A 61,442-nucleotide genomic window follows, 5' to 3' on the forward strand; every position below is an offset into this window, starting at 1 on the left:
GTTCTGTTACATATCTGCTCTTCGTTTTCCAAGAGGTCATTTCAGATGGACCTTTGGTTTCGTCTGCATTGTCGATTAGAGCAGACCAAAAGAACTCATCACATCCATCTTTGTTGTCGTCTTCGACCATGGACGTTAGTTCTGATGTTTGATTTTTATCTAGTCCCTTGATTGTGAAAACTTGATTGGGAACAGTTTGAACTTTTTGGAAAACAGTTGCTTTAGCTTTTAAAACTTTAGATTTATTTTTCAGAAACACGGGCAAATTCAACTGAATTATCAGATATTAAGACTTTCCTGGGTACAGGTTCGTTTTTAACAAACTCAGAGCAGTCAACCTCATCCTCCATAGAGATTTCACTCATATCACTATCATCGTCGAATTCAGATGTATTTTCAACATTTAGTTCGTTTTCTGAATTCAACTTAGAGTGAAATGAGTCAAACTTCTGTACAATATGAGATTTGATTATTTCTTTTTCATTTTCATCCAAAAGCTATTTTAACATGTTTTTGTGATCTTTAGACTTTATGAAAGATTCGATTTTGTCCAGTCCTACTCTGTAAGCATCGATGTTTCATCTGATGAGACGATGGATTCGCACCTGTAACATTTTGCATCGATTTCGTCCACTTTCAATTCGAGAAAGGGCAAAATTATCTTGTGAATTTTCTTTCCAATCTCATAATTAAGATGCAACTAAGTAATATTAAAATAAAGTCTTTTGGCAATCAAACGAAAAATATAACGCTGTTTTTAAAAGTCCTAAATTATCTCTCTACAAATAAATCAATTGATTCGTAGACGTAGATAAATCTGAATCCAACTTTTCAATCCACCTGCGTCTCTCTTCACTTTTGTTCGAAACCCTGTCGAGTTAATCGGTTAAGTTAGAATTGTTCAAACGAGTTCTTTTCAAAGGTTGTTGCTTTCGTAGTTTGGAGCCTTTGTACCTTGTTTATCACTCTCTCGCATTCGCTAATCTGCTCTTGGACGGGTTTCGCTGTGAAATAGTTGTTGGAGACACGACCGCCATCGGTAGCGTATCCTCTCAACTCTAAATCTTCACTTTTCACCACAAAAGCATCTTCCTCCAAACTGTGAATCTTCACCTTTCGACACAAAGCTTCTTCCATGAGTTGGCCTACAGACTTCTTCTTATTCAGAGTTAGTCGACCATACTTCGACCCTGCCAAACTCATCATCATTCTCCTACACAATTAAAGCAGGTTTAGCTTCATCAAAAATTTTCTTCTTCTTTGCTTCCTCCAACTTTCTGAGGAAGTAAGACTCATCATCCTCTTCTTCGTTCTTCTCATTTATCCTTCGTAGCATGCACTCCTTTGCCAGATGATTTTTTTCCATGACAATAGTTACAGTCATAGTCGGAGTCACCTACGATCTTCTTCTCTTTCTTCATTTCTTCATTTTAGGAGTTATTCGCACCTTCCTCTTTCACCTTCTCAGAACTATAGCTTCCCTTCCAATTTCAGTTTTTATTGCGACCAAAATTCTTCTTTGCGAACCTCCTTGGATTGGACACCATCATTGCATAATCTTCTTTGGAGAGCTCACAATCGAGGATATCTGACTTCGAATCATCATTCGCGACCTTCTTTCCCTTCTCCACTAGCGCTAAAGAACCCATACTTGAAACAACTTTACCTTTACTGTTCACATTGTCTTCATGTGACCTAAGAATACCGACAAGCTTAGCCAGTGAGTAATTTTTGAACTACTCGTGTGCTTTCACTGTTGACACCACATATTTCCACTCGGACCTCAACGCATTCATAATACTCACCTTTTGTTCAATCAGCTCTCGCTTGATCTTGTGTTTCACCATCCTGCTTAAAAGATGGTTGTAGCGGTTAAATGTTTTGTCAAGCTTTTCTTCAGGCTTCCGTACAAAGGCTCCAAACTACGAAAGCAACAACGTTTGGATTGATTATTCAAGATCAGTGTCTCTTGAATATAGTTCCCTTAGTCTGTCCCATATCTCTTTTGCAGTTTCACTAGAACTAACTAAGTGAAACATATTTGCTAGTAAAGCAAAGCGAATAATCCTCATCGCCTTGACATTGCTAAGAAGCTTGTCCTTTTCATCATGAGGAACATCATTAATTTCAAGAAGTAGATCGTTGTACTCCGCTTGAGTCTTGATGATTCTTTTTTGTACCGGTGTGAGCAAACGTCTCTTTGGTTATTGTCTCCAAAATCAAATAGCTGTTGTCTTCCAACCCTAGCACATAGTCTTCAAATTTTAGTGCCCCCACTTCATAGTCGTCTGGAAACAGAATGGGGATCCTTGTAGTAGATCCAACACCGCTGGAAAGATTTATTGAACATGTGGCAAATTCATCATAATGCATGTTGTTTATTTGATGAAGACCTGTATGAACCAAATGTGTAAACCTAAAATCGAGCTTAGTGTAAAATAATGATCAAGATTTAACGTCTGTAATCGATAAACTCGAAGAAGACAGCAAACCCATATCATATTATAGCGGAAACCCTAATAGATCTATAATAGAAGAGATGTGTAAGGATTGCACAGCCTCCTATCTGATACCAATTGTTGAGAATAAAAAACTCTAGTGATCATTAGATTCAAACAGGTAAATAGATTAAGAACAAGGAATGAATATCAAATATGTCATATGATCCAATATCACAACCTTAGAAGAGCTCGATTAAGAAATGCTACTGTAAAGGTGTGTAGGGTTTACAATGCAAAATACGATTAACAATAATAGTGCATGCATGCACCTTAAATAACTAAACCCTAATTAATAAATCATGGGTGGACAGGCCCAACTCGGATACACACAATAGACTAAGTAAAAAGCCCCAAAGACATAACACTTAAGATCTAACAGACACCTTTTCTAGACTACCAATGTTGCCATTGTCAATGTCCTTAGGAATTTGGGAGACAAATCCTTCAAACACATTTTCTTGACTTGTGCTCTTAAGAATTTCTACTTCAGCAGCAATCAACAAGTATGCCACATCGATTAAGGTCACGTAGTCTTCCCTCTCATATAAGTCTTTTATGAACTGACTATATGGTTCAGGAAGCGAAACTAGAACCAAATCAATCGCTAGCTCCCTTTGGAAAACGACACCTAACATTCCTAATTTGCCAATGTGTAATTTCCATTTCAGAACATGCGCACACACAGACTTTCCATCTTGATGTTTACATGCCCATAGGGCTCGAGTAACTTTGAACTGTTCAAGTTGAAGAAATCGTGGGTTAGGGAGAATCACTGTAGGAGGTGGAGGAAAAGTTGGAGAAGCATGATTTCTAGTTCCACCATTTGAACTTTTGAAGAAGGGAACATTTTTTCGCCTTGATCAATATGTGGAAGATTATCTTCAGATGGATGAGGAAAACCATTATTGTCTCAACTTGACATCTATAAAGGGAGATAAGAATTCAAGTTAGTTGATTTATTAAATCCTTAATTATTAACCGAAAATTTAAATTAAGGCTAGGATCCATATTTTCGATTCGAATTATGAAGAGGGATGTCGTAATCAAATTCGAAACTATTTTAGGTAGGTAAGCATTTACTAGTTTCAATCTAATGAAAATTCTAGATCTTTTGAGATTCATTGAACTATTCAATGGCATGTTTAATCTCAATTATGCTCTCACTTTGTGACTGGGATGCCGATGATCACAAACGAGATGTGAATAACCATGCAAATTATCTTGGTACTCTCGATGTCATTTATCATCTAAAATTAACATGTCGGTTAACCACACACGCTCCATTAATTCAACGATAATTTACAGGACACCCATTGCCAACAATATTAGTCTCATATTAGTTTGTTGGTTAACCACACATGCTCCACTAACGACCAATAAGGTGCAATGTGCAATTTCATGGGTTAACATCAAATTCATATTTTTCCTAATGTAACTAACAATAGGATTTTAGAAAATGGTTTAGTTACTTGATAATTATAATTTTAATGAGGATTAAGTGTCTTATCGAACCCGTTCGGCTAACTACCCTCCACCGTACAAGAGAGTGGTGGGTAAGAATGGATACCCAATGACTTTCATTTTACAGACGGCTTCCTTAAACTCCTCTTATAGTAAATATTAAACTTTTAATCTTATATATAATATATTGTGTATTTTAAACATTTTAAAATGTTAAGGGTTTAATCTTTTAATAAATTAAACTTATAATTAATTTAAATTTAAACCACATATGGATTTATAAAATCCATAAGGATATATTTCAGGGTTTCTCATTTTAAATTTCCAAAATTAAACCTTTTATTTTTAAATTTCAAACAACCCCAAAATATTAATTATTTAATCCAATTAATAATTATCTGGTAACCAATTATGGGTATAATAATTATCCTTTAATTAATAAATAAATTAAATCATTAACCATATCCATAAGGATAATTACAACCAAATAAATCATCATTATCTAATTGGTAGTTATCTCCTAACATTTAGGTTTTATTGAATTATCTTATATTACCAAAAATCAGATTATGGCAGAATTAATAAAAGATAATTACCAAATATTAACCTAGTAAATCAAATTAGGCAATAAAATCCGAGATAAGCATCAGACGCACCAACTTGCCGAGTTGGAGTACCAAACTCGACGAATTCATGCAACTCGACAAGTTCTAAGAACAACTCGACAAATTCATAGAATAGAATGTCGATTCTGTTCCCTTCTCCTTTGAACAAGTTCACAATTGCATCTATTTAACAGCAAACTATTCCTAGGCTCTGATACCACTCATGGGTTTTGAGCATAACAACATATCCGATGTGTGCATGCGACCCTAAATTCATTGGATCTAAGTTTTCTCTAATTGAACCTGCAAACAATGAACACAAAAGAAGAAAACCTAGTATGATACTATAATTTTCGAAATCCATAGAAAATTAGGCTTTAGTTACATAACTTTAAGATTGTTACTGTAAACAATCTTGAATCCTTGCTTTAAAGACCTTTGGTAGCAAGTGCCACAAGTATCGCACCTCTAATTGCTCACAACCAAAATCAAGCAACCAAGGAATACTTTAGAGAGAGAGAGAGAGAGAAGGGAAGAAGAATTTAGGTTCTAAGCCTTTTGGAGGAGTGCATGGAAGAAATCCAACCCTAATGAGGGTTTATATAGGTGTTATGAAGGTATTTGATAAGGTTGGTGTATCCCAGATAACCCTAATCCTTTAACTTCCTCCCTAAGGCATACAAGGTACCCTTAGAGGCCAAGGAAACCCTACGAGCCTCTAGAATTTATTACCCCTACTATAGGGAGGGTCTAGAATTGCCTAATGCTCAACTATTGAACATTGTCACTTTTAGTCACTGCAGTTTCAATTAATTCCTTTAATCTGAAAATTAATTCCAAATTAATTTCTGATTAAATATTAATTAAAAAATATGATTTCTAATTAGTATATTATTTCCATAATACATTAATAAAACATTTATTTTATTTTCTAATGAATTTATTAACCAAGTAATAAATTAATAAATCATTCTTCTTCTCTCTCCAATATTTATCCTATTCAATTGCCAGGTTTGAAGGTAACCCAAAAGGATTGTGCTACTATCAATTCAAGTATATACCAGTTATAGTTATGGTCTTACACACCTAATCCAACAAAAACGACAGATGATTGACGACTTATCATCTAATGCTTACAAAAATAGAGTTGTGGAAACAAAACAAACTAAGTTTTATTGGTTTAGGTTATTTGTTGGAATTTTATAAACACATCGATCTGGTATGAGAGAATGAAGTACATGAGAAACACATTAATCCCTTCTAAAACGAGTCTTGTATGAGAAGAGGATAAATATTTCACTTTCAGTTGCGAAGGAGAAACCGAGCGACCACGTCCTTAGATGCCAATGAGACTACTGATGAGTGATTTATCAGTAAACATTTGTTGAATCTATTGTTTGTCGATGACAGAACACGAGAATTGTCGTAGAAGACGTGAATTTTCCTTTTTGATTTTAAGATGCAGGGGTTAGGGTGAAAAAGAAGAAGGCTTAGCCTATTGAATGGGGAGAGCTAGGCTGCATTCACCACGAGAGAGAAAGAGAGAGATAAAGAGAGAGAGAGAGAGAGAGAGAGAGAGAGAGAGAGAGAGAGAGAGAGAGAGAAAGAGAGAGAGGATTAGGGTGGAGAGAGAAGAGAGAGAGAGAGAGAGAGAGAGAGAGAGAGAGAGAGAAAGAGAGAGAGAGAGAGAGAGAGAAAGTAAAATAAAAAAGAGTTAGGGTGGAAAAGAAGACGAGAGAAGAAGGGTTAGGGTGGAGAAGAAACTAAAATTTAAAAGGGTTAGGGTGGGGAAGAAGACTAGAGAGAGAGAGAGGATCATTAGGGTGGAGAGAGAGAGAGAGGTACGTCCAACTTTATTATTTATTTTCTTTTCTATTTAAATTAAATAGAAAAAAATAAAAAATATATAAGAAGGGCATTACAGTCATTTCAGTTTACGGTTCACCAATCGGATCAATCCTCGATCGTTATATCGAACTCTGCTGCTTCTCCACCAATGGCTACTCATATGTGCCTCTCCACTGATGTTTTAATAGTTGTCATTGATTGTATCTAATGCTTTCCTGATGACGGATGTCCCACCGACTACTTCCACTTTTCCCTTCTTACGACGGTCCGATGGAGAAGAAAACCATGAGTCTTGCAAGAAAGGCAGTAGACCGACTCATTTTTTTCCCCGACGGCCACCGTCCCAATCTCCATCTCCAACCGTCTCCACCGTAGGTATGTGTTTTGTTTTTTGTTTTTTGCTGATATCTTGCTTATTGTTGAAGTATGGAATGCAATAAGAATTCAGATGGGAAACCATTTATCTCGGATTTCATGTTTCATTCTCAATTTCATAAAGATTTTGTTTCAATTTCACTAGTTTAAATTTTTAGACGTATGCTTCTCTGCTTTCAACTGAGATGGATGGTCAGCCAAACGCCTTCGTATAGATGACCTTTGGGGGGGGGGATTTTTGCCAAGAAGGACAGATGATAGAGTTAAAGGGAAAAGGAGGTAACTATCTGAACCGGTAAAACTAAGCAAGAGATACTTTTTTCCTTCATAAAATCGATTTGAATTTATGTATTTTTCCATGTTATTTTTTTGAAAAATCAAAGTTTACACTTTTTTTTTTGGGTAAAAATGAACATTTAAGTCTTTGGAGAAGTTGATCTAAACGCATTGATGAAGAAGCCTCAGATAACCATGTTCAACCCCTAATCTGGCCATCAAATCTACTGTCACACCCCCAAACCAGAACGGCGGAAACGTCCGGGGGTGGATGACTTCATGTATAGTATCATAACGACGAATATAATAGTGAAGAAAGCAAACTCAACCATCATCAATATAATTGAAAGAGTTACATCATAGAGTAAGTTTACATGTTTCAAAGTCAATTACATCATGATGACAAAATAAGTTTTGAATTTAACGCCTTAGCGTCCCGTCCTCGAAAGCAGTTGATTACCTGTTTAGTGATTTCCTGAGAATACAAGTTGTTTGAAAAAGTGTCAAAACAAAGGTTGGTGAGTTCATAAGAGGTTTAATTGAGAAATAAACTGTTTTCCTTGTAAAAGCAATTAAGTTGTTCTAGAAAATCCGATATTTTCCTTAAAGAGTGAATTGAAAGTTTCTATGTTATGAAATAGTGCATCCTAAAATTCCCTATAGCTTCCTTCTATAATCTCCAGGTATATATAAGTTATATAAAATTAAAGTTAGATAAAACGTCGAATGTAATGGGTCTGCCCTAGGCCCACAACCAAACAAGGAACAGGAAATAAAGCGGACCCACCAATTCTAAGTCAATCACGACTAGATTCTATATAACTCTAGCATATACACTTAGAAATTATAGCTAAAAACTAACAATTCTAGATGGTATGTAGTCTTAAAACCAAAGACCGAAACCAAATCCTAGTGTAGTGTATGAAATAGTAGTAGTGGCTGTGAACATAAACTATATATATATCATAGTTCATCGAATAGTGATAGTGATAGTGAACATGAACTATGCATATTATAGTTTATCGAATGTGATGGTGATGGTGAACATAAACTATACATATCACAGTTCATCAAATAGCGATAGTGGTAGTGAACATGAACTATGCATATTATAGCTTATCAAAAGTGGTGGTGATTGTGAAATCCCTTCTTGTAATAAGTTCGTAGTGTAGATGAAACATAAACTATACCTATTATAGTTTATTATATTGTTTTTAATGTATATGAAACCTAATTATAATTAGCGTACTTACTTGTGGGGGGGTGTAATAGACTTAACTATACATATTATAGTTTATCATAGTTATTCATAGTGGTAATAACCCCCTTTTTGTATATGTAATACCTTTAGTAATGTGTTTATTATGTAAATGAATCATAAACCATATCTATTATAGTTTATCAAAATAAGGGTAGTTTGTAGTATTCATGAACTATATTTGTCTTAGCTTACCAAATGTTTGTATGTAATGGATGTAAATTTGTTTATAACAATTTATAAATTACTAGGCTTAATATAGCAAAAATCTATTTGTTAACTGATGTATTTCTATATAACAAGACAAAATGACATATATGGTAGTAACATATCATCACATGAAGGTTACACACCTTGCTCAACAAGTTACAAGGTGTAAATGAAATTGAAAGCATTTTTCTAGTATTACCATTTCTATTATGTTTTTAGAAAATTCATAGAAAAACAATTAAAGGTCCAAATCAGAATCCGTATATTCTGTGAGTTTGGAAAATGAGTCTAGTTTGTTCACAAATTTTATCATGATTTTTAGTAACCTCCAACTTGGGTGAAACAGACCATAATCACAGACTGGTCCGGATGATTTCTTGAAATGATCGGCAGTTTGGTAAAAATCACCATAAATCGTAGAAACATCGTGTGGAGATGTGCAAGTAGTCATTTTAAAGCTAAGAGCTGGAACTACTTTCAACTAAAACATTTTTGAGAAATGGAATGTTTAAGTTGACCAAAACAGTCCGTGAATGGAGTTGAACTTTTCTGATGAAGGCTGTTAAATGAGTTTAGTTGTGTTTTTGGTGTTTTAACTTGTATCCCCCCCCCCCTTAAAACTTAAGCAAAACATGAAAAGATAGGGGTATGAACTCACCTTGAGTGATTTCGGTAGATGGATGATAGAGAAAGGTAGTGTTCCACTCAAGAACACTAAGAAGATGTCTTGAAGGTTCGAAGATCTAACACTAATGTGATGGCATTTGTGTAAGCAATCTATGATTTTGAGTAAAAAGTAAGTGAAATAATTATATGGAAGATGAATATTCTTACCAAAAGTGGGAGAAAATGTTGGAAGAAAGCCCTTGAATCTCGAATTTTAGTGAGAGGATTTGAGAGAGAAAAATGTGTTTAATCTTTGGTGGAATTATAAGAAAATGAGAGAGTGTTAGGAGAGAGGATAGATTTCAGCCTTGACCAAGAGTATGGCTGGTCAAATGGTGGGGAAAGTACTCTTGAATAACCAGGTATGGTGGAAGGACAATAGCTGGTCATGGAGTGGGCATGGGGGTGGTTGCTTATGTTACACACTAAGGTAAAGTCAACACTCCACCTCAAATATTCACCCACTAGATTTTATTCTTGAATAAATATTTCCATAAAAATATGTTTAGATTATGAATATTTAGGGTCTTATATTTTAAAATATGACTTTTAGAGAAAATCCTGCATTAAAATAATTAAAAACGGGCTTAAAACGGAACCGTGGTCGAAAACCGGGTGGAAAGTGGCAAATCCGAAGTCAGGAGGGTGCCTCTGGCCTTAACAACATTAGATCCAAAGTGGGGTTAAGCCACTGAGGTGGATTCGAAGCGAAGGGACTGCGGTCCGAGGAGGGTCCGAAGCGAAGGTGGCTGCGGTGCTCCGGTTTGATGTCTGCGGTTCGGTGGTTGGGGCTCGTTGGTTACGGCTCGCTGGCTACGGCTAGCTTGCGGCGGCTAGACAAGGGGACTTCGGTCTTGAGAAGTGTTGGTCCTTATAGAGGGGCTTCGGCACTAAAAGGTTATTTTCCAAGGAATCTTGCCGTTTCGAGTGGTTTTTCACCAAGTCAAGTGTCGGGATGCCCCCAAATGATCAAAATAAATCAAAAGGGGTTTTGAGGGAGATTTGGGAGAGATTTCACATATGGAGAGTGTTGGGGTGCAAAGTTCTTCATTCATGACTTTGTAAATGTTTGACTTTTGTAAAACCCACATGCATGTGGTGCTTTAGCCTTTAGACCCATTTGTTAGTGAGAGTGAGAGAGAGAGAGAGACATGTAAACACCTCTATAAATAGTGGGTTTGTCCATTTGTAGAGGTGTGCTTGAGAGATGTAGAAGTGAGTGTGTAAGTGTGTGTTAATTATGTAGTCTAGATCTAGATCTTTTTTGTAACACCATATACATTCAATATATCTCTTAAACACCCAAATCGCCATGTTCAATTGTGCAAGCTTTAATTTCGCATGCCAAACCATGTTCTTTGTCACTACAATTGGTATCAAAGCGGGTCTTCAAGATCAAGGTGATATTTGAAGAATGATTCTCGGTTTGGCAATTTTTTGTTCGCACTTTTGATCAATTTTGGTGAGTCTCTCTCTATGATATCTCTTAATCTCGTTGATTCGTGTGATACGTTATTGAATTTTTGATCGTTCTGATTCATTGGATCTAATTCGTTTCAAATCCCATTGTTGATCCAATTATTTTTGTTTAGATCAAAATTACAAAAATCAAAACCAAATTCGAAATCACTATTCATCATTTCTTTTATTACGTTTAAACAATTTAGTCTAAAAGCCCAATAAATTAATCCTTTTACTTTTCATCAAACAATATTCAAGCTCATTCTAAATTCTTGGTGCTGTTCATTGATCCATACATTTTTTAGCCCAAAAATCATATCGATTTTCTTTCATTGATAGAATCTAGATTAAATGTTTGACCGATTCTATTAGTTGCTTGAATCGAAATGTTGACTCTTGTTTGTTTGAATCAAACTACTTCGTGATGTGCGTCAAAATCAATTTTGATTCAATATGTATCCGATGTTCATTATAATTGTTTCAAAATCGAATATTTTTGAGTCAAGATTGTGTTTGTTGTCGATTTAGAGTTAAACGTATCTAGAGTCAAATTGAATGTCAACTGGTTCTTGTGAATCTGTGTTTACCTGGAGTCGATTTCGACTGGTATTCCTTGGATTCAATAGTTGAAGCATGATTTGATTTTGATTTTGTTGATCGATGGTTTGAATGGAGACAAAGTGAAACTGTCATCGATACATACTTGCAAATTTGGGGTCGATGGTTACCTGTTGGATTTTGGGTTTGATATTGATTGAAATCGGAATGGATTGTTAAAGCTTGGATGTCGAATTGATAGATATCAATGGGTTCGTTATTGATAGCTTGATTTGGAAATCAGTATGCTTAATAACAGTTGCTTGATTTGGAGACGAGAAGTCGATTTTTTTTATGTCAATGTCGACTGGAATTTTTGGGTTCTTGAACACAAAGCGAATGCATAATTTGCTAATCACGAAGGAGAAGATTTAGGATTTGATGTTGGATAACGAAGGTTGTTGTTGATGAATATCCGAAGGGTATTTGGAGTTTGAACAAAGAACTGTATGAACTGGGTTGAATATTCGAAGTGAACAAATCCGATTTAGAGATATTCAGAGGTTAGTATACATTCAGAGGTCTTCGTATGTTTCGAATTCGTGTGTTTGGGAAAATTTTGGGGAAGATGATTTTCATACGAAGAGGAGAGAGAAGTAAAATCTTCGTATATTTGGTTGCAAAATTTTCGTTTGTTTGGAGGCAGTTTTGCACGAAGCGAATGAAGCAAGAAAATTTTCATGTGTTTGGATTGTGATTTCGTGTGAATTGAGGAAAAAGAAAGAAATTTTTCGAAAATGGTCCTTGAAACTTCGCATGTTTGTCACTACAATTGAAACTTCGCATGTTTGTCACCTGAAAATTTGGTATGTTGGGTTGTAAAAGCTCGTATGTTGGGAAGCAAAACCAAAATTTTCGAATGCAGTCCCTCAAGTTTTGGCTGTTTGACAAATCGAAAAGCTCTTTGAATGATTGATCAAGTCTTCGTATGTTTTGTCAAAAATCTTCGTATTTTTTGGCCAAATGACACATTTTCGAAAACAACCCCTGATCCTTCGAATTTTTGTCACTTCGCAAATTAAAGCAAGTTTCGAATTTTTGACACTTTTCACCCAACTTCGAAAATTGTTTGAGGCTTCGCATATTTGGTACAAGTCTTCGTATGTTTGAGCAAAATGGGCAGAATTTACGAAGATGGTCCCTGAAACTTCGAATTTTTGGCAATTTGCACCCAAATTCGAAAAGGACTATTTTTTCTGAAAATTGAAGATTGTGCATTACAGGCCCCTGCAGTTTGTGCAAATTGACGCTTTCTACCCAGCTTTGGAAAAGGGGGGGGGGAGTTTTGCATATTTTGCTATTTTGGGTGCAACGGGTCACTGCAGAATTTTGAAATTGACAATTTCTACCCATTGTTGAGAAATTTTGTCAAAGGCGAGTCGTGAACGATGCTAAAAATTCAATATTTTTTGGGTTTTCCGGATTGAAGCACAAAGTTTATGCCACATGTTAAGGGGGACTTTTGACACGAAAAATTCCGAATAGAGGACGTTCTTTTTCCTTTGGAGTTTTATAATCAAATTTCGATTATAAAAAGGGGGAGAAGTTTAATATGGAAATTCGAATTTGAATTTTTCATATTACGCGGATTTCAAGACCGAAGTGATCTTGAAGTTTTGAAGCCTATGAGATGATGCAATTGGAAGTTCGGAAATGATGTATTCGAAATGGGTTTGGTTTTATTGAAGATTTTTGGGGTGTGTTTTTATGCGCAACTTTTGGGTGATTATTTGGAGTTTGGAATACTCTTAATCATTCGTTGCTGCTCGGTTTGTAAGGTCTCACATCCTAGAGCCCAAATTAAAGAGTCATGGAAGAATTGAAGATTGAAGTTCATTTCGAAATGTGTCACCTTTGAGGCTCGAACCGCGTAGTGCTTGATTTTGGAAGAATTGAAGTGGGTCATTCATTCCTAACTTTGAGGGGGAGAATGTTGGGGTGCAAAGTTCTTCATTCATGACTTTGTAAATGTTTGACTTTTGTAAAACCCACTTACATGTGGTGCTTTAGCCTTTAGACCCATTTGTTAGTGAGAGTGAGAGAGAGAGAGACATGTAAACACCTCTATAAATAGTGGGTTTGTCCACTTGTAGAGGTGTGCTTGAGAGATGTAGAAGTGAGTATGTAAGTGTGTGTTAATTATGTAGTCTAGATCCAGATCTTTTTTGTAACACCATATACATTCAATATATCTCTTAAACACCCAAATCACCATGTTCAATTGTGCAAGCTTTAATTCCGCATGCCAAACCATGTTCTTTGTCACTACAATAATTGAAGAGATTTGAAATCGAGTTTGAATGTAATCCAAGTATGAATTTAGTAAATGATTGAAACGATGAACACATGAGTAAATAGAATCTTTTTTCAGCTCGTTTTATGCTTTTCAGTTTACAGAATACAATGACTAAACTGTAAATTTGTGTAAAAGCGATACCAAGATCACTAGTACAGACCCTTATTTATAGGTGAACAAAAGCATAACTATATTCTAAGGACTAAACGTTAAGCCTTGACTTTATAATGCCTTAGAAAAATGACAATGCATACGAAGACTAAAGACTCTTCGTAACAAACTGACTCTTCGACTATTACAACATTTAGCCCTAATAATCTCCCCCTTTGGAGTGAAGGTCGAAGTCTTCAAGAAGTCAGTGATTGAACGGCATACATCAGCACTCTTTGGATCTCCGTGTACCAAGAGATAACCTTCTTTATCTCTTTCTTATCTCCTTCTAAGTTTCTCTTGCAGTGGTTCATACGAATAATTAAGTTTGTATATTGAGAGTTGTTGTACCTCTCCACTTCGCAAGTTTGAAACAAAAATCTCTTTGCTCTTCCAGCTTTATCTTTCCCAGCAAAAACTATCCCCAATGGTTTTAAGCAGATTTCACCATCTTCGTATTTATTCAACTCACTTTGCTTCTTTGTGGGAGCCATTGGTGCAGTTATATCGATTCCTTTGACTATTGCAAGTTCTACATCAGTTTGAGCCAAGCATTCGAAGTAATTTTCCAAGAATATTTTTATGTGCTTGCATCCAAGGCTAAAAACATCAGGCTCAGTGTCTTGGAGATACGAAAAAGATTTGTCTTTAAGCATCAAGGCAGTATTGATGAGATCATATGTATTCATCAAAGGAAAGTCTGCAACAGTAAATTCTTGGAGTTTCCCACTTGCTCTTGCAATAGTGTATTTGATATTTTCAAACTTCCCTTCGAAAATGACATCCCTTTTAATAGATATCACCTTTCGTATCTTCTCCAAAGACCAAATCTCTTCTGGATCATTTCCCAACACTGCATGGAATCAAATCTTCATCTTCTTTCCCTCTTCTGTTTCAAGTGATTTTGCCTCAGCTTTAAACTGTGGCATTACGAACATCATCTCGTTGATTGGGAAATCAAGTTGACATAAATCAGAGTTTGTCACCATGTAGCTCTTCTTCGGAATCTTCTCAAAAGAATACATATGGTCAAACAGAACCCTGGATTCAATGGCTTCGTAATTATATACCTTTGACGGATCACCCTTTTCAACCTTCAAACTATCCAAAGCTCTCTGTCTCATGATACTTTGCGCCTGTCTCATTCTTTCTACTTCAGCTGCAACCTCAGCTTTCTTTTCTTTATTAGTCTTCTCAACAACAATACCCTTCCCCTTATCCTTTATATTTGAAGCATCAACTTTAGTTGACGAAGATACATCAGTTTGGTTTCCAATAACAACCCCCTTCGTGATTGGCTTTGAAATTGGAACTGTTGTGATCACTGTTGAAGTAACTGGACCAGCAGAAACAACAATTGGCTTTGCCGCTACTTTCGAAGGAAACACCTTATCAACCACCTTCGCATCTTCTATGGTTGTTTTCATCCCTTCGCAAGTTTTCACTTGTTCCCCAGCCTTCGTTTGTTCTATCTTCTCCCCCCTTGCACCCCTGTGAAAACAGGTGGGGCATCTGATACAGTAGGTAAAAGGTTGGAAATTCGAAGCAATGGAGCAAGTTGCTTGTGTAGAATGGCTTCGAACTGAATAAACTTCTGGGAAAGGAGTTCTTGTGAAATAATCGGAGAAACAGACTTCGAAGATAGTTCCTTTAATTCCTTCAACAAATTGACCAACTCTCCAAAGTTCCGTTCCACTTTGGCAGAAAGAGTTGTCAATGTTGGATGCATGTTTTCAAAAAGTTTGACATATATGGTGACTGCATCACAGATGATATCAATCATCTGATTAGTCGAAGCATAATCTTGTTGTACGATTAGAACTTCCTTTTGCATATCTTCTCTAAGTTCTCGAATTTGTAGGTTGACATCCCATACCTTCTTTACTTCTTGTACGAAAAGCACATGACGCTCCTTCTTAACCACCTTCAAATCTTTCAGTTCTCTCACAAAATCTGCTCTTTGAGAATTGATTCGATTTTTAGTAGTAATATCATGATTTTCCACTTTTTCAAGCACTCTACTTTCTGAATCCTGAATTAACCCAGATACCTTCGAAACGACCCGGCCTTCCATCAATTTCATCAAAGAATCAACCTCCAAGCTTGTAACCCCAACACCACCAACATCTGCTTGTGATTGCAAGATTGAATTCAATTTGGAATTCAGAATCTTGAATTGCTTCATCGTCATAAGCATATGGTCTGGAAAATCTTCTTCAAAGTTATCAAAGTGAAGATCTTCGAATGTTCCTCCAAAGCCATCATTATCAGTACCAGCATCAGTGGCCATTGTTTCATCAACAGGTGAGGATGGGTTTGGTGGATCAGTAGATTGAGTAGAAAAAATCGTACTGAACGGTTGATCCATAATTAACTGGAAAGTTGGAGAATCAGTGGTTGAAGTAACTTGGGGTAAAGATACAACAATATCTTGATCAACAGTTGCTTGTTGAACAACAAGCTTTGAATCATTAGGCTTCGAAATATTAACAGGAGAACTAGCCTTCACATGTTCACCACCCTTCGAATCCACAGGAGTGATTAAGACCATGTTATCATTGAGTGAATTTTCTTCTTGAAGCTTTGCCTCAAGCCCTTCATCAGTCCGTTGGTTCTTCTGTATGAATTTTGCAAGATCCTCAGCCCTTCGTTTCTTCGAAGATGGAGAAACAGGGGCTGGAACTTCTCGGACCATAACACCCTGATGTGTTACTTGAGTTTTTCTAACAACCTGGGGTGAAGATTTTCGCTTGAATTTGAGTCGGTGAAAAACCCCTGACTTGGATGGAATAGTCTCCTCCTCCTGAGACTCTTTAAAAACTGGTGTATCAGCAACAGTCACAAAAATAGTCGAAGCAGGCTGTGGAATAACTTCTTCGACTGTAGCAGGCTTTGGCTTAGGAGACTTCTTCTTTTTCTCTACCTTCTCTGGGTGTTCCGAAGACCCAACCTCTGTCTTCTTAGTTCTCTTGGACTTTTTCTTCTCAGCTTTGTACAGAATACCAGTGACAACAGTTGTGTCTATCGTTTGAAGATAAGACAACAACACGTTATTTGTAGGATCCACCCTTTTGAGCATCGCATCCGGAATGCGAGCAATAGATGTAAAGATTTCAGGATCATCAGCAACCTCCTTCGAACATCCATACATATGAAAAGAAGCTTTTTCTTCGTACTCAGGAACTTCAATACTCTCCTTAGTGTAAACGTACTGAAGAATAATACTCCAATATCTGGCACATGAAATCCCCTGCCTGACATTGGTCTTCGTAATGCTCGTTAAGAACTCCGTCCATAACTGTTTAGAATAATCAACTTGCAAATCATAATAAAGCCCAACCACCATAGCATAGACTTCCATTCTCCCCTTGTCAAGACCCACTGTTCTTCCCGTAATACAACGAAGAAAAATCCCAAACAAGAAATTCCATACCGTGGGTAAGCTGGATTTCTTGAAATCACTTATTCTCGTCAATGGGGGTTGATGACCCATCTCGTTGAACATAAAAACAATCTGTGGATATGTGAATTCCACATTCGGAGAAGTGTTTGGAATCCCCAAAATCTTGTAACAATCTCTTTGACACCCGAATTCTTGTTTCATTCACCATGGTAAATTCCACACTTTTAGTAACTTTGTTGTAAGATGTTGTTGATCCAGCCTTGGACAACCAAGACATCAGAACCGGAAAAGAATCAAACATCGCTTTTGAAAGAACTGAATTCTTCAAAGCAACCACCAACATATTTAGTTCATCTGGATACTTGGATAAATCCGACTCCACTTGATAATTCGAACCCCGAATCTTCAAAATTGGAACAAAAACAACTTCTTCAGTTGTTGGTGATGACGGAATAGGTTCTGGCACTAGAGTCGCCATTGTTAAGAGCTTGAAGAAGATTGATTGCAGAGAGAATTTGTAAGTATGAGAGTATTTGATCGCATAAAGTGATAAGGATCCCTGAATTCCCTTTTTATATGTAACCCTAGAATTTTGAATTTCAAGCGGGATGCATTAAATGCTTGCTGACATGGCACCTTGAAATACGGACCTCAACTCCAAAAAATTAGGCACTCATCAAAAAGTAACAAACGTAACTGTTATCATGCCTAAAAAATCGTATCATATACCATACGTCACCAAACGACAAACTGTTTTGTTTGCCCCAAGAGAAGTGTAACCGTCGGAACCCTTCAGAATAGAAGTAAGGCTCTTTCACTTTTGGGTTAAAAAGCGAAGTCATATGCCAGAATTTCGAAATCATCAGCCTGAGTTGGTATTACTCAAAACCTCAAGGATTTCGTGTGTGATGTGTTCCAAAAAAATTTAGATAAGAAACAAATGAATTTTTTTTTGGATTATAGTGATGTCAAAATTTTGATTTGACACAAAAACAGTTAAATCTCGGGCAAAGATTACTTCAAAAATTATCAAGAGAGATAATCAACAGCTTGCTTGGTTTCCCGTGAATTACAATCGACAACTTGTAGATAACTTTCGAAGGGTTTCTTTTATAAAGCAAATGGGTGGCTTCGAAAATTTCGTTACATATCAACCTAAACATAAGGTGAGTAAGTGTAACTGAAATTATTTGTTTGACCAGTGTAGTCAGTGACAAATTGGTTTAGAATAATATTCAAAGTAACAAGTATTTTCGAAGTATACTCACGCAGAAATCATATTCATGAAAAAATATTATGTTGGATCTTGTTAGGTACAAACATCGTAGGCTTCGAATATTTGATCAAGACCGCTCAAAAAGAATGAATAAGATTTGGAGTATAAAAAGTTTGTACTGAAACAAATGTTTCGTAAGTTCTGGAACAAAGTTCCCCGTCAATTCCTTAATTGTTTGGATTTTTGGGTTTCTCTTCCATCACGGTCTCATGATGTTAGATCATAAACACAGACTTGTGATTTGTCTAGGTTTTGATTGGTTTGATCAAAGACCTCAAGGAAAAATCTCTTCGAAAATTTAGATTGAAAGAATTGTTTGTTATAAAAAAATTGGTTAAGAAACGAAGTGTACCTCTGTTATAATGGACAAAACAGAAAACTCTTAACTCCAATGAGAAGAGTAAGGTAGCTCAGTCGACTAATGTGAATTTAAGCCTGATTGGGAAAAACACTCCGTATGAAAGACTCATTAAGGCTTTCAGTTTTCACACATTGAGTCTTGTTGAGGCTTTTGGTCTACATACAGCAACATGCTTCTAGGGACAACTTAACTAGTTATGAAAATTGAATAAAAGTAATGTACCTCCCCTAGAAATGCCCGACAAGAAGCCATCTAATGTTAACGTCATAAAAACTTTTGCTTTTCATGCTTCCCATCAAACATACGAATACGAAGCATTCGAAGAGTTGACTTTGAACAGTAACCTCTGAAAGAGGAACACTTTTTAAGCTAACTGTCCTTCAGCGCACTAAAACATTCTGACCCATCACTCTTCACTTTTGTCGCATGAAATTGAATTTCCATCAATCATTCCCAATCCTTCTAAAATACGAAGAAATGATTTTTCATCCAATGCCTTTGTGAAAATATCTGCCAGTTGTTCCGTTGTTTTCACAAAATGAACTTCAACATTTCCTTCTTCCACATGATCTTTTATGAAATGATATCTGAGAGCAATGTGCTTAGTCTTCGAATGCTGCACAGGATCATGACAAATTCTTATTGCACTTTGTGAATCACAATATAAAGAAATCTTTTTCATATTTATAGCATAATCACGTAATTGACTTTGAATCCAAATAATTTGTGATGTACACGCAGCAACAGCAACATATTCAGCCTCGGCAGTAGAAATCGAAACACATGTTTGCTTCTTTGATTGCCAACTGACCAATTTTCCATCTAGTAATTGACATCCACCAGTTGTGCTTTTTCGATCAAGACTACATCCTCCCAGATCAGCATCTGAATAAGCTTGAATAAAGAACCCTGTTTTTGAAGGGTACCACAAACCTAACGAAGTAGTGCCTTTCAAATATCGGAAAATAATCTTCACTGCCGTTAGATGTGGTTCATGTGGATTCGATTTATACCTAGCACAGTTACAAACAAAAAACATAATATCAGGTCGACTGGCAATTAAGTATAATAATGACCCTATCATGCTTCTATACAGAGTTAAATCAACAACAGATTTGTCTAACGAAGGAGTTAGCTTTATGCCCGTTGCCATTGGTACTCGTAACCTTGTGCTATTCGTCATTCCAAATTTTTCCAGCAGATTCTTCGTATATTTCTCCTGATTAATGAAGATGCCTTCTCTGTTTTGACGAATATTTAAACCCAAAAAATTATTAATTTTTCCCATCATACTCATTTCGAATGTGCTTTTCATCAAGTCTTCGAATTCTTTAGACAGATCAGGGTCAGTAGATCAAAATATTATATCATCAACATAAATTTGAACAAGCATCAGGTGACTCCCAACTTTCTTTCGAAATAATGTGGGATCAACTGATCCTTGTTTAAATTTTGATTGTTTCAAAAATGATGTTAAAGTTGCATACCATGCTCTTGGTGCTTGTTTTAACCCATATACAACTTTATCTAAAATGTAAACATGATCAGGATGTTCATTATTTATAAAACCTGGTGGTTGTTCAACATAAACCATTTCTTCAAGTTCGCCGTTTAGGAATGCACATTTTACATCCATTTGATAAACATCGAAATCTTTATGAGCTGCATAAGCCAGAAAAATACGAACAGCCTCGAGTCTTGCGACAGGGGCAAATGTTTCTTCATAATCAATTCCTTCTTGTTGAGAATATCCTTTAACAACAAGTCTGGCCTTATTTCGAATAATATTTCCATCTTTGTCAGTTTTGTTTTTGAAAATCCATTTAAGTCCAACAATTGAAACATCGACAGGTTTAGGAATTAATCTCCAAACCTTGTTTCTTTCGAATTCAGACAATTCAGCTTGCATAGTAACAACCCAATCAGAGTGTTCCAGTGCAACCTTAAATGTCTTTGGTTTGATTTTGGAAATAAAGACATTAAACATGCATAGCTCTTGGTGAGTATTGAGTACCTCATTTCTCGCATGAAGTTGAGCCCTTGTCAGTACACCCGCTTGAGGATTTCCAATTATTTGTTCTTTTGGATGATTTCTTATCCATTTTTCCATAGGCGGATAAGCAGGATCAAAGTCCAAAGGTGCATATTCGAACATATCATCGTTTTCTGATCCATTTATTGAACATTTATCCTCAGCATCATCAAAATGCTCCCCTTCGAGTATTGGTTCCCCCTCGAGTATTGGCTCCCCCTCGAGGATTGGCTCCCCCTCAACATCAACATTGGTAGACATATTATCTTCTTTGTATGAATGCTCCCCCTCAACCAAAGTGTTCGAATCCAAATGCTCCCCCTCCACTTGACCATCAGGTATTTCATTTGGGTTCGCATGCGAAAACGACGTTGATTCATCATCAAACTTCGAATATTCTGATTGTTGATTATCTGGTGCATTTCTTTCTGCGTCAATTGCGTGATCTGAAACACCAAAAATCAATTCATAATCAATATCATCCATTTCTGTGGGTTCATTCTCATTTTGAGAGTTTTGCAAAATAGGATAATTTTCAAATTGATGATTAGTTTTCTTAAGATAATAATCATCAAATGTCAAATTGAATGTTTCTTCCACTTTGCGAGTTCGTTTATTTAACACTCTATAAGCTACAGAGTTGTGTGAATATCCCAAGAAAATTCGTTCATCAGCTTTTGTTTAAAACTTCGAAAGATTATCCTTGAGATTCATTATGAAACACCTGCATCCAAAAACATGGAAGAATTTGACATTAGGTTTTCTATTATTGATTATTTCATAAGGAGTAACATTAAACCGTCTATGAATGAATGATCTATTTTGAGTAAAGCAGGCAGTTGACACAGCTTCAGCCTAAAGATATTGAGGTAAATTCAAATATGCCAACATTGTTCTTGCGGCTTTGCATAATGATCGATTTCTTCATTCAACTACACCATTTTGTTGCGGTGTATATGGAGATGAGAAATTGTGCGAAATGCCTTTCTCCACCAGAAATGAATCCAAAACACGATTTTTGAACTCAGTTCCAGGATCACTTTTAATTTTTCGAACTGGCTTCTTCAACGAAATTTCCATTTTCTTTATAAAATCAATCATCACTTGTGAGACTTCAGATTTTAACCTGAGAAAGTAAACCCACGTAAATCTTGAAAAATCATCCACAATAACTAGAATGTACCTTTTCTTGTTAAGAGTAGCAATTGTTGAAGGACCACATAAATCAATATGCAAAAGTTCTAGTGGTTCAACAATCTTCGAATCTACTGTTATTGAATGACCTTGTTTGTGTTGTTTTCCTACTTCGCAAGCTGCACACAAACTGTCATTATCATATTTAAGAATGGGTAATCCTCTTACCAGATCTTGTACCACAAGTTTGTTGATGTTTCGAAAATTGAGATGTGATAGCCTCCTGTGCCATAACCAGCTTACATCGGCAGCAGCCTTCGAAAGTAGACACACAACAGGTTTGCCTACAATTGGATTGATGTCCAATGTAAACATATCACCTTTCCGTTTTGACGTGAGTAAAACTTCGTTTGTCTCAATATTCGAAATGACACTTCCTTTTTCATTGAAAAGAACTTGATTGCCAGTGCCCACAACAAGTTGTGAAACACTTATCAAGTTATGCTGTAAACCTTCAACAAATGCAACTCGATTGAGAGTGAATTTTCCATTCATTATCTTTCCATAACCCTTGACTTTGCATTTATGGTTATTTCCAAATTTAACCACTCCACCATTCTCTAGGCTTCGAAAATCACGCAAGTTTTCCTTCTTCCCAGTCATGTGACGTGAGCAACCGCTATCGATATACCATTTGTTGTCATATAGAGAGAGATTTGGGAGAGATTCCACATTCTTGGAGAGATTTCTCATACGGAGAGAGATTTGGGAGAGATAGAGTGAAAGAGATTGAGAGAGAATTCTTTTGAGACATTTTTGAGTGTTTGGCTCTGTAATTCAAGGTTCATAAACCTCGTTAGGTCTTGTTATGACTGTCACATGCCCCCGAGGGTTAAGGAATAATGTTTTATCGAGTAGTTTCATCACATGCCCTGATAAGGGTTTAGAGTTTCCGAACACGTGAAAACTCTCAGTGATACCTTGCATTAAGGGTGCGAGTTGTTTAGTAAGAAACATAATGAAAACCTTAGTATACAAGGGTTAGATGAGTTGACCGGTTTGACTTGTTGACTTTAGTTGACTTTGACTTGACTGGAAATTGACGGTTGTCACATCTACTACTGTCGTTTATCCTAAGGTTGAATCTTCAACCAATTTAAGTTCTGCAAGCTAATTGTTTATAGATTATCTGGTTGTTTGGTTTGTTTAATCTTTTTACTGCCTCATCCGAAACACACCATTTTCAATTTCAGTTTATTTTTGGTTCCCAAATGGACAGAAGTCTAGTTCCATGGGAATCTTTCAAATTTCATGTTTCATGGATTTCGTCATGGGTAGGGAGTGTAAAAAGGAATTCATTTCATCCTTATATTTCATGCCATCCAAACAGATGACATATTTTGATTCCTTCATACTACAATTAGTTTGAAAGATTCAATTCTTTCCAAAAAAAATTCTGATATATGTTCTTTTTCATTTCATCCTGCAATACACTTCATTGAATGCATTGGGTGACAGAGTGCTGGTAAAAACCAGGGCTGCTGAGAAGAAAAGTGCAGGTGGTATATTACTCCCATCCACTGCACAAACAAAACCTCAAGGTGCTGAGGTTGTTATAGTTGGAGAAGGCGGGACAATTGGGAGAAACAAGGTGTAAATTGGTGTCAAGGTAATTAACTATTTTTTTAATGCTAAAAGAACTTAATATTTAAATGTATGTAGCGGATTATTTCAGTGTGATAATTTTAAATTACTATTTATATAATTATTTTAAAGACTGGTGCCCAGTTGTATACTCCAAGTATGCAGGGAGCGAAGTTGAGTTTAATGGGTCACACCATCTCATACTGAAGGAAGATGACATTGTTGGTATTCTTGAAACAGAAGATGTTACGGATTTGAAACCTATTGATGACAAAGTTCCTATCAAGGTTAGTAACCCTTGTACTCTGTTTTCATAGAACTCTTACGGGGTATTTTGGGTAGGTATCCATAAAATCCTCTTAATTTGATCTTATACTTTGTATAAAAGGGTGAGGAAGCCGAGGAAACGACAGCGGGCGGCTTATTGCTTACACAAGCAAGCAAATAAAAACCCTCTATTGGCACTACGAGTGACACATGTCACATTATATTTACTCAAATCTTAGTAATTAAGTAATATTTTTTCGTCTAAGTATCCTTAATGTGAGCTTCATTGTAGTAGGGCCTGGTCCTTTAGAGGAAGAAGGAAACATTCTTCTTTACTCAAAGTATGCAGGCAACGACTTTAAAGGAAACACACCCCTTGAATCTGATTATTCCACTTGATTTAGCTATAGCATTAATCTGGTTGGATTTTATTATAATTTTTCTTTCCCTACAAATTATGGATAGCATTTTGTGATAGAGTTCACTGTGATTGGAATAAAAGTAGCCTCTGATCCATCTGTTACATTTTTTACGACTTTAAAGGAAACACAACCCTTCAATCTAATTATTCCACTCAAAATTTGTTGTCGGGCAGTCAGGATATGGGAGGTTTCAGGTCCCAGAAGGTAGAATTGATTTGCAAGGGTTGAAGGTTTGGGTGTATTTTCGGGATATAAGTTTCGGTTCGTGTTTCGTTTGCCTTGAGAAGGTTATTTTATGCGCATAATTTCCGGTCATGATCACCAGGTTGATTGTGTTGGCATAAGCGTTAATAAGGAGCGATTTTGAGGACGATATCTAAATTAAGTGGGGGAGAGTTGTAACACCTGGAATTTAGAAGGTTAATTATGGAAATAAAACCTTATTTCTAAACGTCAACTCGTTGAGTTTAAGGCATAAACTCAACGTGTTGGAAATATGTGGCACGCGTGTTTTGAAGATCAACTCGACGATTTAGGGAGGTCCAACTCGACAAGTTGGCGCTGGAAGAGAAAACCCTAATTTTTTGGGTATTTTACCCTATTTAAAGGACTTGACTTCTAGGGCTATCCTCCTTATCAGCCTCCCTTGTCCAGAAGAAACCTTGGATTGTTTTTCCACTTGTCCCTTGAGTTTTGTGAGTTTTAGAGTGATTGTTGGAGATCTTTGAAGGAAGCATTGAAGAGATAAACATCAAGCTTGGAGGAGTAATCTTAGACCCAGAAACCCTACATAAAAGGCTACTTCTTGAAGGTATAAAGTCATAACCTTGACATTTAGCTTATTAGATCTCATCTCTTGTACTTTGGCTTGGTTTTTGGGTATTTGATCGAGTTATCCAAGAAGAAGAGGATTCCAGGGGTGGTTAGGGCAGATCTGACCCCTAAATGATCTCTTGAAGCTTAAAGTTGCAAGCTTTATTGGTCCCTATGTCCCATACTTGCCATATGTTCATTATAAAGCCTAAAATGCACCTTAGAGAGCGTTTCAAGCATGCATGAACGTAGGTTATAAACTTTGCATGATTTGTCCACCCTTAGACATCAGATATGTGTTTTAGGATGTTTAATTGAGATTTTAAAGGCTTAATGGGTGAAGACCTTCCTTAAAGGACTTAGGGTTTGAGTTTATAACCTCATGGATGATCCTTGGGAGTAAGGTTGGAAATTTTCCCCTCCTATACATCCTATGGATGGTAATCTGAGGTTTGGAGCCTTTAAAATTCAAGAAAAAGGGTTAACGCATTAAGTGGGTTGACAGATCTAAGAACTCGATGATTTCATGAGTGAACTCGACGAGTTGGGTTGGGGTTGCACCGAGTCTATAGAAAAGCAAAGGAAATCAACGAGATGTAGGAAAACTCGGAAATTTGGATCGCAATATCGTGTTTCTGACTTGGGAGTGGAATCGACGACTTGAAGGAACAACTCGACGAGTTGGGTCACCTGGACCGTTGACTTTGGCGTTGACTTTGACTTTTGACTGATGCATTTTACCAAGTTTGTCCCAGTGGATGTTGGAGTAACCTGGAGTGTATTGTCTTAGGATAAGACCCATATGGGATTGAGCCCAATTTGGAAAATTGGGCCATTGGTGGTCCTTGATGGATCTTATAGTTTTGGGCCTTTTTGGTTTGGACTTGGGCCTTGGTTATGAATCTTGTTGGACCAGGGGTAAAATGGTCAATTTACCGCCAATAATGGATTATGGATCATGGTTTGGGACCCAATTGCTAATTGGGTGACATTTTGGTATTGATAGCTCGAGGAGTTATCAAGACAATAGCTAAGGATTTCTTGCAAGGAGCATCAGCATTCGAGGTGAGTTACCTTCCTGTAGAAGTGGGTCGAAGGCACCAATGTCGGCCCACTAGTAGTTGATTATAGTAGAGATGATTGTCTTTGTGATAATTTTCTGGTATGCCACTATCTGTTATGCTTTATGTGCTAGTATGTTATGATATTATCTGATAGTGGTAGGAGGGGTGGATTAGACCCCGTAACCGGTTGAGATAAACCGAAGGGTAGGTCGGGCACCCAGATATGCCTGGCCGGATAAGTCGGGCACCTAGATATGCCTGATAGTATGGTTATGATACGTTATTATTTGGTAGTGGTAGGGGTGAAATAGACCCCGTAACCAATAGAGATAAACCAGAGGGTAGGTCGGGCACCCAGAAATGCCTGGCAGAGTAGGTCGGGCACCCAGATATGCCTGACAGGGATAGGTCGGGCACCCCGGTAAGCCTGACATGGGTAGGTTGAGCACCCAGGTATGCTCAGCAGGGTAGGTCGGGCACCCAAATATGCATGACAATATGTTTATTGCATGGTATGTGATATGATTGGGGGGACTCACTAAGCTTCGTGCTTACGATTTTCAGTTTTCATTTCAAGTACTTCTTCAAAAGTAATGGAGTCGGCATGACCGAAGCGCATCACACTATGATTTTTCCGCACACGAGATCTTTCGGAGAACGTTCTCTGATGTTGTTTTCTTATGACATGTTTTGATTATTGAGATATTGGTTTTGATTATAATATCGAATGAGACTATTGACGTTTTCAGACCACTGGTTTTTATAATTACGTAATAAAAATTGAAAATTTTTTTCATGAATTTTGGGATGTTACACCAACACTTTTGGTTTTTGACTTCAAATTCAATGCAACCTTTGGAAATTGTTGCTTTTGAACCCAAATTTGCTTCACAACGACACTTGATGATTTTTGTGAGTAAACCCGCTTGTTCTTTCGTTTAATTTTCTTCTTCTTTTTCTTTGTCATCTTTTTGTATCTTGAAGATTTGATTTCAAGAACACCTTCATTCTTGACAAATTCAACTTGACAGGTTTGAATCAAATCTTTTGGAGTTAGATACTTATAAATTTCTTGGATTACCGACTTTCGATAAGAAATCATTCATTCAAACGTATCACAAGAACACAAAATATCATCGGTTTGAACTCCAATGGAGCAAAAAAGTTTTCATATTCATGATAATCAACTTGAATCTTCTTATCATGAACTTCAAGAACATCAAAAACATCACATTGAACACCATTGTCTTGAACTTCAACAAACTTAAGTGCATGAAGATCATTTGGGTTTTCAATTAGAGAAATGTATTTCTTATTAAACAAATCTCTTTTTTCTCCTTCCTTTTGATCTCTACTACAGACTAATATGGACAAACCAATTTTAGCCAACCATTAAATCATACAAAGTGGTTGAGAAATCAAGTTTCCATTATCATCCTTCAAATCTCCATAAGAAACCATATTACCCCATGAAATCAACTCGCTTAACACCAACCTATAAAATTGATCTTCATTGACTTTATATTTGATATATTCAACGATCACAATCCAAGAATCATACGGAAAATCCATCCTCGTTGATCAATCGATAAGATCTTGAGTTTTTGTAGAGAGAGAAAGAGATTGTGAATGCATTTTCTAGAAAGAGAAAGCAAAAATCACTTGAATTCTAGTGAAGAAAATCGAATTATGAATAGAATCAAAGATGAATTCGATTTCTAGAATCCAAACACTCTAAATCACGAAGATCAAAGATCAAAATGTAGAATCACCAAATCTAGAATGCCAACATGGATCAATTCTTGATCCAATCAAGAATACCCGCTCTGATACCAATTGTAGTGCTGTTGATTATGATGGCATTTGCGGAATAAGAAAAGATCTAGTGAATCATCATACAAATCATGAAAACAGGGAGTAAATAAATCTTTTAAGCTCTTATTAGTATTTATTAGAGAGAGTACAAATGGGTTTGCTAGTTTCTCTCTCTAAAACTAATGCTCTCCAAATGGTTCATTACATAATGGGAGTCACTCACTTCCTATTTATAGGAAAGACTCAACCCATTTACACATACAAGAGGGTAATCCATAATAATCCACATCCAAGGATGACTTTGCACCCTAATAGTCATCATCATAGATCATTAGATATGTTCATTGTTGTGGTCGTCGATGTTTGAAGGATGAAGAGTGACCAGTCAGTGCAACTGTGCTCAAATCCAAGAATGGTGGCATGTTATGAAAAAAGATGATATCAAGCCATGGGGGCCACGTTGAGGTTATAAAGAGATCTCTATAATAAACATACATGGTTAGGAAAATGAGATTCACGGAATCCAGGAGGTTGATGCATATATATTTTGTCATGAATGTGACTGTGAAGAAATGCATTCTTCACGTTAAGCTGATGAATGGGTCACTAGCGACAAACTACAATGTTGCGTATTGTGTGTATGGTAGCTATTGAAAATTGGACTAAAAGTCTCATCACAATCCACCCTTTATTGTTGACTATGCCTGTTGGTGACAAGGCATGATTTGTAATGCGATAGAGTTCCATTTACATGAAATTTGTAGCCGAAAAGCCTTATGGATCTAACAATATTTACCCCCCTGAGGTCGAGGGACAAGATTCCATGTATCGTTAGTTATAAGAGCATTAAGTTCTTCATTCACGATTTATCTTCAGTTAGCGTTATCCATAGCCTATAAATGGGCCCGATGGATAGGGACACTAAGGTTGTATGAAGGTTGAGACAGTCAACGATTTTGACAATCTTGCTTTTTGAACACATTGTTATAGGGCTAGAAGGAAGGAGTGGAAGGGTTTTACTTAAAATTGTGGGGGAGGATTGATCCAAAGAGGATGTAAAGGAGAGTCCTCTTAAGGATAACCCTTGGTGGTGTATGTGTCCTCAGTTGTAGTCGAGAAAGGAGGTGTAGAAGGGGCAGAGAAGGGAGGGGGATGGTAAGTCATCGGTGGAGATAATGGGTGGGCTAGATAGTCGAAGAAATAAGGAAGGTTCGGGTATGTCATCGATGAATTAATATGATGGTGATTAGGTTGGAGTGACGGGTTTAAAAGGAAAAGTTGTTTCATAAAAAATAACATGGTCCGAGATGATGATCTTACGTGAAGAAAGATCGAGACACTGATAACCATGGTGGTTGGAGGATTTTCCCTAAAAGAGATATGGAAAAGTATGTGGGGTAAGTTTATGGCAAGTGTTAAGACGATGGAAGCATAAAGATCTGAAGACATGGAGATGTATGTATTTAGATTGGGTGTGGAATACACGAAAATGAGGTGTTTCGTTTTATATGGAGGATGAAGAAAGTATGTTTAGGAGGTGTTTGGCCACGTTGATGGGTTGCACCCAATAAGTAGGTGGCATGTGAGCTTGACAAAGGATTTATCAAATAGAGTTGTTAATTAATGGTTATCAACATTCGTTCAGATTTTCCGTTTTGTTGTGAGGTGTGAGGACTTGAGAAAAGAAATTGAATATCATGTGTTGCAAAGTGATCATGGAATTGTTTGTTATTATATCCACCTTTATCGCATTGGAAAGCTTTTATGGTTTTATCAAATTGGGGTTTTATGAATTTTGAGAAAATTAGGAATTTGGAATAGAAATAAGATTTTTGTTTTAAAGAGTAAACCCAAAGATAATAAGAATGATGGTCAAGAAATATGGCATAGTAACGTCAACCACTAGTGCTAGCAATTGGTGAAGTCCAAACATCCGAGTGAATAACATATAAGAAATCTAAAACAAATGTATTAGATAAATCAAATGGAAGTTTAACATGTTTGCATAATTAGCATGAATGACAAATAGCATCAAAGTTTGTCTTATTACATGAAAGGGAATTACTAGACATTAGAGATTGTAATGTTTGGTACACAACAAGCAACTACCCTACACATGGAAAATGATAGTAGTTGCTTGTTGTGTTCCAAACCATTCCCATGGGGAAAATGAGAGTGTGACCTCTCAAGCACACCTCACGAACACCATTTTGGGCAATATACATGGGCTAAATACATATATCCTATATATATATATATATATATATATATATATATATATATATATCAAAATCTGTTATATATATATATATATATATATATATATATATATATATATATATATATATATAGGAGTAGGATCAAATGAGAACACCTAAAAGGTTGAGAACGAAAGAACAGATCTGGGCTATTTAAATATTTAGATCTAAGGTTATTATTAAACGGGCGATTTATGAAAAATTCTAAAACTACGGGCATTAAAGTGTAACTTTTAAATTGCCAGAAGGGCATAATAGGAACTGCAAATTTACATATTTCCTATAATTTCTCACACTCTCTCCTCTTTCCGTTCATAATCATTTATCTTTATCTCCTTTGCTCTCTCTTTAGGGTTTCAAAATAAACGCCTCTCTCAATGAATTCGGTTCCCTTTTCTTCCCTATCTTCCCATCGATCGATCCACTGTCGTCTTACCCCAACTTCAGGTTTGAATCCACGTATCAAATCAACGACATTGGATTCTAGTTCCACAACAATCATCGACGATCTGACATCGGCTTCTGCTTCAGAAGAAGAAAGTCCAGCGAAGATCTAGAAAAGATCAGCGCTAGGGTTAGCGTAAACAGCCAAGGGATCAGTTCTTTATGGTATTTCGTTCAAGACATCAGTTTATGTTATTTCGTCTCCGTGGTCGACGAGGCTGAAGAGGAGGAAAGGAGGACGCAGCGAGGGGTGGGTTGTAGGTCTCGGTGGATCGATGATGGGGCATCTTTGGTGATTGGTTGGATCAAAGAGAAGAAGAAAAGAGAATGGAAGTAGCGGGATGTGGGGTCTGCCATTGGTTTCCGCCTCCGGTGACAAAAGCCCCGATATTAGGTTGTTTGGTGATTGAGAAGGGCAGCAACGATTCAAAAATAAGTAAGGGCTCCTTTTTTTTGTTCTTGTTTGATTTGGCAGAGCTTAATAGGCTATTCTTTTTTGTTCTTGTTTGATTTGGCAGAACTCGATAGGCTGAAGTGGGTCTTTGAAGGCTCAAGTGGCAGCCCTTACAATTGATGGAAGAGATAGCCACACAATGTTGTAATTAGATTCAAGGTAAAAGGTTGTGCACATAAGTTGTTTGATGATATGCGTGAGAGGGGTATTCATTTATGAATAGCAGGGTATTCATTTGCTAATAACAATGTATTCATTTGTAAATAGCAGTGTAATCATGTGTGAATGAGTGTATTTTATTTATGATTAGAGGTATTGTTTTATTCATTTGTGAATACCAGGGTATTTATTTGTTAATAACAATGTATTCATTTGTAAATAGCAATGTAATCATGTGTAAATAAGTGTATTTATTTATGATTAAAGGTACTCTTTCATGAAGAAATGATAATTTTTACACCCCTTTTATTTTTAGTTAATTAAAAGAAAGGCAGTGGATTACTTGTAAATTGATATGCATTCATTTGTGATTGCAGTACTATTAGTTTTTTTGGAAAAAAAAATCGTTTATGAATACAAATGTATTGATCTAGGGTTGGATTTCTATTAATTTAAAAAAAAAGTGAAATATGAGAAAAAAAAATTTAAGAGAAAAAGTTAAATTTTTTTAGTTTTAATTTTTTTTTTGATAAAAATGTTTTTTATATTTCATTAATAAGAAAAATAAAAAATCAAATATCTCCGTTTTTGGTAACTGATCCTAAATTTAAGGAAATTTGATTGATTTTATTTTATTTTAATTTAATTAAAATATACAATTACTTATATGCCCTTATATATTGATTGGTCCAGAACTATTCTCGCGTTCTCAACCTTTTAGGTGTTCTCATTTGATCATTTCCCTATATATATATATATATATATATATATATCAAAATTTGTTAAATATATAAAATAAATTATTAGCTTATTGTATTTTCATGCCAATGAGTTCATATATCCAAATACGATTTTTTAAAACTTGGTTTTGGTACAAGATAAATTGATAAGAATATTCAAAAGGGCATCGTATACTGTTTGAAATGAGCAAATCCCAACCCCCATAAATAGACTGCCATCTTTATTGTAACATCCGGATTCCCAGGTATATTATTCTATTTTTTTACTTTTCGAGGATGTGAAGGGACTTGGCGAGTTGGTCAACAATGTGGCCTTTGAGCTAAAAGAGAGGTAAAATGGTCTTTTGCCTTCTGTGGGTGCCAAGAAAAGGTTGAGTCTAGTCCCGAGAGTTCTATTTATGGGAATATTTACTTTATGTGATTAGGCGGAGGCTAGATCGTATTTCTACTGAGTCGGAGATTTACCGAGACATCTGAGATGAGTTTTCTCACTATACTTTACCTAGTGTGGTATAGAGGTATGTGACAGTGTATTTTAGAGTTATGTGCCAGTACATTTGCGTGTTATTTATGTGTTGAGATTTATTGTGATATGTGATATGCATGATTCAGAGTATACAGAGTAGGACCAATGGGTCCATAGAGCTAGGGCCAGAGGGCCCATAGAGAGTTGGGACTGGCAGGTTCCACTGAGACACATTGACCAGAGGGTCAACAGAGTTATAGCCTCGAGTGGCTAATATGTGTTAGAATGGTATTTTGCGGAACTCACTAAGCAATTATGCTTACAGTGTTATGTGTTGTGTTTCAGGTACCAGCGATCATCGCGGGAAGGCATCGGCATGAATCGTACACACGCACACTGGAGTTCATATGTTTTGATCTTGGGGTTTTGTATTAAGATAATGATGGTAGAATGTTTTAAAATGTGGATGTGAATGAAATTATATGGTTATTAAAATGGGAAAAATTGTTTAAATTTTTATGGTGTTACAAGTTGGTATCAGAGCCTTGGTTTGAGGGATTCAGATGCATCTTCGGGCGTATCTGAACTCAAACTGAGGATTTGAGGAAAAAATTTGATAATAAAAGTAAACTTTTTTTTAAATGAGTAAAAAGAGTTTTGAGACAAATAGAGCAGAGTCGTGTGTACGATTAGCCAGCGCCCGAATGGTGATTTCCCAAAATACCCTTTTAATAAGTGTTACGAGATATATTATGTTATGTTATATGATGAGCTATACTATGCATGCTAGAGTGGACTAGGTATCCTTATTAGGACTAGAGTGGCCTGATATATATGATGCCTTAGTCTAGGAGGTTTGCTGCTAGGGATGTTTGAGAGTGTTTAGATAGCAGTGGGGAGCTTATGAGAGATGAGTAGAGTACTTGGGATTTGGGACTCTGGGAGGAGAACATGGGATGAATGCTGATGCAGTGTGGACGGTAGTATTGGGTCCATACTACCGAAGGCACCGAGTCAGTGCGCAACCCAAGTAAGAATCCTTAGGTTACTAGAGACCAAGTAGGATTGGGGGTATCGAGTGTGTGTACACCCGAGCGAGTCTCTGATATCTTGTGTTGTATTTCAGAGAGGCATCATGGTGGTGACGGGTCACCGACCAGGGACTAGTGGAGGGGGTGTGAGCGACGAGGAGCTCCGCCAGATGATTCATCATGAAGTGGCTGTTGCCATCCGCGCTGAGATTCCAGAGATGTTCAGGTCTATCAAGACCACCCTGATAGAGACATTTGATGAGAGATACAATGCTCTTTCTGTTGTTGTTGTTGCTGCGGCCACTGCAGCTGTAGCTGCGGCTAGACCGCAGGGTGGTGATGCGTTGCTGTTTCGGGAGTTCAGCAACACAAAACCACCAGAGTTTGATGGGACCCAGGACCCGATTGCAGCGATGGGGTAGATTTCAGACATTGAGGGATGTTTCTTCACCTGCTCATCTCCAGAGTATTTAAGAGTCCAGTTCGCATTGAACCAGCTTCGCTTGGGAGCGAAGGACTGGTGGAAGTTTGTGACGGCGCACTATTCACCTGCTAAGCTTGCTACAGTGACTTCGGAGAGGTTCACTGCTATGTTCCGAGATGAGTACATTCCCAGGGTGGAGAGGGAGCGTTTCGCTTAGGAGTTTCTGACCCTCAAGCAGGGTACAGAGTCTGTCACAGTGATTACGTGGATGTTCCATGAGCGGGCGATGTTCTGCCCAGAGTACGTGGCCTCCGAGCAGGCACGTATGAGCCGATATCTGAGCATTTTGAGGAGGGATATACGGGAGTTGGTGGCGAACTCAACGTACCGGACATTTGCTGAGCTTTAGCAAATGCCCGAAAGAGGGAGATAGAGCTGGAGACTCAGGCTAGGGAGGAGGCTGAGTCTTAGGGGACGGATCGGCGACCGGCACAGTCTCAGCCGGCAGGCAAGCGGGCCAAGCCCGCTGATTCGAGATCTGGGAGTCAGAAGGGCCGCACTTGTGGCAAGTGCGGCAAGAGCCACGATGGGGTGTGCAGAGCAGGGTTTTCTACAAATGTGGCAAGGAGGGGCATATGGCCAAGGATTGCCCCAAGGGGTTTGCAGTATGCTTTCACTGCAACCAGACCGGACACTACAAGGCAGAGTGTCCACAGTTGCGAGGGACAACCCAGGGAGCACCTCAAGGATCTACCCCTGCTGCTATCAGAGCTATTGAGAGCCGGCCAGTGAAGGCCGAGGTACCGAAGGCACGAGGGAGAGCCTTTCAGTTGACTGCAGAGGAGGTCCGCGCAGCGCCCGACGTCGTGGCTGGTATGTATCCTTTCTTCTATTTATTTTCATGTTGGGATATTATGTTTATTTTATGTTATGCGTAGGTACTTTTCTTATGAATTATGTACCTGCCTTGGTGTTATTTGACTCGGGTGCGAGTCGGTCTTTTGTATCTTTGGCTTTTAGTCAGCACATCAGTATTAGTCGAGAGGCGTTGAGTCGACCTCTGAGAGTTTCCATAGCCGACGATAGGACGGTGTATGCCGCCGAAGGGATCCGAGGATGTGTACTCGAGATTTTCGGTGTTGAGTTCCCGATTGATTTAGTTCCTATTGCGATGGGAGATGTCTGTGTCATCGTGGGCATGGACTGGTTGAGCAAACTTGAAGTGGTCATCGACTGCGAGAGACAGCTGGTGACTATACGAGACCCCATAGGGGGAGTTCTTCCGGTGTATGGCGAGGGTACACATTCTGGGTCAGCATTTTGTTCGGCCGCCAGAGCGAGACAGAGTCTACAGCAGGGTTGTAGGGGATTTGTAGCATATGTGATGGATGCGAGGGTTGATTCAGAGAGACCGAGGTCAGTTGATGAGGTCCCGATAGTGCATGAGTTTCCGGATGTATTTCCAGAAGAGTTGTCGGGTGTGCCTCCGGAGAGGAAGGTAGAGTTCAGTATCGATTTGGTTCCGGGGGCTGCACCTATCGCCAAGGCACCTTATCGCCTTGCGCCTCCAGAGATGCAGAAGTTATCCTCGCAGCTTCAGGAGCTGTTGGGGAAGGGGTTTATTCGGCCGAGCAATTCGCCATGGGGAGCACCTATACTTTTTGTCAAGAAGAAGGATGGTTCACACCGGATGTGCATTGATTATCGGGAGTTGAACAAGCTAACGGTCAAGAACCGTTACCCATTGCTGAGGATCGACAATTTGTTCGATCAGTTGCAGAGAGCATCTTTGTTCTCCAAGATTGATTTGAGGTCTGGATATCATCAAGTGAGGGTGTGAGATGAGGACATCCAGAAGACAGCATTCAGGACTCGTTATGGAATTACGAGTTCATGGTGATTCCTTTCGGACTCACCAATGCACCCGCAGTGTTCATGGATCTCATGAACAGAGTGTGCAGGCCGATGTTCGATCGCTCGGTGATCGTTTTCATCGATGACATATTGGTGTATTCGAGATCCAGAGAGCAGCATGAGGAGCATTGAGGGAGATCCTAGGAGTTCTGAGATCGAAGAGGCTTTATGCCAAATTCTCTAAGTTTGATTTCTGGTTGCGAGAGGTCCAGTTCCTAGGGCACCTCGTTAACCAGATAGGGATATTGGTCGACCCAGCCATGATTGAGGCAGTGATGAGTTGGGAGGTGCCGAGGTCACCTACCGAGATCAGGAGTTTCCTAGGGTTGGCTGGTTATTATCGGAGATTTATCAGGGATTTCTCCAAGATCGACGTGCCACTCACCAAGTTGACCTGGAAGGGTGTTGCTTTTTCATGGGGTCCAGAGCAGCAGGCCTCCTTCGAGACACTTCGCCAGAGACTATGCGAAGCCCCGGTGTTAGCCCTTCCGGAGGGGATGGAGGACTTCGTAGTGTATTGTGACGTGTCGATATCGGGGTTGGGAGCGGTGCTTATGCAGAGGGGTCATGTAATAGCTTACGCATCAAGGCAGCTGAAGCCTCATGAGATGAGGTATCCCACCCACGATCTGGAGTTGGGGGCAGTGGTGCGCGCCCTCAAGATCTGGCGTCACTATCTGTATGGGGTTCGGTGTACCATATACACGGACCACAAGAGCCTGAAGTATCTAATGGATCAGCCCAACCTGAATATGCGCCAGAAGAGATGGTTGGATGTGGTGAAGGATTATGATTGTGAGATCCTGTACCACCCAGGCAAGGCTAATGTTGTAGCCGATGCACTGAGCCGTAGGGCGGAGGGAGCCCCAATGCGAGATGTTTTTTTGAGATTGACAGTCATGACTCTGGTGTTGGACACCATTCGTGGGGCCCAGGCTGAGGCCGTGAGACCAGAAAGCCAGAAGAGAGAACGAGTTGTCGGGCTGGTATCGGAGTTCGTTACCGATAGTCAGGGGCTTATAACATTTCAGGGTTAGATATTGGTATCGTTTGTGGACGGGACGTGTACCATTTTGATGGAAGAGGCTCATCGATCGAAGTTCTCGATCCATCCCGGGGCCACTAAGATGTATTTGGACCTGAAGAGGGAGTATTGGTGGCCCTGTATGAAGAGGGATGTCGCATGGTTTGTAGAGAGATGCTTGACCTGTCGCAGGGTTAAGGCCGAGCACCAGCGTCCACATGGTAAGCTGCAGCCGTTAGAGATTACCGAGTGGAAATGGGAACAAATTACCATGGATTTCAACACCAAATTGCCGAGTACTGCAAGAGGTGTCGATGCAATTTGGGTGATTGTGGACAGGTTGACGAAGAGCGCTCATTTCCTTGCTATCAGTGAGAGCTCTTCCACGGAGAGGTTGGCAGAGATGTATGTGAGAGAGGTGGTATCACGGCATGGAGTGCCGATCTCGATTGTCACATATCGAGATGTGGGTTTCACTTCCATATTCTGGAAGAAATTTCATGAGGAATTGGGTACGAGGCTGCATTTTAGTACCGCATACCACCCACAGGCTGACGGGCAGAGTGAGCGGACGATTCAGATGCTCGAGGACATGCTCCGAGCATGTGTGTTGGATTTTGGTGGGAGTTGGGACACGTACTTGCCCTTGGCAGAGTTTTCCTACAACAACAGCCATCATTTGAGCATTGGTATGCCACCCTTTGAGTTGTTGTATGGGAGGAGGTGTCGGACCCCCATTTGCTGGGGAGAGGTAGGCAGTGTGTGATGGGTAGTACTGAGATCGTGCTTCAGATGACAGAGCAGATACAACAGGTTAGACAGAGGTTGTGAGGACAAGCGCCGGTCCGAGCTCGAATTTCAGGTCGGCGACTTTGTGCTCCTGAAGGTCTCTCCTTGGAAAGGAGTGATCCGATTCAGGAAGAGGAGCAAGTTGGGGCCCCAATATATTGGTCCTTTCAGGGTGACTGCGATAATAGGAAGGGTAGCCTACCGATTGGATCTACCTACTGAGTTGGTTCAGATTCATGACACCTTCCACGTGTCGCAGTTGAGAAAGTGTATAGCCGACGAGTTGGCAGTGGTGCCATTAGAGGATATTCAGGAAGATGCGAGCCTGAACTATGTTGAGAGACCGGTGGCGATTAGGGATCGGAAGGTCAAGGTTCTGGGGAACAAGGAGGTGCTTCTGGTGCAAGTCCAGTGGCAACATCGGAAAGGGTCAGAGTTGACTTGGGAGCCGGAGAGAGAGAGATGCGGGAGCAGCATCCAAAGTTGTTTGCAGAGTAAGACTTCGAGGGAGAAGTTTGATTCTAGTGGGGGAGAATTGTAACATCCGAATTCCCAAGTATACTATTCTATTCTTTTACTTTTGGAGGATGTGAAGGGACTCGGCGAGTTGGTGCTTAGACTCGTCGAGTAGGGTCGCAGATTCTTATCCGGGTTCATGGCTGGACTCGGCGAGTTCATGAGTGGACTCGGCGAGTCCATGCTGTTTAATGAAACCCTAATTTCCTGGGTTTGGGGCCTATTTAAAGGCCCTTAGGGCCGTCATTTGCGGCTACCAAACCCCAGAGAGAAAACCTAAAGGAGCTAGAGCGTTTGTGAGAGGATAGGAGCCATTTCTTGATCTTTGTGGTTGATTCTTGCAAGAAGGAGGTCTTTCGAGCTTAGAGGAGACCAAGGAGGTTGTGCATCTGTGGATTTCGAGCAAGAGACTTCATCTTTGAGGTATTATATCGCCCCTTTATCTGTTTGTTGAAGGAATCCATAGATGTAGAGTTTTATGACCTTTATTGGAAGAAAATTGTGAGGATATGGGCCCTATTCACTTTGAGACTTCAGATCTGGACCCATAGTGGTCTAAAGAGCTTATCTCAGTTTGCTTTATGTTGAGGTATGGAGGTGTTAAGCTAAGGATGTTACTTTTGGGGCTAAATCACCAAGTGAAGCCTCCTAGACGTCCCATGAGTGTCAAGATTCGAACTTTACGTGTTTATCAGGCTTGGGAAGGTCAGATCTATGGATCCAAGGAACGGATCTAACCTCAGGAGGCCATTTGACTTTGTTCATGGCATGAACTCACCGAGTCCAAGGGCAAACTCGACGAGTAGGGTTAGGGTTTCCCGTAAATCACTTAGTGAGTGGACTTGCCGAGTTGGTGGAATAACTTATTGAGTCAGAGGGGGATTAAAGACTGGAGTTCATAGCGGAACTCGCCGAGTTGATCTTGAGACTTGGCGAGTTGAGTCGGGGTGGCCCTGCGATTCATGCCAGGTGTGTCTCGTCGAGCAAGGGGAGGAACTCGACGTGCCAAGCAAGACTAGAGAGTTAGTGGACATGTGTAGAGTCGCCAAGTTGCCCAAGTGCACTCGACGATTCGAGTCAAAGTTTGACCATTGACTTTTGTTGACGTGTAGGATTTGGTCAACAATGTGGCCTTTGAGCTAAAAGAGAGGTAAAATGGTCTTTTGCCTTCTGTGGGTGCCAAGAGAGGGTTGAGTCTAGTCCCGAGATTTCTATTTATGGGAATATTTACTTTATGTGATTAGGCGGAGGCTAGATCGTATTTCTACTGAGTCGGAGATTTACTGAGACATCTAAGGTGAGTTTTCTCACTATACTTTACCTAGTGTGGTACAGAGGTATGTGACAGTGTATTTTAGAGTTATGTGCCAGTACATTTGCATGTTATTTATGTGTTGAGATTTATTGTGATATGTGATATGCATGATTCAAAGTATACAGATTAGGACCAATGGGTCCATAGAGCTAGGGCCAGAGGGCCCATAGAGAGTTGGGACTGGCAGGTTCCACTGAGACACATTGACCAGAGGGTCAACAGAGTTATAGCCTCAAGTGGCTAATATGTGTTAGAATGGTATTTTGGGGAACTCACTAAGCAATTATGTTTATAGTGTTATGTGTTGTGTTTCAGGTACCAACGATGATCGCGGGAAGGCGCCGGAATGACTCGTACACACGCACACTGGAGTTCATATGTTTTGATCTTGGGGTTTTGTATTAAGATAATGATGATACAATGTTTTAAAATGTGGATATGAATGAAATTATATGGTTTTTAAAATGTGAAAAATTGTTTAAATTTTTATGGTGTTATGAGGACTGAGGGCATCCATAATGCAATAGAGTTTAATGGAGTGTCATATCATCATTCACTATTCCATACAATTTCATTCAATTTTATCACACAATGCATTAAACTCTACAAGTGCGATAGATCATAATAAAAAATAACATTTATTTATTTAATAACTAAAAATACATTAATAAAAATCAAAAAATAAGAAAAAATTGAAAAATGCACTCATTATAAAAGCAAATAAATACAATAACTAAAGGACTTAAACTAAAATTATAATACCAAAAAAGATACGATAACTATAAAATATGGTATTTTATTTTGATCTTCATACAATAGCTCCTCCAAATATCTTGTCCCTCGTCTGACATGATATTTTGGTCCAAAATAACATTGAGATCCCTCGAATTTTTTTTCTTTAACTTCAATCTTTTCTTGTTTTAAAGCTTTTTTAAAATCTAAAGATTTCTTATAGCATTCATAGTTTTTTTTATTATCGTGCACATGATTTTCAAGTATTTCATTAAGTCAACTACATAATGACGAGGTGGACTTTGCTTTATCTTTTATAGCTTTTTTCGTTGCCTTCCTACCAATTGGACGAGTTGCATTGCATCCTCGTTATCATCCAAGTTGATAAAAGATCTGTGCAATAGATGAAGATCTAGATTCTTCGGATGTAGTGCTTACGGCTTTCCAATTGGGTTCATTTTTGACCAAACCACAAATGTGATAATGCTTGAAATCTATAGAATATCTTGCACTATATTGCTAAAAAAACGCCTTTTTTAAATCTTCATTAGACCATCCGCTTGGGTGTTGTCTTTTCAACACTAAATAAATTTGATTGTATTCAACAACAAGTGGGTTCATCTAATGCCAATGTGTTTTTGCTTTGAATATTTCTGTGAGCTCTTATAGCGCCCGTCGTGTTGAAACTTTGATAGTATGTGTTGATATGTTGCCAAAACTCCTTAGTCGCATTGTATTGTGCCCTTGATGCTATCTTCTTATATGTGTAACCATGCTTTTGCAAGCAATATTTCTTCTTCCCTACTCAAATAGGGTTTTTTTAGACTTGGATTTTGTTGGTGGGAGTAACTTCTGGTGTAGGTTTCGTATTTTGAATGGGGTTTGGTTATTGATTTTGAGAAGGATTTGGGATTGGATAATTTGGGTTTGGAGATATTGGAGATGTATAGTTGGGTAAGGAAGATTCTTTCGATTTTCGAGATCAATGGAATTTAAGTGGTTTGTGTAACAATAAGAACTAGGAGCCTCGCGGTGGTTGGAAGTTGTCGCTTTTGTTTGAAACCAAAGTACATTGCCAGAATTTGTAACCACAGTAGAGTATGTTGCTATTCGATTGCCGAATTATGTATTGCACTTTTGATTTGTTATGTCTTGGGATTCATCCCTATTATTAATAGTAAACCATCAATCATTTAAAGGACCAGTCCCTACTGTAATCAAGCTCACATTAAGCATCATTAGACGAAAAAAAATATTAATTAATTTCTAAGACACTACCACAAATGAAAGAATCAAAATCATATTTCCATTATTGCTATAAACATACAAACATCAATTTTCATAAATGACATTGCAAGGAGATATAAAATAAAGTAAAAAAAAAATATTTATTAATAAATGCGGAAAAAACTTTTTCCTTACAATGCAACTTTAAATGAAAACCATGCTATTACATATTTTCTAGCAATATATCATAACTCCTAAGTAGTAGCTCAAGAATCCAATCTTCAAACCATGCGATTGAAATCCATCTTCGCGATCAGATTCAACATGTTCTTCCTTTAAGTTTCCTTCCCTTTGCTTGATCCCGCCAAACATCAAAATGTAACCGAGTCACATTTTGTATTAAGAATCATCAATTAGGAACTTAATAGAGTTAGATAGTGGACTTACCTGGAGTAGAGTCAAACTTTTTGATTCTTCCTTCTCTCGGATCTTTCAGGTAGCCAAGGCAGCTTCACAACCAATGCTTCTTCCTTTGGCAATAGAAACATTTGGACTCTCTGGGAATGGTACACGGGACAATCTCAGACTTAGCCTTTCTCCTTAACATTTGGTCAACCGAGTTGACTATGGCCGATCCCTTTCCATCGGGAAGAGAAAGCTTGCTGGATTTATAATGTCACTATTGTCAATGTCCATGGAAGTTTGGGAAGTCGATCTTCCAATCAAATTTGCTTTACCAGTGCTCCAAATCATTGTTGATTCAGTAGCACCAAGCAAATAGATAAGATTATTAAGGGTCATGTCATAGTCTGTTACATAGTAGTCCCAAAGGAAACTCACTATATGACTTAGAAAGTGATCGAAGAACCTAGTCAACAACCAACTTTCTCAAGACTTTGACACCCAACTCTCCCGACTTTTCAATATGTGACTTCATCTCCAAGATGTGAGCATACATTGAACTTGCTTGCCAATAGCACTTGAGTGACCTTGAACTTGTGGGTTAGGGAAAATAATTGGAGGAGGTGGACGAAGAGAAGTATGATTTCCATGAGAATTGGGAAGATCATAGTTGTATGAACCAGGCATCTACAATGGGATAAATTTAAGTCAGTTGATTTAAGTCCTTAATATAACTCCCAATATGAAATATTAAGGCTAGGACCCAACACAATATTTTATAACTTGGAAGAGGGATGTCGTAATCCAAGCTATAAAATATTTAAAGGTAAGCGAATGATGATTCAACAATTTCCACCATGAAAAATGAAATAATGTATTAGGTTTAAATTGGATTTGAAACTCCTTGATCTTTTGAGATTCATTGAACTTTTCAATGGCATGTTTCAATCTCGATTGTGCCATATCAAGTTTATGTCTGGGATGCCGATGATCACAAACAACGTGTGAATAACCATGCAAATATACTTGGTACCCTTAATATTATTACTTAATCAATGTGTCGGATAACCACACGCGCTCCACCGATCCTATGATAAACATTAAGTTACCCTTTTCTTACCTTGTTAAATCCAAGCTAGTGTGTCGGTTAACCACACGCGCTCCACTACCAACTTAAGCAAAGTGAAAAGTGTAATTTCGTGGGTTAGCACCAAATTCACATTTTCGTAAAGTAACTAAGATTAGGAATTTATAAAAGGTTTAGTTACTTTATATTTATCATTATACTTATAATGAAGGGAGAATTATAGTCATGTCCTACCCGTTCGGCTAACGACCCTCCACCAATCAAGGAAGTAGTGGGGAGAGTGGACACCAATTAAACTGCCATTTTATATGTAGTAACCTTACCTTATAGACCGACTTCGTGAATGAGACCTACTAATGGTAAGACTGACTTTGTTCTTATATATATATATATATATATATATATATATATATATATATATATATTATTAACTTATAATACTATAAAATATAAGGGTTGAATTTTAACTTTTAAAAATCTAAGGGTTTAAATTGGAATTAAAGTATTCATGAGGGGAAACTTTATGAATTCCAAAACTTGAGGGCAACTTTTGAACTATTCAAAACTTTTGGATTTTCCTAACTTATGAGTTTAATTAAGGTTTTTAAAAAACTTTAATGAAGAGACTCTTGAACATCCATAACTTGAGGATAAGTTATGGAGTTCATAAGACAAAAAGACTCTTCAATTGTGTAACCTATGAATTTTAATGGATCTTTAAAATAAATGACTTTTGGTAATCCATAACTTGAGGGCAAATTATTGACTCCATTAAAACACATTTAGATCAAGAATTAACTAACAACCATTTTGCAAATAATTCCTATGATCTACCAAAACTCATAATTGTATGAGCAATCATATCAACAATTTCAAGAACTACATAAACACACATAAACTTGAAAATTTGATAATAACCTTGAAATTGGTTTACCATAATCATTACCACATCAAAAACAAGTTTTATAAGTCCAAAACAGTTTAAGGTAATGATTCTAGACCAATTCGAGCCTTAAAGCACGAAAATCTGCAAACCGGAAGACCAACTTGTCAAGTTTTATAAGGAACTCGTCAAGTTCATGCTTTAACACATGAACTAGTCGAGTTTTTGGCCAGAACTCGTCGAGTTCTCAGTCTGGGCAGTTTCTTAGTTTTGAAAAATAAGTTGCATCAAGTATAATTGAAAACAAATATGGGCTCTAATACCACTGATGGGTTTTGAGCATTCTAACACTCCTATGGTGTACATGCAACCCTATAAACCTTGGATCTCTTTTTTCTCTATTATACATGCAAATACTCGATATTCCAAGGTTTCATCCTAACTAGCATAATATGAAGCAACTACACTACAAGAATCTAGTAGAATGACATACCTTTTGATGGAGCTTGAAGTCTTGAACCTTTAAGAGCCTAGTGCCTCAAGTGTTGCACCTCAAATGGTTCACACAACACCAATAACCCTTGGAATAACTTGAGAATTAGGATACTTGCACCAAAATCGGTTTTGCCCTCTTGTCTACTATACACTAATGCCTAGCCCCCTGTGTACACACTCTAGTGCCCATTTCATGAACTAGGGACCTCTTTATATAATGTGGAGGATTAGGGTTACATTCATGTAAACCCTAATACCCATGGCCTTTCATTTCCATAGGATCCATGGGTTATACATCCATGGACTATCCATGAAATCTTAGCCCAACCTAAATGAACTTGGCCCACCATATATATAAGAGTCCATATTTAATTAGTCCCTTTTAATCACTAAATTAATTCTTCATCAATACTAATTAAATAATATTATTTCACATTAATATATTAGAACTTATAATATGTTAATATAAATCACTAGTATCCTTTTTCTCATTTTGTCTATCCAATTGTTTCGATGCCATGCAACCCAAATGGACCATGCCAAATCAGGTCGAGTACATACCAATTATAGTTATGGACTTAGACACTAATCCAACAGATTGACCCTTCTTTTTGTTCCAAAACTTCCTCTTCTTGTCACTCTGCTTTGGTTGTTCAGGCGTAGGGGTCACGATGCCTTGACGGATTCCCTGGTTGACAATATTTTGTGCCAGACGCTTGGCAATGGTCACACCAATGGCCAAGAAAGTGGAGCATTACATTTGGGGGCTATCCCCTCAGATCCAAGGAATGGTCATAATCATGATATGTTGCGGGATGAGATCAGGGAGTTCGTGAGTATTTCGGGGTGCGAGACCCTAAATGACATGATTTCTGGAGCCTAAAGTGGGAGATAGATTTGGAGCACATCGGTAAGGGGGGGGGGGGGCATACCAGGTGCAGACATTGGAGGGTCCCGAGAAGAGACCCATGATTTCTGATTAGCACATGAACGGCCAGTAGGGCCGGAATCTGTGCAGCACATGAGGGAAACTGCACGAGGGGACTTGCCGTTCCAGAAGTTTGGACCACTACAAGCGTGGCATGTTTGGTCATGTTAGCAGGGATTGTCATTAGGGGGCAAGTTGTTACGTCTCCTCTACGAACATATGAGCCACAAGAAGGTCGACTGTCGGATGTTGAGGGGAGGAGCAGTGAGTGTGCCTGCTCCGGCTACATTGAGGATCACGGATGGATGAGAGGGTAGGGCAGGAGCCCCAACAGAGAGAAGTTGGGATTCGCAGTGTCAGAAAAAGGAGGCCAGGACTCTAGCAAGCACATTGTAGGGCCGTTATTTATTCCTCTCTTCATGGTTTTATCAGTGTGAAGTGTTTTACGCCATTTGCATACCATGAATCGTTAGTGGGTTAATAAGGGGTCATATCTCGTTTAAGCGAGTTCCAAGTGTTCGGTTGTTATTCTGGGTTCAGATCGGGATTAACTCCAGGGCATTATGTGAGACGTCTACGATTAGCTTTATTGGGTTAGATCCCCTATATTTTTGGGGTATAGCGGTTCCACCATTTGTTCAGGTTTGATCGGCGGTGACCTATGGGAGAACTTCTAAGTTCTAGCATTACCGTTGCTAGGAGTGGGTTGTAGCAGAAAGATACTAGTGTTAGTCTCATGGGTTGTTTGGCCACTGGATGTTTCAAGGGGATTGTATTCTTACATGGGTTGTGTTCAAATAGAGTTCAGTGGTACTGTGGGGATTCGTCTGCCAAAGTAAAGGTCAAGGCTTCTAGTCGCCACCATGGGAAATCAATGAGTTGGTATAGTATCATGGAAGGTGGATTGAGGTATCGGACTGGACCAGATTTCCAGAGTACTCTTCTAGATTTTCAGAGAATGGGTGATCTTAGGGTTTGACTGATAACTAATCGCTAGCATAGATAAGCGCATCTTGTATACACTTGGATTTTAGAGGGTAAGAAGGATTGGGAATCCTTCAATTTTAATGTGCCATGAAGACTTAGATGAACTCAAGTGGGGAAGAATTGCACAGGTATTTAGGATCAGAAGCGATTTTGAAGCTTGAGTAAGTTCCGCATCTTGGTCAGGAAGAGACGAGACGACCCAGGTGACCGTTAAGGTTGCGGTTATATAAGTGGGAGTTCAGGAAACTTCCAACAGCTGGTCGACGCATTCGTGGTAGGACCATGGTTGGTAGATGGTGATAAAGTGTTGTAGGACTGCGCGGGGTAGCCGTAACCTTCACTAGGTTGGGAGATAGCATGGGAATGTAGTTAGATCGTCGGAAGAACAGTAACATCCACCAGTTCTGGTGCAACAGTATGGGCGTGGCAAATCAACAGATTGGTTACGAATTTACCTAGATAGATTAGACTTGTTTAAGTCAATACTGATAAGACCGTAGAGACACCACTACAGTCAGGGGATCGAGGAAGCGACGGGTCGTATAAGGTCGTTGTGATATAAGGCAACATTTGGTCATATGACATTCACATTTAGCCTTGGATTTGGTGATGTCATGATTCGACGTGTGGACCCGAACGGTTTGTTAGAAGGTTTCTAGAGCCACATTAGGCAAGATAGGTGATGACAAATATTGACAGATAAGGATTTCGTTCGAAAGTCGTGTGGGGCGACTGTGTAGGAGCCTTTTGGCTCAGCAGCCGAGCTTAGGTAATGCCAAGTTACTCATAGCGGGATTAAATAATCTCAGTGTAATTGATTTGTCCGTGTTGCACAGCTCTCGTATGAGTCTAACCGTTGCAAGATGGATCTTCTACTAAAAGGATTATCTGAGCCTCCTGTCGAGCTATGTGTTCTTTAGCGGTATATGGTCCGTGACCTTTTCTCCGTCAAGATGACAATGTGATCAGGGGTTGAAAGCATTTTGTGTGGTGTGAGACTCTATGAGGATGGCTTGGTGGCAGTTCGGTGTGAGGGATCTGACAGGGAGTCAGACCATTGAGAATTAGGTTTGGGATTCCAGATAAGTGGGGTTGGTTTCTATTCGAGAGTTTGAGAATTCGTTCTTCATCGGATTCAGGGAACTATTCTAAAGATGGGTTTGGAAGATCATGATAGATCATTGTTGGAAGTGTTATGATGATCTGCAACTCGTTGAGAGCTTGGCAGAAAATGGTGGGCGACTACTGTTTGTTTTTGGTTGCATATTTGGGTGTATACATCATGTTGAAGGTTTTCCGGATTCGTTTTTTTAATAATCCTTAATACATATCAAGCCCTTCCACTCAATCTTGTCCTCAACTTGTATTTTTCAATCCATCATGCATCAATATTAGCCTTGTATAAACATCTACAATTTGGGCGCACATTTTGGACCGTTCAATTCGTTATCAAACATGAAATATTTTCTCAAATTTTAAGTATTTATTCAAACTTGGACCACTCTACATATTGAATTTTAACATCTGCATAACTTCATCTAGATTTACAAGTAATTAGAACAAATTTAGCGATACAGACAAGCCATAATCAAACAACACTACGGCTACTTAAATATTACACCACAAACCCTTTGAAAACAGTTTCAGTTAATCAATTATAATATTTATCTTATTGAACTATTCTTAGCCGTCCATTAAGATACCCATATATACACCGCAATCCCTTTGAAAACAGACATAGCAGAATGGATACAGTCGCAACAACTGAGAAGAAGCCTCATGTCATCTTTATTCCATTACCTGCACAAAGCCATGTAAAGGCCATGCTCAAACTAGCGCAGCTTCTTCACCACAAGGGACTCCAAATTACCTTCGTTAATACAGAGTTCATCCACAAGCGATTGGTCAGCTCTGGTGGTGCCCACACCCTCGATGGCTCAGATGGTTTCCGATTTGCAACAATTCCTGACAGTATTCCTCGGATTGCTGAAGAGGAACCTGCAGCACACGTGCTCCTTCATCATATTGAAACTACCTTTTTAGCTCCTTTCGTTGAACTTGCAATCAAACTTCCAACTCCACCAACTCTTATCATTTCTGATGGCTTCATATCGGCCTTCACCATTGATGCAGCACAAGAGCTCGGGATCCCTATCATGCTCTACTGGACTGTTGCCGCTTGTGGCTTCATGGGTTTTTACCAGACCAAATCTCTCATCGAGAAAGGTTTTATACCACTTAAAGGTTTGGTTTTTAATTGCGTGTGTTCTAGATATGCTTCTTTCTCTTTATATGTACAAAATAAAATAACTGCGGTCATTCTTGTATACAGATGAAAGTTACTTGACAAACGGGTATTTAGAAACCCGTATAGATTGGATTCCAGGAATGAAAGGAATCCAGCTGAAGCATTTTCCCAGCAACATATGGACAACAAACCCTCACGACAAAACTCTTACATTCTGTACTGACGCTACACAAAAGGCCCACAGTGTTGAATACAATATTATTCACACATTTGACACACTGGAAACTAGTATTGTTGATGCTCTTTCATCCACGATTCCTCACGTTTACACAGTGGGACCTGTACAGTTACTTCTTAATCGGATTCCGGTTGAAGAAAAACGAGCCACAATGTCAAATTTCAGTGGATACAGCTTATGGAAAGAAGAACCAGAGTGTTTACAGTGGCTCGAATCCAAGGAACCAAAGTCTGTGATTTATGTGAACTTTGGAAGTTCAACAGTAATGTCCTTAGAAGATCTTACAGAATTCGGTTGGGGACTTGCAAATAGTAACCAATATTTTCTTTGGATAATTAGATCTGGTGTGGTTGTCGGAGAATCCTCAGTTTTGCCTCCTGAATTTGAGGAGTATATTAAAGAGAAGGGTTTCATAGCAAGCTGGTGCCCACAAGAAAAAGTCCTGGAGCACCCTTCCATCGGAGGGTTCTTGACTCACGGTGGTTGGGGTTCAACAATTGAGAGCTTGTCGGCTGGGGTACCAATGATTTGTTGGCCTTATGGGTGGGATCAACCGACTAATTGTAGGTATATATGTAAGGAATGGGAGGTTGGACTAGAGATGGTAAAGGACGTTAAAAGGGAGGAAGTCAGTAAGCTTGTACATGAGTTGATGCTCGGAGAAGAAAGCCACCGTATGAGGAAGAAGGCCATGGAGTGGAAGGAAAAGGCTTACGCTGCGACAGGTCCCAGTGGTTCATCTTCCTTGAATGTGCAAAAGCTTGTCGAGGAAATATTTATGCTGTCAAGGAACTAAAAGTTAATTCTGCACTTATGTATACAAATAATTATATATGTTAAAATAATTAATTTAAGGGTAAATTACACGGATGGTCCCTGTGGTTTAGGGTAATCTGCGTGTTTGGTCCCTAACAATTTTTTTTAACTCGGACGGTCCCTACTTTATATTTTTGTTGCACGCTTAGTCCCTGTCCGTTCTAAAAAGACTAATTTACCCATACTGATTTCTTTTACCATTTTTTAAAATATTAGTTATTAAAAACAAATATTAATATATATGAAAAAAAATATATTAATTAGATATGTGGGCCCACTTCCTCATCCCCTCCCATAAAACCCCACCCTCCACCTCCATCGTTTTCGTGTCCTTCTCAAACGAACCAGCAACACCACCACTTCTATATTCTCCGGCGAGCCACCACCACCAATCAGATGCAATATTAAATAAAAAAGAACCTACGTCGAAAGTCGGTGTTTCTTTGGCAAACATAAACTATAAATCGCACAACCTGGTAAGGGATGTAGGGTTTTCACACCTCGTTCTCTCGTTATTATATGTCAGAAATTATAGAAAGCTCAACCATGGCAGCCGACGATGGGAACTAGGGTTTCTGAAGCACCAATTTTTGTTCCTGTTCGTGGGAAAAAACTTTGGCAACGGTGAAGATGGATTCTTGGGTTTCTAAAGATCGGTAGGGTTGTTATTTGTTCCCCCCTTTATTCAGTTTCGAACCCACTGAATCCCCCTTTCTCTCACATGGAACAAAAAACGATTTGGTTTATCATTTATATTATCGGTCTCTAGACTGGATTTTTGGGTTTCAAATGTCGATTTCCCATCATCGATCTTCTTTATTTTCACTGATTTTCGAGACCACAGTTATTTCTAGGATTCCTCATCGATTGGATAGGCGTTAAGCGGTGAAGGCATCAAAAAGTTGTTCTTCTGCTATTAACAAAACGGTAGGGGGATTCACCTGAATCTGGTTTTCTTCTAGGATTCATCATCATTTTCTGGTTTTATTTTGGTGTTGAATTTGAGTTACAAGTTTGGTTTTAGATGTAGATTCAGATTTAGTGTTGAACGTTAGATGGCTTTATGTTGATTTTTGAGTAATTTTTGTGGTATGGATCTTTGGCCGGAGATGATGACCGGATTTGGTGCCGGCGACTGGAGGTGGTGGTAAGAACTGTGGAGGATTAAGTTGGAATCAATAATTTTTCCAACATTATATTAATAATTTAATTTATTAATAATAACTGGAATAATATAAAAAGAACTAACAAAATAAAAATAGTCATTGAGGGCAAAATAGTCTTTTTAGGTTAGATAGGGACTAAGCGTGCAACAAAAATATAAAGTAGGGACGGTCCGAGTTAAAAAAAGTTGTTAGGGACCAAACATGCAAATTACCCTAAACCACAGGGACCATCCGTGTAATTTACTCTTAATTTAATCATCCACCAAAACTTAATTCAAAATCTTCTCTATCCTAATAAAATACTTTTTTATTTGTCACTTGTCCTCCTTCTAAACCACCAACACGCCACGTGTCATTTTTTTTTGACCTTCTATTTTATGTTTTGCTGCTCATGTTTTTTTCTCTTCAATTCGGTATTTCAACTGATCCAAAAAATTTAGGAATTTACGTTCGAACCCTTCAACTATATCTCGCCCCAAATCTTGATCCCTTGAATTTCTCTACATTTGATTTCAAAATTCCTAACTCCATTCAACTGTAAAATCCATAGATACCACTTTCTCGCCACCGTCTTCATCCTTCGTTACTTCTTTAAAATCAAAGTGAATCTGAGATTAAAATTCAAAATTTGAAAACACTTTCATCCTCTCTCTCTCTCTCTCTCTCTCTCTCTCTCTCTCTCTCAAAATCCAATCTGGTTTTTGACTCTTGGTTGCATCTATTGATACCGGTTAATGTTTTATTCGCAATATCAACAGAGGATGATTTTTTTTTTTTTTTTAAAAAGATGCAAGTTCCATTTTTTCTATAAATTAATGCATCTTTTGTGAAGAGAGGTGAAATCATATGGTTTAGGATTCATTCTTTTGGATCTTTTTAAAGTGTGACTAATTTGGTGATTTTTTTATTTACGTTCACATCACAAATTGTCGTCACCTTCTCTTATTGAACCCCCTCTATTATTAACCTTTAATTTTCTACTTTCAAGGGTTTGTTAATGGATTCGGTTCTACACCATGGTTGCACCATCCGACTTCGATCATGAGGTATTATTTGTGTTTTCATTATTGGGGCACTATCTTTTATGCAACCTCTAAAATAATGTATCTTCCGACAGACCTTAGCAATCACTATTGTTTGGAGTGAGAACGTAGAACATAGTGGAATTGGAAGAGGAATGATCCATCGACGGTTTTAGTCGAAGAAGAAAACATAAGATTTTTTTATGGTATAATGGACATCCAAAAAGTGTAACAACGTAAAATTCCAATTAAATTTTTAATTTTTCAAACCACCAAATGTATATCATATCATAATTTCAAATCCGAAACAACAGTGTTTTCAAAACAAATTCCCAAGATTTCTCAAATGTGAACTCCATCGGTGTGAGTGTGTACGGGTCAAGCCGCCGCCTTCCCACGGTTCTTGCTGGTACCTGAGACATCAAACACAACAACTGTAAGCATAATGCATAGTGAGTTCCCCAAAATACCACATACCACAAATACGCCACTCGAGGCTAAACCCGACCCTCTGGTCAAGATGTCTTAGCGGGACCCTCCAGTCTCGCAGCTCGTCGGACCCTCTGGTCCAGTCATAGCTCATTGGGCCCTCTGGCCCGTTCTGAATCGTTGGACCCTCCGGTCCGGTCCATATAGGCATACAACATACAAATAACACATAGCATACAACCTCATAAATAACACATAAGACCCTCTGGCCAAACCAGAATACCACTCAAGGTAACGTATAGTGAGAAGACTCACCTCGCGTGTCTCGGTAACTCATAAATCTCTTAACCACTAGTGCTCGATCTCCCGAGCTATCGTCCTCCTACAACACAAGTGTTTTTCTACTTAATACTACTTGACTCTAGCTGACTAAGACCACGAAGTCAAACCAGTCAACACTGGTCAACGGTCAACGGTCAACCCGAGTCGCCAAGTCTGGCGTGGACTCGCCGAGTTCCTACGGGAACCCGATCCCTCTGAATCTCTTCCGACTCACCGAGTCACTCATCCGACTCGGTTACTCAACCCCTGGTTCGAAATCGTTGAACAACCCGCACCAACTCGCCGAGTCTGGGGAATGGACTCGGCGAGTGCATTCCATGCACAACCCCAAACGACCTTCTGAGGTCAGATCCGCTTCACTAACTCATAGATCCAGTCTCCTTAAGCTTATTGACCACGTAAAGTCCAAGTCTTGATGCTCATCAAGCATTGAATAGCTCATGAATGGTGTTTTAGCCTCAAATACATTGATCCCAAGCCAAAACCTCCATGGATGCATATAAAGCTTTGGCAATGAGGTGCTCTGGACCTCTATGGGTCAAGATCCAGGACCTTAACTCGCTAAGGGACCATGAGGACACTAGATCTAGCCACAAATGGGTTCAAAAGCCCTAAATCTACATGAACATCACAATAACAGAGAATGATTCGGGATTGTACCTCAGATGTGATGTTATGGACCTCAAATCTTCAAGAATCCACCCCTCTCTTGCTTCTTCTTGGCTAGATCTCCTCTTTCCTTGCTAGACAACAACTCCAAGATCAATAATGGCTCCTTCCCTCACTTGAATCACTCAATCGCTCTAGGGTTTCACTCTGGGGACTGATGAGTGCAAATGACGGCCATAAGGCCCTTTAAATATGCCTCAAACCCGAGAAATTAGGGTTTCATTAAACAGCGTGAGCTCGCCGAGTCCACTCTTGGACTCGCCGAGTCCGGACGCGAACCCGCGTCCAAATCCGCGATCATACTCGGCGAGTCTAGGCTCCAACTCGCCGAGTCTCCTCACAAGTTACCAAAATAAATAAATGAATAATACCTGGGAATCCGGGCTATTACAATTCTCCCCCACTAGAACTAGACTTCGCCCTCGAAGTCTCGCTCTGCAAATAACTCCGGATGCTGCTCACGCATCTCACGCTCCGGCTCCTAAGTCATCTCGGACCCCCTCCGATGTTGCCATTGAACCAAAACCAAGGGTACCTCCTTGTTCCGCAGAACCTTGATCTTTCGATCCACAATTGAAATTGGTCTCTCCGCGTAGTTCAGGCTCGCATCCACCTGAATGTCCTCTAACGGCACTACCGCCGACTCGTCAGCTATACACTTCCTCAACTGAGACACATGGAAGGTATTATGAATCTGCTCCAATTCCGCGGGTAGCTCCAAGCGATATGCTACCCTGCCCACCCTCGCGATCACCCGAAACGTTCCAATATATCGGGGTCCTAGCTTGCCCCTCTTCCTGAATCGGATCACTCCTTTCCAAGGAGATACCTTCAGGAGAACATAATCACCGACCTGGAACTCGAGCTCGGTTCGACGTCTATCTGCATAACTCTTCTGGCGACTCTGAGCGGTCAACAACCTCTGCCTGACCTGCTGGATCTGCTCTATCGTCTGAAGCACTATCTTCGTACTACCCATCACGCGTTTCCCTACCTCACCCCAGCAAATAAGGGTACGACATCTCCTCCCATACAACAGCTCAAAAGGTGGCATACCGATGCTCGAATGATGGCTGTTGTTGTACGAAAACTCTGCCAAGGGTAGATAGGTGTCCCAACTCCCTCCAAAATCCAAAACACAAGCTCGGAGCATATCCTCAAGCGTCTGAATCGTCCGCTCGCTCTGTCCGTCCGTCTGCGGGTGGTATGCGGTACTAAAATGCAGCCTCGTACCTAACTCCTTGTGGAACTTCTTCCAAAATCTGGAAGTAAATCGCACGTCTCGATCTGAAACGATCGACAACGGAACCCCATGCCGCGATACCACCTCCCTCACATACAACTCGGCCAACCTCTCAGCAGAAGAGCTCTCACTGATAGCAAGAAAATGAGCGCTCTTTGTCAACCTGTCCACAATCACCGAAATTGCATCGACTCCTCTCGCAGTCCTTGGCAATTTTGTGATAAAATCCATGGTAATATGTTGCCACTTCCACTCGGGAATCTTCAACGGCTGCAGCTTACCATGCGGACGCTGGTGCTCGGCCTTAACTTGACGACAAGTTAGGCACCTCTCGACGAACTAAGCAACATCCCTCTTCATACAGGGCCATCAATACTCCTTCTTTAGGTCCAAATACATCTTGGTAGCCCTGGGATGGATCGAGAACTTCGATCGATGCGCCTCCTCCATCAAAATGGTACGCGTCCCGCCCACAAACGGTAACCAAATCCGTCCCTGAAATGTCATAAGCCCCCGACTATTGGTAACGAACTCCGACACCTGCCCAACGAGCCGCTCCTGCTTTCGGTTCTCTGGTCTCGCAGCCTCAGCCTGGGCCCCTCGGATGGTGTCCAATACCGGAGTCATCACCGTCAACCTCATACAAATATCTCGTATCGGGGCGCTCTCCGACCTACGGCTCAGAGCGTCGGCTACGACATTAGCCTTGCCCGGGTGGTACAGGATCTCACAATCATAATCCTTCACCACATCCAACCATCTCCTCTGGCGCATATTCAGGTCTGGCTGATCCATCAAGTACTTTAAACTCTTGTGGTCAGTGTATATCGTACACCGAACCCCATACAGATAGTGACGCTAGATCTTGAGGGCACACACTACAGCCCCCAACTCCAAATCGTGGGTGGGATATCTCGTCTCATGAGGCTTCAACTGCCTTGATGCATATGCGATCACATGCCCTCTCTGCATCAACATCGCTCCCATCCCCAATATCGAAGCATCACAATACACCACGAAATCCTCCATCCCTTCCGGTAGTGCGAGTACAGGAGCTTCGCACAATCTCTAACGAAGGGTCTCAAACGAGGTTTGCTGCTCCGAAACCCATGAGAAAGTAACACCCTTCCGGGTCAACTTGGTAAGTGGCACGGCGATCTTGGAGAAATCTCTGATAAATCTCTTATAGTAGCCTGCCAGCCCCAAGAAGCTCCTGATCTCCGTAGGTGACCTCGGCACCTCCCAACTCATCACAGCCTCAATCTTGGCTGGTTCAACCAATATCCCTTTCTGGTTAACAAGATGCCCTAAAAACTGGACTTCCCGCAACCAGAAATCGTACTTGGAGAATTTGGCAAAGAGCCTCTCCGATCTCAGAATTCCGAGGAGCTCCCTCCAATGTTCCGCATGCTGCTCTCTGGTCCTTGAATACACCCGGATGTCATCAATGAAAACAATCACCGAACGCTCGAACATCGGCCTACACACCCTGTTCATGAGATCCATGAACGCCGCTGGTGCATTGGTGAGCCCGAATGGCATCACCACAAACTCGTAATGCCCGTAACGAGTCCTAAACGCCGTCTTCTGGATATCCTCATCCTAAACTCTCATCTGGTGATATCCCGATCTCAAGTCAATCTTGGAGAACCAAGACGCCCCCTGCAACTGATCGAATAGATCGTTGATCCTCGGTAACGGATAACGGTTCTTGACCGTCAACTTGTTCAACTCCCGGTAATCAATGCACATCCGGTGTGAGCCATCCTTTTTCTTGACAAAAAGGATCGGCGCTCCCCAGGGAGAGCTACTGGGACGGATGAACCCTTTCCCCAACAGCTCTTGTAGCTATGAGGATAACTCCTGCATCTCTGGCGGTGCTAGCCGATACGGCGCCTTAGCGATAGGCGCATCCCCGGGAACCAAATCGATATGAAACTCCACCTGCCTCTCAGGAGGCACACCCGGCAACTCCTCGGGAAACACGTCCGGGAACTCACGCACTATCGGCACCTCATCTACTGAACTTGGCCTCCCAGTGGCCTCTCGCACATCTGTCACATAGGCTACAAACCCCTTGCAGCCCTGCTGCAAACTCCGCCTCGCTCTAGCGGCCGAATAGAAAACCGAACCACCACGAGTCCCCTCGCCGTAAACCGTCAGCGCTCCCCCACTAGGATCTTGGATCGTCACCAATTGACGCTCGCAATCTATGACAGCCCCAAAACGGCTCAACCAATCCATTCCTACTATGACACAAACATCCCCCATAGCGATCGGAATCAAATCAATCGGGAATTCCACCCCGAATATCTCCAGGATGCATCCACGTATCACCTCGGTAGCACATACCTCACGCTCATCTGCTATGGAAACCTGCAGAGGTCGACTCAACGCCTTCCTCGGGATATTAATGTGCCGACTAAAAGCCAAAGATATGAAAGACCGACTCGCACCCGAGTCGAATAAAACCAATGCAGGTACAGAACTCACAAGAAAAGTACCTACGCATAACATATAGCAATTACAACAGCATAAACTCAACATAAAATAGATAAAGATTACATACCCGCCACGACGTCAGGTGCTGCGCGGACCTCCTCCGCAGTCAGCTGGAAGGCTCTCCCCCTAGCCTTCAGTGCTTCGGCCTTCACTAGCCGGGTCTCAGCAGCTCGAACCGCAGGTGCAGATCCCTGCGCTGACCTCTGAAGCTGGGGGCACTCGGCCTTCTGATGGCCGGTCTGGTTGCAATGGAAGCAAACAGTGAACCCCTTCGGACAGTCCCTCGCAAAATGTCCTTCCATCCTGCATTTGTAGCATACCCCAGTCTTGCACGTCCCATCATGGCTCTTGCCGCACTTCCCACAAGTGCGGCCCCTCGAACTGCCCGTCCTCAAATCAGCGGGCTTTGCCCGCTTGGCGGCTGGCTGCGACTGTGTCGGTTGTCGATCACCCCTCTGCAACTTAGTCTCCTCTCTCGCCTGTGTCTCAAGCTCAATCTCCCTCTTCCGAGCATTTGCCTGGAGCTCGGAAAATGTCTGGTAAGTCGAGTTCGCCACAAACTCATGGATGTCCCTCCTCAATATACTCAGATAACGGCTCATGCGAGCCTGCTCAGTGGACACCAACTCTGGGCAAAAAGCGCCCGCTCATGAAACATCCTCGTAATCACTGTCACCGACTCTGTCCCCTGCTTGAGGGTCAGAAACTTCTGAGCTAAACGTTCCCTCTCCACCTGGGGAACATACTCGTCATGAAACATCGCAGTAAACCTCTCCCAGGTCACTGCAGTCAGCTCAGCTGTAAAATAGCTCGCGGTCACGAATTTCCACCAATCCTTCGCCCCCAAGCGAAGCTGGTTGAGTGCGAATCGCACACTCAAGTGATCCGGACACGAGCACATATAGAAACACCCCTCTATTTCTGAGATCCACCTCATAGCGGCGATCGAATCCTATGTACCATCGAACTCCAGTGGTTTCGTGTTGCTGAACTCTCGGTACAACAACGAATCACCACCCTGGGGTCTCGCAGCAGCAACAGCTACGGTGGCTGCAGCAACAGCAGCATCAGTCAAAGCAGCGTAACGCTCGTCAAACGTCTCGATCAGTGTGGTCTTAATAGACCCAAACATCTCCGGAATCTCGGCTCTGATGGCAGCAACCCCCACTTCATGGATGATCCGACGGATCTCCTTATCGCTCACCCCACTGCTCTTGAGGTTATGGCGTGTCCCGACCATGATCAACCTCTGAAATACAACATAAGAAATATCAGGGATACTCTCGAGTATACTCACACTCGATAACTCAAACATCCTCTCTCCTGGTACCCCCAAGGATTCTTACTTGGACTGCGCACCAATCCGGTGTCTTCAATAGTACGGGCCCAATACTATCGTCCACACCGAATCGATATACAACCCAAGTCCTCCTCCTAGGATCCCAAATCGCAAATACTCTACTCTCGCTATGCACTGGCTACCCTCAATAGCCCTCTCCTGAGCTCCTCACTGCTACCTACTCACTCTCAAAGTATCTCATAGTAGCAGCGATCTCCTAAGCTAAGGCATCACAAATCAGGACCACTCTAGTCCTAATAGGAATACCTAGCCTCTCTAACATGCACAACATAATATCTCATAACTCATAACATATAATGTAAGGGTATTTTGGGGATTCACCGTTCCGGCGCTGGTTGACCGTACAAACCTTCCACTCTGCTCGTTTCCAAAACCTCTTTTTCTTTTTTGAAAAATTTAGTTTTATTTGAAAATTTCTCAAATCCTCGGTTTGAGTTCAAATACGCCCGAAGGTGCATCCGAATCCCTCAAACCAAGGCTCTGATACCAACTTGTAACAACGTAAAATTCCAATTAAATTTTTAATTTTTAAAACCACCAAATGTATATCATATCATAATTTCAAATCCGAAACAACAGTGTTTTCAAAACAAGTTCCCAAGATCTCTCAAATGTGAACTCCATCGGTGTGAGTGTGTACGGCTCAAGCCGCCGCCTTCCCAAGGTCCTCGCTGGTACCTAAGACATCAAACACAACAACTGTAAGCATAATGCTTAGTGAGTTCCCCAAAATACCACATACCACAAATACGCCACTCGAGGCTAAACCCGACCCTCTGGTCAAGATGTCTTAGCGGGACCCTCCAGTCCTGCAGCTCGTCGGACCCTCTGGTCCAGTCATAGCTCATTGGGCCCTCTGGCCCGTTCTGACTCGTTGGACCCTCCGGACCGGTCCATATAGTCATACAGCATACAAATAACACATAGCATACAACCTCATAAATAACACATAAGACCCTATGGCCAAACCAGAATACCACTCAAGGTAACGTATAGTGAGAAGACTCACCTCGCGTGTCTCGGTAACTCGTAAATCTCTTAACCACTAGTGCTCGATCTCCCGAGCTATCATCCTCCTACAACACAACTGTATTTCTACTTAATACTACTTGACTCTGGCTGACTAAGACCACGAAGTCAAACCAGTCAACGGTCAACAGTCAACGGTCAACCCGACTCGCCGAGTCTGGCGTGGACTCGCCGAGTTCCTACGGGAACCCGATCCCTCTGAATCTCTTCCGACTCACCGAGTCACTCACCCGACTCGGTTACTCAACCCCTGGTTCGAAATCATTGAACAACCTGCACCAACTCGCCGACTTTGGGGAATGGACTCGGCGAGTGCATTCCATGCACAAACCCAAACGACCTTCTGAGGTCAGATCCGCTTCACTATCTCGTAAGTCCAGTCTCCTTAAGCTTATTAACCACGTAAATTCCAAGTCTTGATGCTCATCAAGCATTGAATAGCTCATGAATGGTGTTTTAGCCTCAAATACATTGATCCCAAGCCAAAACCTCCATGGATGCATATAAAGCTTTGGCAATGAGGTGCTCTGGACCTCTATGGGTCCAGATCCAGGACCTTAACTCGCTAAGGGACCATGAGGACACTAGATCTAGCCACAAATGGGTTCAAAAGCCCTAAATCTACATGAACATCACAATAACAGAGAATGATTCGGGATTGTACCTTAGATGTGATGTTATGGGCCTCAAATCTTCAAGAATCCACCCCTCTCTTGCTTCTTCTTGGCTAGATCTCCTCTTTCCTTGCTAGACAACAATTCCAAGATCAATAATGGCTCCTTCCCTCACTTGAATCACTCAATCGCTCTAGGGTTTCACTCTGGGGACTAATGAGTGCAAATGACGGCTATAAGGCCCTTTAAATATGCCTCAAACCCGAGAAATTAGGGTTTCATTAAACAGCGTGGACTCGCCGAGTCCACTCTTGGACTCGCCGAGTCCGGACGTGAACCCGCGTCCAAATCCGCGATCATACTCGGCGAGTCTAGGCTCCAACTCGCCGAGTCTCCTCACAAATTACCAAAATAAATAAATGAATAATACATGGGAATCCGGGCTGTTACAAAAAGATTATGTTCCCAAAGACTCGTGGAAGATTCACTATGGCGATCATTTAGCCATTGAAATCCCTAAAACAACCTAGGAAATCAGCATTGTCCCTCTTCTTTTCCCTTTACCTCATTACAATTGTTTACTGATAGTAGATGTTAAATTTCTGACTGTTTTGACTTTACCTTATTTGATTGTGGTTATAATTCTATAACAAGTAACAAAAACTAGAAGTTATTTTGGTACACACCGCCATAAAATTTGTAGCAACTCTTTCTATTTAGATCATAGAAGAGGAATCATATTTAAAGATCGATTGTGTCCATTGTTTCTTGTGATTATAACCCTAGAATTTTGAAATCTTAAAACCGGGCTACTCGAAGTGTTTTGTTTTGCATTTATGATGTAGATACAGTGAAAGATATAATAGTACATGAATTTGAAAACGATAGCAGTAGTTCGATCCATAAATTATTTATAGATAGATAGAAAAAGCCATTGATCATGAATCATGATTCAATGATCAAACAATAACAAAGTTTGAAGAAATGGCAGCCTACTTTCATTGTTGGTTGGTTAAATGCAAGAAATTGCAGCGTACTTAAATTTTAGCAAAAAGATCAAGAAATGTACTTTATTTCTTACAAATTTCTATTACCAGTATAAAAGTGTAAGTATGTAAATATTTATGTAATAGATCAATCTGGTACAACCATTCCATAATTTTTTATATGTTCATTAATGCCTTCATTGCTGCAGGAAGATAGTGAATGCAAATCAATTTGGATTTAGGGAAGAACCCAAGGTTTATGGAGAGGAAAACCAAATTAAAAGCTTCCAATGTATAAGTTGTCCAACCAAAGCTATCAAACCGAAATCAAGATGAGGAACAAGGGTAGTTCGGTAAATAAACAAAAGCTACTATTAAGAAGTCGATATATTAAACAAGAGTTAAAATTAAGAAGCCAATATAAATAATTAATTTTAATTTGCATGATTAAACTCTTTCTTTTGTCATGTTACCAAAATGATTAAGCTTAAAGGAATGTTTTGATTTTAGCAAGACTAGGTATTTAGTATTTACACTGTGTTACAAAATGTTTTGTTTATCTATTGTT

At 39.7% G+C, this 61,442-nt stretch overlaps 1 protein-coding gene and 1 pseudogene across 1 annotated transcript; both read left to right on the top strand.

Annotated features, from left to right (window-relative positions):
- Positions 1–23,181: 23,181 nt before the first annotated feature.
- On the top strand, positions 23,182–24,220 carry LOC111904462 (20 kDa chaperonin, chloroplastic-like; annotated as a pseudogene).
- A 23,657-nt stretch (positions 24,221–47,877) lies between these two features.
- LOC111904454 (UDP-glycosyltransferase 85C2) lies at positions 47,878–49,566 on the top strand. Its single transcript, XM_023900220.3, has 2 exons — positions 47,878–48,454; positions 48,543–49,566. Exons 1-2 carry the CDS (start codon positions 47,956–47,958, stop codon positions 49,490–49,492), a joined length of 1,449 nt encoding a protein of 482 aa, XP_023755988.1. The 5' UTR covers positions 47,878–47,955; the 3' UTR covers positions 49,493–49,566.
- The last annotated feature ends 11,876 nt before the right edge of the window (positions 49,567–61,442 follow it).

The sequence above is a fragment of the Lactuca sativa genome, chromosome 4, assembly GCF_002870075.4.
Source record: "Lactuca sativa cultivar Salinas chromosome 4, Lsat_Salinas_v11, whole genome shotgun sequence".
NCBI classification, from domain to species: Eukaryota; Viridiplantae; Streptophyta; class Magnoliopsida; order Asterales; family Asteraceae; genus Lactuca; species Lactuca sativa.

Bases quoted from the DNA above. Each gene is read 5' to 3' on its own strand.
- LOC111904454 (XM_023900220.3), top strand. From the start codon at position 47,956: ATGGATACAGTCGCAACAACTGAGAAGAAGCCTCATGTCATCTTTATT. The intron at 48,455-48,542 runs GTTTGGTTTTTA...TCTTGTATACAG, and splicing joins AGGTTTTATACCACTTAAAG to ATGAAAGTTACTTGACAAAC.